General features: G+C 39.4%; 2 protein-coding genes and 1 non-coding gene across 3 annotated transcripts; 1 reads left to right on the top strand and 2 right to left on the bottom strand.

Annotated features, from left to right (window-relative positions):
• The first annotated feature begins 6,210 nt into the window (after positions 1 to 6,210).
• Trnas-gcu lies at positions 6,211 to 6,292 on the top strand. The gene has a single exon. It is a non-coding gene; the product is annotated as a tRNA-Ser (tRNA).
• A 7,781-nt stretch (positions 6,293 to 14,073) lies between these two features.
• On the bottom strand, positions 14,074 to 47,254 carry LOC119691267 (zinc finger protein ZIC 4-like). The gene is made up of 3 exons (XM_038108427.2): positions 46,705 to 47,254; positions 39,044 to 39,747; positions 14,074 to 16,174 (listed from the first exon to the last, which is right to left on the bottom strand). Exons 2-3 carry the CDS (start codon positions 39,696 to 39,698, stop codon positions 15,576 to 15,578), a joined length of 1,254 nt encoding a protein of 417 aa, XP_037964355.2. The 5' UTR covers positions 39,699 to 39,747; positions 46,705 to 47,254; the 3' UTR covers positions 14,074 to 15,575.
• A 5,737-nt stretch (positions 47,255 to 52,991) lies between these two features.
• On the bottom strand, positions 52,992 to 54,578 carry LOC125489627. Its single transcript, XM_048625995.1, has one exon. It carries the CDS (start codon positions 54,357 to 54,359, stop codon positions 53,145 to 53,147), a length of 1,215 nt encoding a protein of 404 aa, XP_048481952.1. The 5' UTR covers positions 54,360 to 54,578; the 3' UTR covers positions 52,992 to 53,144.
• Between the last annotated feature and the right edge of the window lie 3,905 nt (positions 54,579 to 58,483).

Here is a 58,483-nt window from a genome sequence, read left to right as displayed (position 1 = left end):
TGTCTGACTGAATGACGAGAGAGTGATCTTAAAACAACTATATTTATTATGGTGGGAAATAGTTTAGGGGTGTCAAAGTCTGACATACATAGAAGTTTTGCTATATTAGAAGGCCTTCCTGCTAAACATGTATTTGTTTGTGCATTTCCTTACTCATGCACACTGCCCGACAAATGCAATTATATGACATGTAGCCTAAATAAAATAATGTACAATGCATGTTGTAAATCCGACTGTATCAATTTCTTTGATACTAATTTGTACGTAGATAATTTTAAATTGACTTGGGCCAGTTTATTTTTGTCCTCAAATCAGAAACGACGTCTAGCTACAGAAGTAGCTCATCTTATTAACTCAGTTATAAGCATTATAACGAAGAAAACTTGTGTCCCTATTGACACCGTCAGTAGTAATACTGATAATAGTAATAGTACAGTAGATTTAAATTAGATTCCCAGACAACGGGAGAGCATCATAGCGTTGATATAAAGATTGATTCAGTTCACTGCTCTCTCGGCTCAAAACTATTAAAGGACAAGACATTTAAGAATGAATTTAAATTGGTACATCAGAATATTCAGAGTCTTTCTTCTAAATTGTTAGAAATAGAACTATTTTCGGAAAAATTTAACATTGATTGTTTATGTATCACAGAACATTGGTTAGACGAGAATCAAATGATGTTCCAATTGAAAAATTACAAACTTATAAGCTGTTTTAACAGAAAGTGCAACGAGCATGGCGGGTCACTTATATTTCTTAAAGAAAATTGTAAATGTAAAGAACGAAAGGACATAGTTGCTCTTTCTGTTAAACACCATATAGAAATTTCATGTGCAGAGCTAAACAAGTATATAATAGTATGTACCTACAGGCCACCTACTGGTGATTTCATTACCTTTGAGACTGTCATGGAGGATGTTCTAAGGTTAGCTTCCAATAGTAAAAAGGAAGTAATAGTGTGTGGTGACTTTAATGTTGACCTATTAAGTGACTCTCCTAATAGGTCGAAATTACTGTTACTTTTTAAATCATTTAATCTTTTTAATGTCTTTCTGGAACCAACTAGAATTACATCCACGTCTGCCACTTGTCTAGATAACATATTCTGTAACTGTGAGTTTAAAGACAGTAGTGTGATAAATTGTCTGAGGTCAGACCACAGTGGGCAGACCATTACCTTAGTAAACACTGACAAGACAAATAAAACTAAGGTGAGATGCAGACCGATTACTACAAAGAAAATTGACAATTACTTGAAGAAACTAGACGAAAAACTTCCGAAGGTTAAAGTAGATTGCAATTCTAATGAGATGTATACTAACTTATTTAAGATAATAGCTGATGAGTTTGAGAGTAATTTTAAAACGAAGGAAGTTTTGATAGACAATAAAATTAAATTTTGTGACTGGGCTACAGATGGTATTCGCAAAAGCAGGGCGACATTATATGATCTGTATGAGATGAAAACATTCATACTCCGCCCTGACTTTCAATCTTATGTGAAGAAATATAGCAAAATGTACAAATGTGTCTGTCACTGTGCGAAGACAATTTTTATTAATAACAAGATTAAAGACTCGGCTAACAAATCTAAGGCCATTTGGAATATAATTAATAACGAAACGGGGAAGAATCGAACACGCGAGACTAATTTATCTTTAAAGGTAGGCAATGACATAATAACATCAAATGACGAGGTGGCGAGAGTCTTTGAAGAGTTTTTTACGAACATTCCTTTAGAGACTACTTGCAACCTAGATTCTTCAGCTACATTAGCTGAAACCCTGGCGAAGGAGAACGCACCTTCAACCGATAAGGAATTTAAATTCAGATATATTAATACATTAACTATTATAAAAACATTTAAGTCTTTAAATATGAAGAAAACTGAAGACTTGTGGGGAATGTCAGTTAAATTTGTTCTTTCTATTATTAATAAAATCGCCCCAATTTTGGCTAACATTTTTAATAAATGTATCGCTGAAGGTGTGTTCCCAGATCTTATGAAATTGAGTAAAATTATACCTCTGTTCAAGAGTGGGGATATGGAGGACCCTGCAAATTTCAGGCCTGTCTCGGTTCTTCCAGTTTTGAGTAAAATATTTGAGAGGGTCATACTCAATCAGATGCTTTTGCATTTCAATGAAGCTCGATTGTTTCATAGCCAACAGTATGGTTTTACAAAAGGCAAATCAACAACCGATGCCGGTACTGCGTTAATTAAGCACATATTTGACGCCTGGGAAGACCATCACGATGCTATTGGAGTCTTCTGTGATCTATCGAAGGCGTTTGATTGTGTAGACCATCAGACTTTAATTTCGAAACTGAGATACTATGGAATAGGAGGAAAGGCTTTAGATTTGATAGTTTCATATTTAGACAAGAGGCAACAAAGGGTCGATATTAACAATACTAAATCACAGGGGGCTCATGTAAAGATAGGCGTCCCTCAAGGATCTATTCTAGGACCATTTTTATTCCTCATTTATATTAATGACTTGCCTTTTATGGTTGAAAAATTGACTAATATAGTTTTATTTGCTGATGATACTTCTTTGCTTTTTAAAGTTAAAAGAAGTGAAAATAATTTTAATGAAATTAATTCTATTCTATCTGACATACACGATTGGTTTACCGTTAATAATCTTCTATTGAATTCTAAGAAAACGAAATGTATTAAATTTACACTCAAATCAAATCAAATATATTTATTGCAATAAATAACATGTTGCAGTAAGATGTTACACAGCACATTATGGACACAATGTCATTTTACCCATGGGTGTAGCAATATTATTGTTTAAAATAGTATTTTAATATTTACATTATTTACAATAGACCAATAACAATGAATAACATTACATTTACAATTCAATTAGAAAATTCAATTCAAAATAGATTTAACAATTTATAATTATACATTATTTACAATAGACCAATAACAATTAATGACATTACATTTACAATTCAATTTGATAATTCAATTCAAAATAGATTTAACAATTTATAATTATACACTAATGGAATTATTTATTATTATTCGTTATAAGTAGGTACCTATTCGCATTTAAATTCAAGAAATTCATTGAGGCTGTAGGGACTTATCACCAATAAAAATTGTTTTACTCTATTTAAGAATTTATTGCCGAATGTTAGACAATGCGATACTAACATTATTCTAGATGGGAATAAATTGGACCTAGTTAATGATACTGTTTTTCTTGGGATGACTATAGATTCAAAGTTACAGTGGGGACCTCACATTGAAAAATTGGCTGGAAGGTTGAGCTCCGCAGCTTTTGCTGTACGGAAAATTAGACAACTGACCGACGTTGAAACCGCCAGATTAGTTTACTTTAGTTATTTCCACAGCTTATTGTCGTATGGCATTTTGCTTTGGGGTAGAGCCGCTGATATTGAAACTATATTTGTATTACAGAAAAGAGCCATCCGCTCTATATACAAACTAGGTTCCAGGGATTCATTGAGAGAACTATTTAAAGAAATTAACATCCTTACAGTTCCATGTCAGTTCATTTTTTCCAATTTAATGTATGTACGAAAGAATATTTCAACTTTTGATACAATTGGCAGTAATCATGACATTAATACTAGGAACAAGCATAAGCTGGCTTTTCCAGCGATGCGTCTGGCGAAAGTTAATAAATCGTTTTTAGGGTACTGTATTAGATTTTATAATAAGCTTCCAACAGAAGTTGCTCAAATGCCAGAGAATAAGTTTAAGTGTTACATTAAAGAGAAACTCTGTAAAAAAGCTTATTATAAAATTGATGATTACTTAGAGGACGTTAATGCATGGCTGTGATAAGTAGTTAGCTCTGCTCATATTATTATAATAATCATTATTAAGCTTATAAGTACCTATTGTATACCAACTAGTTTTAAGTCTTTTTTTTGAAAAGATGGCTCAGGAGTTTCTTGCCTCCGTTCTTCTCCTTAGACAGAAAGAGCCCCCCCTTATCCGAACGGAGAGTAATTTGTAAAAATTGACGTTCATCAGAAAATTTTATATTTGTACGATGAATAAAAAATTTTGACTTTGACTTTGACTTTGATCCTACTCTCGCTCGCCTAACGAATTGGAGTGGACATAACTTGTTTTGACAACGATTTTCCGATTCAATATGTATTGAATTTGACATTAATTACTTCGTAAATGTTATCACGTTTAGACTTCGCGATGGTCCGAGAGCCCTATTGCGCTAAACGACACTGTCCCGTTGCATGAAACGTAAAGAATAAATACGTGACGGACAACCTTAAAACAATATCAAACATCCATAAATCATACTTAATTACGCACACGCACTCACGCCTTGTACTAATGTACTCCCTTGTGGGGTAGGCAGAGGTGCATTGCTGCACCCACTTTTCGCCAGAGTGTTATGTTAGTCCCAATGTAATAGGGGCGGGCCTATTGCCATTTTACGGGCACATCCAAGACCCGAGAACAAATATCTGTGTTTAAACAAATATCTGCCCCAGCCGGGAATCGAACCCGGGACCATATCGGCTCAGTAGTCAGGGTCACTAACCACTACACCATTCGGTCGCCTAATTACTTACAAGTTTTCGCAGTATAGGGACATATGGAACTACAATGGCCAGTGGAACTTTTGCATTGCTCGTGAGTGTAGTTCCTAAAGATATCGCACACCCAGATCTAAAGAGGTATAACTCAAAAAAACACTTTTTTCAGGAAAGACAAAAAACTGATTACTATTTCCCTGTGAACTGCAGGAGTTTAGTGTATAGATAGGTATATGTTATATGCAGCTAGAACCAGTATGTTTTATACTCCTTTATCTTTAAGAATAAGAAGCCGTCTCCTCACTAGCCGCCGCCGCGCCGGGCATCCACGGGCCACGGGCCGCTCCAGCCCGGCCGCACTAAATTTAAATATTTTAATCCTTAATTTAAATTTTTGACATTTTTATTTTATGTTAGTATTCACGTAGTTTCGATTTTAATGTTATTTGTCATATTCGGGAGACGGGGTGACTTGGCCTGGCGCCTTTAACTTGATGCCTTATTAGTCGTCAGAATTCTACTATAGATTGGAGTTTGTTTACATAAAAATTTTGGTTGGATTTTTATTAGATGGCGTGGGTTAGGAAACTTAGGAAGGCGTTTGGGAAATTAGACTGAGGGCAGTATCAACGCGTCTAGGCATTCTTACCTGAAGTAAGTTGGTAAGGACGCGTATCTTCTTAAATACGTTAAATTAAATAATTCCTACAACTATTATTTTATTTAGGACTTTATCATCATCACGGCCCATCACGTCCTCACTGCTGGGGCACGACTTCCCTTCCCATGAAGCGGTTTAAGCCTAGTCCTTAGAAGTCCCAGGACTTTATATTATATTCAATCTCCATTACCTAATTATCTGGCTATTTGCCACCTTTGAGGCTAAGGATCCAAAGGTTTGTGGTGGATGTGGATAGGAAGGTAGGCAAGGCCTGCACAGTACACATTGGTCCATATTATAGGTCCCTTCCCAAGTTCGACCGGGGTGGTGGGAAACACAGAATAAATGATGAACCGTATAGATCATTATGATGTGAGGACCATTACTCACTGCGAGCACAGGAGGGTCACTTTAGCTTATAAAAAAATGTAGATGTTTCGAAGCGCTCTGCTGCGCTTACCATGACTCAATCTCGTTGTATTAAGCGTACCGATCGCATAACTGCTATTGCTTCTTAGTTTTTTGTTAATCTAGAATAACCCTCCTGGGTCAACCGATATTTTTTTACTCTTATTTTATTGTTGGAGCGCTTTTAATTAATTTCTATCAATAGATTGTCCTTTAAGCTCCCAATATTTTACGAAATACGAGTAATTTGTTTTTGGTTTTAAGATAAACTGTTTCATTTTAATATTCTATGTTCGTAGTGAATTAATTAATTGATTATTATAAAGCAACTTAACTATTATAAATATCTACTTAAGTAACAATGAGGACAAATTACCTAAATTCCAATTGAGCCCGTAAGTATATAAAATTCTCGATCTGTTAATAAAAACAGTTGAACAATTATTAATGACGTCATCGTCATTGATAAACATTATCAGCTAGTTCACGCACGATGAGACGTCGTATTATATTGCTGCGAAGGTGCGAAGCACTTACAGATGGCGCGCGAGTATATGTACGGCTATTTCGTCTGCGCTCCGCATGACGAGGTGGCCGAGTGGTTAAGGCGTTGGACTGCTAATCCAATGTGCTCTGCACGCGTGGGTTCGAATCCCATCCTCGTCGTACGGTTTTTGTATTTTTCTACGGTATTTTATTTTATTCAACACGCTCTAATTTATGAAAAAGTTATTTTGTTGTAAATTTTTACTTTGTAATTATTTAAAAACCGTCGTTTTCTTAAAATTTGATAGTAAATATTTAAATTATTTTAAAAGCGACGTAGAGATGTGAATATGTGTTACATTTAGTTTAGTTACAATAATTAAGGATAGATTTTTGTTCAAAAGAACTTTTGTATACAGGGTGTCCCAAAGGTCAATGTCATGTCGTTGAGTTATGATAGGTCAGCTAGACCCAGACCAGAATATCACAACAACTTAGGGTGGGTTGCACCATTTACAGTGCTACAAACTTATCTGTTCCGGTGACAGTTCACGTAAATCATGTAATATTTCTTAATTCTATAAGATTTTAAGTTTGCCAGTAGTGGTAATTCGCTCTTGTGGTTTCAATAAACCCATCTAATCTATATCAATATATAATTCATTAGTAAATAATGAGATATGGATCAATTTAGTTCGCCCTCACTGGAACAGATAAGTTTGTCGCACTGTAACTTTAACTATTACAAACGTCAAATCTCTTGGCGAGACAGATCAATCTTCAAGAGATTTGACGTCTCTGTAATAGTTAAAGTTAAATGGTGCAACCCACCCTTAGTAAAAAAACCGGCCAAGTGCGAGTCGGGCTCGCGCACAAAGGGTTCCGTAGCAGCAAATATAATAAACTTATTATGTCACCTATCTCAAAAACTATAAGAGATACTTTGATCAAACCAAAAATCGTTGAAAGAGTTAATTAGCATGCATCACCTCTATTTTTTTTAGAATTTTATACCCCGTAGTTATAAAAATAGAGGGGGGGGACATACTTTTTACGACTTTGAGAGCTGATATCTCAAAAACCGTTCACTTTAAGAAAAATGTTTTTTAGAAAACTTTATATCATTTTAAAAGACCTTTCCATTGATACCCCACACGGGTATGTACATCGAAAAAAAAAATTTCATCCCTCAGTTACATGTATGGGGGGCCCCACCCCCAATTCTTTTTTTTACTATTTAGTGTCATATTTTTGTAGCGGTTCATACAACACATATTCCCATCAAATTTCATCACTGTAGTACTTATAGTTTCCGAGTAAATCGGCTGTGACAGACGGACAGACGGACAGACGGACAGACGGACATGACGAAACTATAAGGGTTCCGTTTTTGCCATTTTGGCTACGGAACCCTAAAAACGATAGTTTTCAAAATATTGACATTTTATTGAATTTGCTGAAAGACGATACAAAACTCCGCATAGACGTGCTATTGATAACACAGTCTAAATAAATAACGAGTTAGTTACATCATTTAATAAAATTGAAAATCAAACACCCTCTCCACTACTCCTAACTACCATTATCACCAATTCATAACACAACCATCAAATATCCATCCACTCATCTCTAACAAGCGTTTGCCAATAAAAATACGCAATAACTCACACCAAGCACCGGTGTCATCTTCAATGGGCAATAATAATAGGCACGTCCGCACTGGTGAGAGGTCCGCGCGTGAATGCCACGTGGCGGCGGGATGCGCGCTTTCCCGACCGGAAATGCGCCTTGCAGCGCTGCGCCGCTACTTCCGGTGACGGAAAATGCTATTCGACAACTAGGTACTTATAAATATAGTTAGAATGTGTGAAGGACCCATAAAGCTGTTAGCATCGTATTGGGTTGGGAATATGGGATTCAAGTTTTCGAATTCGGAGTTATGCACCTACGCTATGTAACAAAGGGTTTAAAATCAACTTACTTCACATAGGTGTGTAACTTAACCTAACCTACCGTAAATGGTGTAACCGGTTTTTGGATATTTTTTGGTAGATTTTGTTTTTTCGGACGAAATATTTGCCGGATCTAATTAACCATATTCAAAATTTAAGTATTGTCAGTATAAGGACTTAAGGTACATTTTAATGTGTTCCATCAGAATTACTACCATTCTTCATATTCCAAATGTTATTAATCACACAAACATAATATTTTCAAATTCATAAAGCACTGAAACATGAATCAGGGGATGTGCGAGTGTCTCTCTGACCCCAGCGAGTGAAACAATATTCATAAATAAAATATTGTAATAAGAAATAAGTCCTTGTTACAGAACTGTCACCATAACTGGTCCATACAATTTTACTCAGAGTAATTTTGGTATAGTCGTTTGCAATAGAATCCAACAATCATGTAAACAAACCGAGACGATCAATTATGAACATAGTCTGATTTCAACGAACGCACCATTGTTTTCACATTATCTTCAACACGATTTAACTTGTATTTATAAGTTAAATTTGTTAAAACATTTGCAACGTAAAAATTTCGAAGTATTTGACAAGCTGTCATCTTAGTTTTTTACTCATCGAACTCTATAAGTCATTGAAAAGTTAGTGTTGTTCGTAATCTGAAGTTATCTTTTAATTTTAATTTAATAAATTATTTTAATTTAATATTATTTGAATACAATAAAAAATAATTTTCAAGAGCTTAATATAATTAACCAAAACGAAAAAAGGAAGAGGAAGAAATGAAAAAGCTCGACAGCATTTTAGACACGGCAAACGATGACACAGTGGTTCCATTTATAATTACGGTCACCGGCGACACTTCTGATAGTGATGATGAAGAAGACGAAGATTTAAATTTGTTTTAATAAACACTTTTTTATATATAATCAGTTTTATTTTATAGTCTATGGCTTATATATTTAATCTAATTAGAACACTATGACATCACTATGGGCATAAACAATACGCTGTTAATGTCAGTCCGCCATATTTGTTTACATGATTGTTGGATTCTATTGCAAACGACTATAGTGACAATATGGATATTTTTTGTAAAAAAAAAACTTAGAGAAAAGTAAAAAGGTACATAATATGTTTGTTTGCCACCAAAATTACAATCATCAACAAACAAATGCGAATTGAACTGCTTAAATAAACAGCAGCACTTATAGTAGAATCGATCATGAGGCCCAAATTGTCTTATTAGAAGTCTCAAACTCATTAGTATTTTATTTTATAATATTTTATTACCTAGTGGTTTTTTAAGAGTACCTATTTATTCTATGATGGTTGGACGGTAGAGTTACACGCTACAGTGAGTGGACTACAAAGCCACGTGTCGGTCACGTGGCCCAGTATAACTTCGCCGGAGTTTAATTATTGCAGATATAAAAACCATAAGGAGTAATGCCACTGCGATTACGAGATGGTGTGAGGAAGGGTGGCTGAGCTCATTAGAGCAGAAACAGTATTTTTAAGCTTTTTGCCGTTTTTTTACGTAGGTACTTAATTCATGTTGCATCTGATTATTATCTAGTTTTTCATTTAAGTACTTATATCGGTTTATTAACTTTTATGCCATAAAACGTATACTCACTCTTATACATGAACGATTTTCACCAATGAGATTCTAACAAGTACTTATTAGTTACCTGATTCATTGTATAGGAATTAATCAGTTTTTCCTCTCCCGTACAAAGTTTCCTAGTTTTTTTTTCTTATTGACCTGATACCTAAATCTGTAGAGGGAACCAAACCAATCCCAATTATTTTGGAATACAAAATGCTTTACTTTAGTTTTTGGACCAACTATGTAAAAAAAAATACATTTACTCATGATACTTAAAAAAAACCAAATGTGCCTTCAAACGTTCATCAAACCTACCCATCACACAATGCTCAAGGTTCCGGAAATGCCCGAACTTTCTCGGGATTCCCCGACTCCAGTTCCGGCGCTCATAACTCATCATCAGCTCGCAGCGTGGCTCCACCTCCCCTAGTGAGGGAGCTACGCATTTGCGTGAATTATGTTCCTTATTCTGGGCACGGGGGCAGGGAATGGTTCTGTGGCGTTGGCGAAATATTCTCTGTATCATTGGGTTTTGGGGTAGGGGGATAGTTTTTTAATTTTAACGGAAATGGATAGATGGGTGTTGTATTGTGTGTAGGTCTGTGGCTACATTGGTATATTTGTAACGGAGGAACGGGGTTGAAAGAGGTTTGTTTTGTTTTGAGTGGTGAATTGATGAACAATGTTCAGTTGGGAATGTGTGAAAACATTTAAGTAATAGGTTACATTATTTCTAGGTATCATTGACCTGCATGTGCCTGTTAGGATCAACCTTTATTACCTACACGTAGTGGTTCTTGACTGTTAGTACAGTGTGAAATGTACATAAGTAGTAAGTAGTTGTCCTTAGTTGTTACAAGTAGAAAATACGCAAAGCAGCAAGTTTAACACCGTCAAATGCAAAGTTCTGTGTTCCAAATTCGACTTTACAATATTTTTCATATTTGGCAACTGTCATCCCGTTTTACCAACTCCCATTTTTTTTAAAAGACCTCCGTATCTAAAGTGTAATGTTGCACGTTCGCGACATGACGTCGATAGAGTATCGACGTCGCGATAGGCGGTCGCGGCAACACTTGTAGCGATGGCCGGAGACAATGGAAGCGATCCGCGGTTATCCGCGTATCGCTTCCGGACCGACAGGGCTACTCTCAGACTCTTGGGAGTCGGGTTGTCGATAACGTTTGGTTTCGCTTTGGATTTCAGGACTCGTAATGATTATATGTTTTTGGACTTAATTAAATTATTAATTAATTAAGTTTTTTTTAACCATTACGAATGTCAAGCCTAAATGGCATCTTTAGAGTGTGTAGTCTGTGTAGTGTGTTGTTATAGCTTTAGAACTATACTTAGTAAATTTCAAGTATCAATACCACATTTAAAGCAATTTTTGTAACTAGTAGCAATATAATTATTATCGAACACTCTTCATTTATATTTAATTTATTCCACAGTTTTTTCAGGTATTTATTCTTATTTTAAATTGAAATAAATTTCATGAGTGAGCCTGCTCATTTGAATTCTGAACACGATTGAGATGTTCACTTGTTTCCCCGCTATTGTTTTAAATTTCAAATTGAGAGTAATGTGTGTAACCTGCCAGTGTTATCTACTCGACTTATCTGTCCCGGAAGAAGCGGTGTATTACTTACATTTGCCTAAAACGTTAGCCTAATATTTTCAAGTACTTCACAAATCCATGATACAGTTATAAATGGTAAGTGAAAGCTTATTACAATTATGACACCACACAATGTGCATTTATAGAAGCAGATGCAAGACAGTCAAAACAGTAGGATCTATAGACTTGTTACCTATGCATGCAGGCTGGGCAACATTAACAAAAATAATGATCATCTTGGCTAGTTGTCCGCGTTTTTTTGTCCACCAATAACAATAGAATGGGCATAAATCGTCCAAGATTTAGTGATACTAATAAATAAAGATTTCAGTTCTGTCCGTCCGGTGGTCAGTCTAAAAACGACCGCCCGAGTGGAGTATTAGAATTTCCTACCCTATTGTGTTTTGTCATGGCCATGGTGGATTTTTTGCACCTTGACGGAATACATTTGCAATTTTCATGACGATACTATTAGCATACGGGTTTTTGTTCCGTTTTATAAAGGCTGCAGTGGTTGTTGCTCTTGTAACAGTATTAAAGTCTCTGCCACTACTTAAAACAGTACAAATTGGTAGAGGACGATATAAACAGTATACGTAGGTACTTACCTATATGAGAATGAGATGGTATACAATACAGCAGACGTAGGCGCCGCAGCAGGGACTGATGTTGCGATTCGTCGTCGTATACCTACTCTTGCCTCATGCCGTATGCTACCAATATGCACCAAGGGCGTACCCAGGATTTCAGCTAGGGGGGGGGGGGGGGGGCAGCTCATACCTGTTCCGAGATGATGGTCGGTCGGGTTATATTGAAATATTATAGATAGAAGACATAAAAGAATATTAAATCAAAATATCTGACTAAAAAGAAAAGATACTTTGTTTCCAACACTTGATATTGCGCACAGTGTAACACGTTTTTAATTCCCAAATGGCAGGAAAATTTACGTTTATTTTATCTTCTAGGGGGGGGCAGCTGCCCCCCCCCCTGCTCCTACCTGGGTACCCCCTTGATATGCTCCATGCAGGGAAGCGGAACTGTACACTTGATTATAAAACGCTTAAGTATTATTGATTTTGCACTTAAATGAGTTATTAGATAATTAACAATATACACACACGTCGGTAGGTGGGTAGTGAGAGAGATAAGAAGTTGCCAGACGAAAAATAGACGAATGAACTACTAGTGTTGCCAATAATCGTAGTAGTTCATTCGTTTGGGGTAACGTGCTAGCTTCTCACGACCGATATGCGGGTATGGATAGCGTAGCATCTGCTTAATACATTATTTGAAATTAATGTAGGGTTTATTTACTATCACCAAATATCTAATGAAATATCTAATAACTAATCAAGAATCTCAGCGCTGAATAGGTAATCTATTCCAAATGAAAATATTTCAGGATTAACACTTATTCAAGAAATGTTACTATCAATTACGATTGGTGTTAATAAATGCAAATAATAAGTGCCGTTGCCGTTGTAAAGTGAAAAACATTTTATCGTCAAATTACTAACTACAAAATACAAAGAAAAAGTTACGTCAAACACAAATTCTTCAATTTATTCTCCTAACATCATAATATTCAACAACACAGTATTTCCTAATACCTGGTTACATGCCTTTCATCCGGGTCTCCTGTTGCCCTACTCAGATAAACTCCCGCTATCTAGAAGCGATTGTGAATTCCTTCTACATCGAACGCTCACGATGAGTTGCTAATAGACCCCCAGTTACTTACCCAGACATGAATCGACTAATGCTTTGGCATCGCTGAGTTGTTCTGAATAGGGTGCCTCGGGAGTGGGGTGCAGACGCCCTCGGAGATAGGATCTGCAGCGTGCTCGTGACACCTGCCCCGCCCCCGCCCCCCTGTCCCCGCGCCCCCGGGCAGCGCCCCAAGTGACACCGCGCCGACGGATAATGTAGCGAGCTGAACGACCAAACATAGCACGAATGTTGCAAGGACTAAAACAAAGGATAATGTAGCTGCATTGCAAAATCATTTCGGTATTGAGAAAGCACCAACGATTATTCGAACATTTCCGGTCACGTTCAGCGAATGCAAGCAATCAATAAGACGAAATGTGACAAAAACATGAACAATCGGCCGGCGCAGCGGGGCTCGTATATGCGTGCAGTCACTAAGTTACTCGCCCAATTATCTTCCAGTGTACCCGGCCATGGCAGCCATAACTGCGCAGGCGCAATATGTTAACATAATTTTTAATTTCTCCTCCAGACAGCTAAAGAGGCAATCGCGAGTGCATGCGCAGGAGTGAGATTTATAATAAGAAAACGCTCCTACCGCGCATGCACTGCAAGGATCTATAAATCTTGGAGGTACTGCATCGGCCAATCCCTGTTGAGAAACGATAAATCATCTCCGCGGACGGTAAAGTCCTATCGGCGTCTCGCTCGCACTCATCGCCGTTTACGATCCGTAGATCATTTATCATTTGTTTCTCTCGCTTTTTCCCAATGATAAATTCAATTCTCTTTTGAGAATATGATTGTTGCAGGCTTTGTTGTTTTATTGCGGGCATCGTCGTCACGGATCGGTTTTTTGATCGGAATCCGATCGAACTGATCGCGAGAATTGGATTTCCATTTTAGATTTTGTACTTGGAGTGATCAATCTTTGGATCCTTCTAGTTTGAACTCATCTTTGTTTTCGATTTCCGTCGGCAAAAAACTTTTTATTCTTTTAAGATTGTTTTATTTTTAAAGATTGATAGAGATACCTAGTTGGGATAAAAATATAAACTGAAACGTAATTTTTGAATGTGTCAATTTATTTTTTGCTTCGCTATTTACAGGGCTGTAGAAAAGACAAACAACAATTCCATCATCTTAAAATAAGTAACCTAAAAATACACATTATAATATTCCGTCAGTCATTGAAATTTTAATATTTATTATAATATCATGCTTTATACACTTTTATCTACAATTGTCAATCTGTGAAAAAATAGTTTTATAGCACAATTTAATAGCAATATTTTTATAGACAATATAGGTACAATAAAAATCGATCCCTTATTACTATTATCACTTGGCATGTTTCTTAAATAATTTATACAAAACATTATGTTAATTAATTAAGTACTTATACTTCATTCTAGGTATATCTACAAAATATAGTTTACAACCTATCAAATTTTAATGGAGTCGAAGCTTTGGCGATGCTCTGTAAACAGGTTTGTATGTTAAATTGTTAATGACCGTGACAATGTTACCATATTCATATTAAAACTTATAAATAACACAAAATTGAATTCTTAAACACTTTTCATATTATGCTAAAAGCATAATTTTAAATATAAAGATGCAAGATGAAACAACGGTCAGTTTTTCTCTAGATATTTGATTCTGCTTAATAATGTGAAGTTTCAGTGTTTCAGTGAAGATTATTATCGGTCATCGTTTCAGTAAATATTAATACTCAACCAATTTATTGGCCACAAAATAGAGTTTGGAGTTAGTATACTAAGAAATTTTACAAAAAGAGTCATTAAACAAAAAACAAGCATTGATACAAATACTTTGTTTGCTATTTTGAGTACAAACCCTGCCATAAATCATTGTCGAAATAGGAAGTTGACAAAATCCGCGATTGTTAACTTCACTCTATACTTGACAATAGTATTGCTGACAAAACTTTGTACTTACTCAAAGAAACTTGTAATAATAACATTATCCTACGGCCTGTATACACAAAATATACGACGTGTTGTAAAATTTTAGTTTATTTGTCGTTTTGTTTCGTGGTCATTGTTTATAACTCAGTTCTGTTCCCAGATAAAGCATTCATTTTTGTCACGAGACTTATTTTGTTCTGCTGTTTACACATTGTTAAATTACAGTAAGCATTTATTGAAATAGGAAAATATTTGTGTATTCATTCGGACGGCTATTGTCTGTTGCATTTAGAAACTTCATTTCAATATCTAACTAGATTATTAAGCGTAATTTTTATAGCTATCGGACCCAGCGCTTTAGCGAACTTTTCATTCCACGGGTTTACGGCACCCAGCGTTATCTACTAAGTGCATATTTTACGGGTTGCTTCTCGTATCCAATGATCTATCGAAACAATGATAAAATATTTATGTGGAACAATAAATAACGATCGGTATTCAACGTAAGATACTTGGATACTGAAATTAACCTCCACTACGATGCTTGCGTAAAGCTGGATGCGGTTCAGCCGCGGAGTCTGGCCGTCGAATGAAGAGTTCCCTAAGCGCGGTGAGGTCAGTAGGCGGCCGTGGGGCCGGAGTGGTGCATGAGGTGGTGGTGGTGGTGGTAGGTCTCCTGCGACGGGCACCACCAGTCGGGCACGCCGTGCGGCACGGGCGGCGCGCCCTGGGGGTACTGCGACCAGTGGCCGGAGAAGCCGAGCTTGTTGTCCATGTGTTGTTGGTGCTGGTGATGCGTGTGGTGCGGCGGGTGTGGGTGCGGGGGCGGGGGCGGTCGCTCGTAGGGCTTGGGCTCGTGCGGGGTGAGGTACTTGTCGTTGAGGCTCTCGAGCTTGTCGGCGATGGAGGCGTGGTGCGGGGGGTGGTGCGGCGCGGGGGCGGGGGGGCTGGCGGCGCCGGCGGTCACGCTCACGCTGCCGGCGGACGAGGAGTCGTCGCCGTCGCTGTCGTAGCGCGGCGACGCGTCGCCGGCCGCGCCGTGCACCTTCATGTGCTTGCGCAGCGACGACGGGTGCGTGTACGACTTGTCGCAGCCCGCCACGCGGCAGTTGTACGGCTTGTCGGACGTGTGCACGTGTGAGTGCTTCTTCCGGTCGGAGGAGTTGGCGAAGCGCCGGTCGCAGCCCGCGTACTCGCACTTGAACGGCTTCTCGCCTGAAAGTAAACAAAATATAACTTTTAATTCATGACCGATAGGAGAAACCCCTAAGGGTGTGGAATGTGTGTGTTAGTGTGTGAACTGTAAGGTAGATAATATGTTCAGAACATGATTTAGTTTATTCGTTAATCCGACTTGATCCGTTGCTTATAAACCGTGCAGCGTCCCGTACAGTCGCGACTACAAATAATTCCCGGAATATTCTCGGAAGCTTTTTCTTCGTCTTTTTCTAAGGGCAGAAATGTCAGAAGAAGAAAGATTGAGCGGTGTACGCGAATGTCCAATCACATCGTAAATAACCAGATTTGCTTGTTGTTTATAGTTTACGAGGATAAATAAATATTCACAACAATTGCACGGGATACTTAACACGGACATAAATCATCTTTATAAGAAGACTTTGTCGCGTTGCTGCAACAATAAGCAGAGCTTTGTGGGGTTGACAAGCCAATTTGAGCTTTAAAGCAGAGGGAATTTAAAGATGCCTGCCCGGGCACCATCGCGACAAATCGCCGAAAAAATATCGTTAATAATTGACAGCTGGCTGGATGATCAAAGTGAAAATCATAGCAAGCTCATTGAATCTTTTATTAGCAAGTAGCGATTTCAAGGAATATGACTCCATTCAATCTCAACACACGGGGGATCAAAGCCATTCGAAACATTTCCGTGACCCAAAACTTTTTGCTCCCGCGATTTCTTACACCAATATCGGTGTTCCGCGCACCGCTTGTATTGATAAACCTTCACCAGTTCACCGAATCGTATGACGTGTAACATTCAATAAAATACATTACAAGTAGGCACCGGCCCAGTGTGACCGCAACAAAGGCCGCCCTTCTTTGTCGTGTTTACAAATAAACCTCTTGGCCCATAATCCCCGTATTGTGTTTGAAACTTGAAGATCTGAAGAGGCACAGATGCTAATCTCAAGTGTCTGTTAACGCACCAATAATAGGCCCCGGTGTTCCCTTACCGTGGTCAGGATAATGAAAATGAAACTATCGCACATACTACAGCTTATTTTCTGTTTCAATTCAATCGCTTTTTGCAAACATCAAATATCTCACTCAACCTTTGTCGTATAACATTTTTTCAATTTGATATATACAACTTTAGAAATAAGGAATTTCGTTATTTTTATCCTGTCCTACAAACCGAATTAATGTTACTTGGGTGCCATAAAACTTGACATAATCGAATCGGGCAATTAATTGTTGATCTTATTTCGCCTCGGGCCGTAAAAAATCCGTTCCGGTACGTCACTAATGGCCTTATAACAAGACAAAATAGTCCGGAACATGTGTCGCCCGTCCAATTACTAATCGACCATCTCATATCATCTCATCTCGGGACACAAAAAAGGAGACACAGACCGAGACACGACAAATCCTATTAGAATGTTTATGTGACGCGTTATCTTACGCGCGCACGCGCCGTTTCAACGTAAGTTTTGATCCTTTTTCAGTTGAAAGTTAAAGTTACTTTTATGGTATGTACAGAAAATAGACTTCAGCATGATATTACAGTGGAATAGGTAAATAAAGATATGCTTAGGTATATACCTACAACATTAAAAAATGAAAATGTATATGAAAACACGTTAAAAACAGAATCTAAACAATATGTGCTCCTAATTGGATAATCACAGTGAAAAGCCAACCCAAAATACCCTTAAACTGTCGTGTAACACAAGTCACAAAACGCCCATAAAAAGGCCAAACATATGCAGAACAAAATTCAAAAAAAGAACAATAAAATCGCCGACATGCTTGGTGAATTCGTCGCATTCCGCACCGGGACACGGGGCACAGTTCAGATGCTTATCTTAAACGGCTGTATCACGTTGGAGACACTTTTTTGTGCGATAGTACCTACACTAACATCGATGTAAACTATCTCTCTAGATAAGCACGACAGAAGGTGTTTGTGATACAAGATTATTTGAAGTTTGAAGACGAGTCGTCAGGATTACATATCAGAATGATAAACCCGTATTTTTAAATTAGCTCGTGACTTGAAAACAAACACACGCACGTAAAGCAGCGGTAGGCATTGGTGAATTGCGGCACCCATATTTCTCGTTAAGACCCAAAAAATGTGTCACAAATATCTTCCCCGGCCGGGGTCGAACCCGGACCCTTGGCTCAGCAATCGGAGTTACTAACCACTGCACCATCTGCTCGTCTTGACATCCAAAAGTTCGTCTATTTAACTAGTAGGAATAACATTTAAATGTTTGTTACTTAAGTATACATGTTCTGTTCACAGTAACATACTCCACATCGCATTAAAATCACGGTTTAGGCAGCTTAAGATCCGTGATACAACAATGCCACATCCCAAAGGATTGCATTAGGCAAGGCTCATAGTTAGGGGGAGGTGACTATGAGATTTTCAAAAATTTATCATAATAGATACCTACCTATATAACCTATGTCTTTAATATTATATAATAATTGGTACTTCAATATTACCTACATTTATATAGGTATTATGAAAAAATAAACTTTGACACAATAATTTAATTAACTACATGTTGAAAATTTTTGCAAACTCCTATTAATAATTAATTCCTACATTGGCTATGATAGCTTTTACTATGTACCCAAGCACAGCATAAAGAGTAACCCAAGTATCTAGGCCTATGTATTTTCTATCCGTACATAGAGGAATTTTAATGCAACTTGCTTAGAAATGCTGACTTCATTATCTACAATGTTGAATTACATAGAGATAAGAAGCTTACTTTATGGCACTAGATATCTTGTACACTAGAAGTCTTTGAGAAATCATAATCCGGTTTTGTAACTGAAGTATTTCCGTTCGTTTTAATTATTATGAAGTTAATGAGTATGTAACGACTAAGTACCGGTTTTTTTTTCCTTTTTTCTCATTTTGCAACTTTGTTCTGCTGCGTGTAGAGTCTCGATTAACTAGAATTTAGTTTAGATAGTTAAAAAAACAAATAAAAATCTTTATTTATGTTGCAGTTAAGCACCAATAGGAAGTACATACATTATTAAAAGTAAATATTATTTGCTTAGTGATTTTCTACCGACTGTCTGTTTTTAAAAAAGTTATGTTATGTCATGATCACTGACATTTTCGCCAGTTATGGACCGATTTTGAAAACATAATTTAAATTATTATTTATTTAATAAGTATATTATAAACTTAAAGCTATTACAAGTAACGTTGACCACATGCAGACCTAGCCGCGATAAATTGACGTTATATCTACGTCGACAACGGTCCTGTGCATCAGGGACAGAGCAAATAACTCACAAATTTATCTTACTCGTATTAAAACAACAACACGACAGTTGGCAGACCGCCTAGCCCGAATTACGCATAGGTCTCAAGTTACAATCACTACTTAAGTACGCGAGCTTTCAGAAAACAAGCTTTTAGAGAACAAGCTTTTAGAAATAGAAACTTGGGTAACCCGAGCTTTCGGCCTTTGCTCCCAAATTGTACTAAATGGCTTTTTAAGATAACATCGCGGTATTACGGCATCAAATGACATTTCCAATCGTAATAGATTACGTGTAAAATTTTTAAAAGCTTATGTATACTGTCTAATAAACACATGAGTATAGATCACTTGCATATTGAAACTTATAGTGAATCTTACAGCTGGAATATAAGTAGGTAGGATTAGGGTATTCATAAATGCTAGATTGTCATCCGACGTACTTATACCTATAAATATCCGAATAAGTGCTAAATAAAAAAAATATCATCTAAATTTCAAAAAGATTGGAAACGCCAAAGGTTCGGAAGTAACCAAAACAAACTTTAACCTTAGTCCAGTAATCATCTTCATCTCAAATTGACCCATTGTCTTAAACTGTTATTAAAAGTAACAAAACATGGACTTATTGCAGTTAATTCAATCTTGTATGGACAGCCGCTTAATGAGAAGAGCATGACTGGCCAGATCTGCGCACGCGCACAGTGAAATACAGATCGTCATACTTACACTCTAAGGCGGTCGAATGGTGTAGTGGTTAGTGACCCTGACTGCTATGCCGAAGTTCCCGGGTTCGATTCCCGGCTGGGGCAGATATTTGTTGAAAGACAGACATTTTTATTCGGGTCTTGGGTGTTGGTATTTATATTTAGTATGTATCGATCTATGTATTTGTGTAGATATATCAGCTGTCCGGCACCCATAACATAGGTTCTGCCTAGTTTGGGGTCGGATAGCCGTGTGTGAGATGTCCCCACATATTTATATTATTATTTACTCTACCACAACCATGACTTTACTGCTATTAAGTAATAACGTTAGCGACCGACGCGACTAACTATACTCGCGAAAAATGAAAAAGTTCCAGTGCCATAGATCCGCAACTTACCTAATGGATGAGTGTGTGAACTAGATTAGGGAATCGGCCAGCAGCCAGCATAGAAGAGCTTCGGAACTTCAAAGCTTGAAACCTACCCGCATGTTTCGCTAAACACACACCACGCAATAAATACGGCGAGTTGCGACAGTTTTTTTTGACTTACCAATTCAAAAAAATGACATATTTCCTCGTTTAGTTCTAATCTAATGTCATGGTTGGTGTCCAGAAATTGTAGGTATATTGAGAGACAATGAATAAAGAATTGGTCAAGCGCGTTACAACCCTTTGGAATGCGATAGACAACTAGAAGACAGTGTATTGCAAAATTGAAAAGGTAACTTTTGTAATACATCTTAGAGTTCTTAGACGAAAGACTGACTGTTCATACAATAATTACTTAGTAGATAAAGATTAGATTAAGACGGTAAATCTAATGAATTCAACGTTTATAAAGAAATATGAATAAGAATATCTATTTTAAAGTCATACTTAATTTATACTTAACACAAATAATATGAGCGCATAATAGCTGTTACAAAACTTTTGATTCTTCTAATGACATTCGAATTTTGAAACACAATTCGTTCAAATAGATCTCATACAACCTTGTCACAATAGAGGTTTGATTGACGACAGTTCCACGAAAATTGAATCTCTTTCGCATATTTTGTCCAGCGTGCATTAATGATTTATGATCCCCCTTTATCCGAAACGTATTTCGAATTAGAAAGATATATGAATATCTTCATTTTTTCCACTTCTCGAGAATACGGGCCTGGCTGGAGCGGCGCGCTCAAAAGCACCGTTCTACACTGCACCTTTGCAATTGCGCTCTTGGTATGTGTAAATTATCTTAGGTACTTAAACTATGTTTGTAAGAAAATAAAAAATCATAACTTTAGTGCAGTTGGTATGTATGTGGTATCGTGTATCGTATGTATATCTTCCGAAGATAAAAAAAATAATAATTAGCTTAATTAACTCTTATAAATACTTATGTAGGTTTAAAAATTTGCATTAACAACGACGTACTTTTAATGTAGTCAAAAGTTTGTTGAACAGAGCAATTTATTAAACTCATAACCAATAATAATTCGAATCAACGGCGAATCTGCCAGGCGAATACGGAACAGACCCAAAAAGACTTCGGCGCTCCGCGCGCAACGACCGTGTGACAAGGTGCTTTATGCACACGATTATGAGCCGACCGAATAACGCTCCGGTACTCGATAAATATCTGCCATCTCATACAAAGGACTCCCAATAAAAATATAATAGTAAATGTAGCAACAACACTGGCCACAAACTGCACAGTCATATATAAATTAAAAAAGAAAACGTTCGAACGAAAACAAATTAAAAGTGATATAACATTTAAATGTGCATAAGGACGTATCATCTCGCGCAGGTCGCCGGACCGCGATGGCCGCCGATGATTCACTGCTAACTTTTCGTGGGACGAAACTACCATTATTATGATTTAAATGACATTAGTTTTAATCGATTTTTCTTTTTTGTCTCGATCGTCTTAAGGACGTATAATGTCAGACTGAAAGATAAACTTTATAGCAACTACGGCTAAAATTATAGCTGCTGCTGAATCTTTGTAATAAAAACTAAATATATAAATGTTTAGCACATTTCCCCACCGAAACACCATAATTCATTTTCTCCCCGGAGTGGAATAATGGCACATTTTCCTGTCTAACTACAAGCGCCATTCGCCAGCCCTAACTTTTCAGGAGTGTGCAGTGAAAATAACATCCATCTTGCTCTGATAACTATCTGCTGGGGATGTGCAAAAGAGACAATTCTATCTATTCTATCTCATGCAATATATTAAATGAAAATAGAGAATGAAATACGCTTAAGCATTACAAAGGCTCAGACACCCGTAACTCTGGTTTGCTGAAGTGTTCCCTGCTCTACATTGTGTCTCTATTTTATTTAAAATATTACAAAATATTTTAAAAAAAGAACGACGGAGACATGGCGTCAAATAAAACTTCTTACATGGGCGAGCAAAAACTAAGCAACAAAGATTTTTCCCAGAGCTTTTTATATCTAAACAATACTGTCTACGGCACCTGCCCGATGTGCCTAACCTTTTGTAGCAATGTTAACATTTTCACTCCTCCCAAAGGAAAATAGCACTTGTTCCTATATCCACAAAGACCTGTAAGCGAGCGTGTATTTATTAGCAGGGTTGTAACAAGTACAAAACATAAACGTTGCAGGCGCGCTTGTCAATCTGTTCGCGTCAGCATTTTGACAGCCCTAACCGGCATCAACGCTCGAAATTTTAATAAAAAGAAATAGAATATAATTTGTGAAAATCGTCGTGAAGATATCAGACGTAGGTCTGGGATCTTTTATTAATACTCAGGCACCAATCTAACATTCATACGGGGAATCTTATCTTTACAATGTACCTACATACATATAGGTACCTCTATATTATTTAATCATTGACCCTAAAATAGGCGTTTTCTATGTTTGACGTACCTATAATAGTCTTTGTGTGTAAATACGGATAAAAGTGACTAACATCGATAAGATTTCAATAAAGAATGCTTTACTGGCGACGAATAAGACCAATACAAATATTTTCAAAGCCTTACATCGCCTCGGTACAAGTACATCCCTTCAGCTAATCACCCACAAACACCGCATCTTATAGCACCATTTATAGGCCAGGTTGTACAAATCCTTGTGAAGATGTGGCGACCGTGGGAGCGGCGCGTCCATACGTCACCGGCGACAGCGCAGGCGCGGGGAAAAAACCAATATGCATACCGAGACACCTCGGGTATATTCTGCTACGTGGGGTCAGGAGCTCGTGGCTTGAAGTGTACCAAGTGGATTTTTTATCGTGAATCTAATTGTGTTATAGCTGTGAAATGCCTAAATAGTCAATGTACGTGGCCAATAATGTGAAGGTCAAGGTACAAAGTACGCACGCATATATAGGATAAGGCTGAGCGACACAACACTGAAAAGTGCAAAGGCCCTACTAAAATATTAGCTACCTTCCGGCGAATCTGTGACTTTGTAAAACGGAACTTATTAAAATTATGAGCTAGGTAAGAAATCACCCTCTGCGGTATTGATTAAAAACAGAAGGTAAATAAGTACTGAAACATTTCAAATATCTAATCCACTCCATTGAGACTTGAACTCATTTCGTGACCAATCACTGGGTCAGAGTTAGCCGTCAGACATCAACTTGTCAGGAGATGGAAGATATGCTATCGCGCCATCTACATAACTTGTAGTGGATGAAACAATCGAATCAATGTTAAATATCTATTTTACTGACGAAATAAGTAACAACGTAAAGGTTTCTTGTTGGATATGGACTAACATTTTTAAGTTCTTTATGATTGAAATTAAAGTACTTAGAGTAAGGTAACGTAGATAAATAAACGCCAATTTCTTACACAAACAATTAATTAAATCTTCGATGATTTTGAAAGATACTGGGTAACAGGAGCGTAATACGACATGTATTTGTATATTTGTTTATTTTAATGATTTTCTTAAAGAGAATTGAAAGACGGGAAAATATCAGTGTCAGTATGGAGATTCTGTACAGCATACGCAAACGAAAAGTTGAGTATTCTTGCTTGAGTATTCTTACAATTCAGCACAGTGTTTCAGTAGGTGAGTAGGTAATTACTTACTTACCTATGTTATGTTTTTATGACACGTGCAGCGAAGTATCCCCGCGGGCCTACCCCGGTCCACTCCGCGGCACTCTGCGCCCACGCGCGGTCACCTTACAGCCTCGGGCCGAATTTTTGGGACAAACCAATATTTCTAACGAATATTAATGGCTACTTTTGTTTTTTTCTTTCATTTAAGTTTTGTTTTCCGACGTGTGGGTTGCTCGGCATCCATTCCTCGGATGGTTCACATTCCAACGGCTTCAGTGAATTCATTGGGGCTCATAAAACCGTGGGGTCGTTTAAATGCATTAATTTGATGCGATAAAAATTGCAATCAAATATTTTAACAAGGAATACTAAAGTGTATTTTAACGCCTTATTCGTGTAATGTGGCAGTTTTTTAATTGTCCCCAGTAGAGGTGAGTTTAGCACGACACTCGGCTGCGCGGGCGCACGTTCGTTTTGTTCTTCGCTATCAGATGCTTGTCTCTGGAGTTGTCGCCATCAATATTTTTTCCTTTCAAACGGCGATAAATGTCCGAAATTCTTGTTCTGAATCTTGTCGACACTTACCGTCCTTGTGCGGTACTCGTGAGGCTGGTGCTACGTTTTTTGGTTCCGTTTCTGTTACACACCTGACTCCTTAATCATTAATTTTACATCATCTATATTTGTTTCTATTTGTCCGTTAATAGCCACTCTACATACATTAATAAATAAGTTAAAATTATAAAAAAAGTCCCTGTCAAACGAGGTGCAACACATTTACCAGTTAACCCTATGTATGGAGCCGCGCTTTGAGGACCGGTGTCGATGTCAAGACGAAGACACGTCGGAAAAACACTTGTGACATGTAGACCCGCCTTTATTAGTGTCTAGTTAAGTGGCGGCGAGATCAGTCAGGGCATACATATTGATAGCTACAAGGTGTCGGCGAAAAACTGCATGCATCATTCAGAGACCTCCGCCGCCCTCCGACACTCGCATTCCGCTCTCCACCCGGCCCGGGCTTTTTCTTATGCCTCATTGTAAGTAACTGATACCTCATTTTATTAAAGTTCTGCAAATGGGCATTACGTACCTATTGCTTAGGCCCACTAATCCATTACTCACGTAGCGCTAAGAGCGAAATGTCAACGTTCTCTCAAAACATCTAATTTCGAAACGCATAATTTAGCCTCTATTGTGGTTCTGTCAGTTGCTTATTGTGTTTTGGAGATTGTATCAGCGTGAAATAATAGTTTTATAGCTCGGCGATAGGCACAATAAACTATCTGAAGAAGTCGTTGCAGTAAAATAGAGAGAGGCGACAAAAGCGTAGGCCTCGACACTGTGCCTTTCAGACTATTGTTGCCTCCGACACAGTGCGGCGTGGAATAGTGGAGACATTTGCTCTAGAGCAGAGGCCACAAACGCAGCCTGCTGTTCATTATAGTACTGTGTTCTCACAAATTATTAAACGACTGCAGACTGTTTTCATTTGCCATGATCACCACTATATCTTATTACACTGTATCACATCGCTGACAATTTATGTTGGTCTATGTAGTATGTATGTACTATAGTATCTGATACCAGCTCTTTATATCTCCGACTCGCTCTATAAACTGTTAGGACGGGAGACAACGCAAATAGACATCAAAGAAAAAGCTTGCTTGCGAAACGAAGGAAATGTCAATTTACAAATATGAACCTTATTACAAATGGTGACAGCTGATAAAACTGTCGAACACAAGTTGGATGGCTCTAGCTTGGCCGGATATTAGAAATAGTTAAAGCATTACATCTCCTTCTAGGAATAAAATCGTTTAACTTTTTTAAATGGAACGCCAACCGTCTTGTCTTTTTTATCGAATGAAAAAAATTTTACTTAAATAATTCGCTAAATAATAATAAAAACTTTATTGTATTGTAATGCATAATTCGATAGTCTTCGGTGTGAACTCAGACATTTTATTTTTATTCAGTTTTCCTAAAATAATTATTACAAAATAGGCTTAGATAATAATAAATTACATTTTTGCAGTATGGGACCTAAGAAAAGTGGTTCTACCTTTTTTGGCATAAGATTTATTTGCCTAATCTCGTATTGCATAGTAACGTTTGGTCAAAGTCTCGTTACGCCGAAAATCGTATGGCATAAATCTCGTTTAGTAAAAAGTTATTTCGCATATCATTGTTTAGCCTAATAATGGTATGGCCAAATCTTGAATAGCCTAATAATGCTATGGCATAGGTTTATACAAAGTAATAATATTCGTTTGGCTTTAACTTTGACGGAGCGTCTCCCTACATAGCGCAAACTGGTGCCTTGTATTGTTTCCGCTGTTTGGAAAACGCTTCGCTGCGCTCCGCTTTGGTTTTGATGAACATGTGCACCTAACACGCTCCTCCTCGCTTTGCTCGTCGTCGCACCTATTTTTAGGTTTCGATGTCATGGGGTTTGTAATAATTATATTGGTCGTTAACTTTCGATTTTTTGATCATACAATATCGTGATTTTCGGGATGTAGGAGAAAAATACCACAATTTGTACATTTACTACATACTTAGTATATTATTTATTAAGATAACATTAGGAGAAACAAGATTATACAGCAAACGAAACTTAGGTGTTTAAAGATTGTGCCTAAAGAGTTTTAGACGAAACGAGCCTTATGCCACATAAGTCTTGGCAAAGTGATGGTTCGGCCAAAAAAGTTTAGACCATACGAGTTATGCGAAATGAGTTTTGGTCAATAAAGATTATGCAAGATGAGCGGAACCCAAGAAAAGTTGCTATAAACATTAACATCCTTATTAATAAAATCTATGAGTAAACTTGCGATGTCCCTCGTGGGTGGTCGCGTCCATTACGGCAAGTCTCCGTAAAAACTAAACAAATCGCAATTTGCTACAACCAAGTACTTTTTACACATTCATCATAACGTCACTAGTTCCATAAATCATCGCGCTGTTTTTACCAACAACGCGACTTGGTAATAAGCTAATTGCATAGGCCGTATTAGTGATGCGCCCGCCGTATCGCCGGTATTTATTCGATACTTCGTTATCGTTGACATCGAATCGATTCAGGCATGTTTTGCTCGAGATCCCGATCTTTGTCTCGGCGCGGTTTTTGCTCGCGCTCCGGGCCGCTGTTCGCGCCGCGAGGATAGGCATCCCGAGGAATTCCTCAACAGTGTAAAAAGAATTCCCAACGTCGCGACTTCGAGATGCGGTTAAATTTTAACACGTGCTTTTTAAATCTCCCCGTTTGGACTCGTTTGTAATTCAAATCGGCCAATCTGTTTCGGCCATTTTGTTCCGTTGCTAATAAAGAACTAGGACAACATATGTGCATCTTCCATAGAGTCGTCACCCAAACATCGTTGTCTGCATCGAGGGTTATCAACAAAGAATACAAAAACGCATAAAACGCTTAGCGAGTTTATTGTCCTTCGCAGATACGAGTATGATAGGGTCTTTTAATCTCTATGTGCAAACGAAAGTGGTCCTTGTAGACGATATCGTTATAACTACATTTTAGGTAAAAAACACTTTAAATCCGTATCTAGGAAAGTTTTGAAAGTTGTCCATATCCGAAGATTTCCTTACAAATAAAAATAACTCTTTAGTGCCAACTGTTTTCCCACCATCCAACAACCGCTTTGAGTACTATGCAAGACAAACCCATAAGAATCATAAGATTCATTTCCCCATGAGTATAACTAGTACACAACATGCGCTACATGTGTGTGTGGGTGCATGTGAGGGTTGCCTGGCGCTGACGGGTGACGGCGACCACGCCTACTAGATAATCGGTCCTGTTACACGCACCTCCGCTGGGAAACTGTTTATAAATAGACCTTTCAATAGCAGAATGTTTTGATTGTAGCGAGGAAATTGTTCTGCTATTTCTTAAGGGTTTGTGTTACACTGGTTTTAGTGTACCTACCTATAAGTTTGTAAAGTTAATTATAGGTAATGTCAAGTTCTTCTTTAATTTTCAACAGTTTCAATTTATGGGTACGACGATTACCTACCCCTAATTCTCAAAGGGCTGTCGAAGGTGACTCGCACAAGCAATTCACCAGCTTTTGGATCTTGTGCCTAGCTAGGTGATGTTGACGTATCTAAATCGCAAAGCGGCCCGCAGCGTTGTTTGCAGTAGGTTTTTTCAGTCATTCAAACTAAGGGTTGATTTTTTAATAACCTCTATTCGTCAGATAGAGTTTATCTGAATAAACTCTATCTGACGAATAAAATTGTTGCTGTCACTGTCTAATACTGACATTCAGTCGCGACAGTATCAGAATTATTCCCCAGATAACCCTTATCTGACCATTGAAAAATCAGCCCTAAGTAAGTAAATACGGTTTTAAAGCTAGACAGTATTCAAATTCTTGTTTTACATCAACATGCTTAAAATCCACTGGTCCAAATCCCCTCAAAAACTTAGTGACCCGTAACGCACACAAGAGTGACGTAGATAATAATATATGTGTTCGTGATTTTTTTATTTAAAAAATCTGTAACCGGCAGATGGTCCCAACGCATATAAATAAACACCTTTTAAACTGCACCCGACCATTATAGGGTTACATTATTATCACATGATGATATAAAATGGCCGCTCTTTTGTAAGCTATTTAATGAAAATATGTTGAAGGTTTTTTTAAATTACAGAACCTAATTAAGCGCGAATGGAATTGTATGATTAGGTGTTGGAAATTAAGTAAAATTTTATTTTTAATGCAATTTATAATTAAGTTTGTGTTCAGTAATGATTAAACAGAAAATATGTATGTAGTATAAGTAACTATATTCCGTTCTCTTAACATTGCAAATACAAACATAATTACCAATCTGAAATGAAAATTCCGGAAATTATTATAAATTAGATCTAATCGTTTCTTTCGGCCTGGCCATAGACGTATACGTAAAACTATATCATCCCTCGTTTTGGTCGTGTGGTTTTAACCAAACTTCCTCCCCAACAAGACACATCAATCCACCGCGCCATATTAAACTTCCCATATTCATTGAAACTTCAAGTGCACTCAGTTTATTCATAGCTTTTTAGTTAGCAAACAAACAGTACTATACCACCCTGACGAGACATAGACAAACTCCTTCCTCGTTCTAATTTAACTCTTACAACGCAAGAATTAAGAGCTGCACAAACTACAAAGTGTCACGCGTACCGAGTCCCATTGTACCTTTAGTGTGGACCCACAGACTGCTAGCGGGAAGGGGTCGGCATTGTTTGCAAAATATTTTGAAAGCATCATTTTATACGGTGTATTAGCTCCTGCGTTTGATAGTCGAGGGCTGTCTTTAGCAGCGGCTGATGAGACCCATTCGACCGATGCGCATGACCTTTGTTGAAAAATACAATTTTATGTGTAAAAATTTAATTTTGTAATCGGTTAATTAATCCATCTGACCCGAAAAAGCTATACTTAAGGAAATCCACGAATTGATCTAGCTAGAATCTAGATAATCTATTAGAATAGACCATGTCACTAAACAATCCAACATTAAATAACTAGTGAAATGAGCCTATGATGACTATGTAGAGCAAACATCATTACACAACCAAACTTATATAGCCATAGGCACTGCATTAGCTGAGTGGATACCTTTTTGACGATGACAGTAAATAATTTATGTACTTATAAATATAATTTATGTACCTAGTTAACTTTATCAGTATTGCTGTCAGTGTCAAATACCTACAGTTTTTTCTTTCTTTCTTTCTTTGTTTATATACTTAAATGTATAGGTATCCCAAACAGGATGAACCTAATACAACGAAATCATATCATCACTGTGGCTTTGCGCACCGCCCCTGAGTCACCCCATCTTTACCAACTCTGTAATTTTCATACTCACTATACTGAGGGCACACTCCGGTATATATTTTAATTATTTATCATGAAAACCTAACTGAAGTCAAAGAACTGAAGACTTCAAAGCCTATTTAAAAATATAAATTACAGAATAATATACCTAATATAAAACAGATTGACACTTTTAATGTAATGAACCAGCACTAGGTGTTGTTGTAAAAAAGTCCCGACTCGGCCGGACTAAAACGGTCAATCCGAAGAAAAAAATTCAAATAAGTTCATCCGTTTCGAAACTATCTTCTTGTTATTTAGCTGAAGTGCTGGGTATTTACAGGGACATTATAATTATTATGTATCCACTTACCTTATACTTAAATCAATATTTAATTAGCCTTCTTTCTGAGTCCGGGAACAAAATTAAGCAATAGGATTATTTTCATAGAATACATCTACCATGATCCGATCTAAATAGAATATTTATCGGTGATTTCGGAGTAGGCCCCCGGTCGCCATGATGTAGTACGATAGTCGAGGAGTGTGACGATGAGACGCGCTTAAGAGCGTATTTAACGTTTTATTTCCGCTTTGCTACGACATTTATGAGTGAAACTAACGAAGAAGTTTTTGCATTTCTAGCAAAAAGATGTATTTTTTGTGGAAATGGAACTCAATATATTGAGTTATAAAGCATCTATGTACTTACCTAGATTTATATAATAGATATTATATATATTACTTGTCATAATAATTATGTTAATAAATATCTAAAAGATTATTTTTTAAGAAAAGCAAAAATAAGGTATCATTAAAAGCATGTTCATTTACTGGCATACTTAGGATTAGGCTGTGTTAGCTAGGTATATAAATTTGCTTATACAAACTAAAAATAATAAAAACATTTTTAGTCACAAGTGTAATCCCGAAGCTTAGCGTTGTAATCCTAAAAGTTCACTCCAAATACGACATGATCCTCGACAGTGGTCGGCTTAGCCCCGCCACGTGGCCGCCTTAGGCCTCTGATTTCATTAGGCAATTGTTTATAGCTTTATAACTGTCTCCTTACGAGGAGAATGCTGATAGCCTCAGGACACGGGCCCGGTGTGAAGACACATATTTTTTAGACTTGAAAAAATACTGAGAAATTAACCGGAGGGTTTGATTTTGCCGTGTTCAAACCATGGTTCATTTATGTAAGATGTTCTATGTTAGTGTCATCGACTCGTCTAAACAGCCTATCTGAAGCCTAGCAACAAAATAACCGTGGAAATAGAAACAATATTAATAAAAGTTAACATTCCTACTCTCTCTCTCTCTCAGCCTTCCGTAGTCCACTGTTGGACATAGGCCTCTCCTAACGATCGCCACCCCAAACGGTCACCCGCCATCTGCATCCAGCGGCTTCCCGCTACCTTCCGCAGATCATCAGACCAACGGGTTGGGGGGCGACCGACACGCCGTTTGCCGACACGGGGTCTCCACTCCAGAACCTTTCTACTCCAGCGGTCGTCGGCTCTGCGGGCTACGTGGCCAGCCCATTGCCATTTCAGCGTGCTAATCCTTTTGGCTATGTCGGTAACTTTAGTTCTCCTGCGGATTTCTTCATTACGAATCCTATCTCGCAGGGACACGCCTAACATAGCCCTTTCCATAGCACGCTGAGCAACTCTGAGCTTGTGGATAAGCCCTTTGGTGAAGCACCACGTCTCGGCTCCGTAAGTCATCACTGGCAACACGCACTGATTGAAAACTTTTGTTTTCAGACACTGAGGTATGTTTTCAGTGAAGATGTGTCGTAATTTCCCGAACGCTGCCCATCCGAGTTGGATTCTACGAGCTACCTCTTTATCGAAGTTGGATTTACCTAATCGGATCACTTGTCCTAGGTAGGGATACTGATCAACAACTTCGATGGTGACACCTCCTACAGTTACGGGCGATGATGAAACATGTTCGTTCGACATGACCTTTGTCTTGTCCATGTTCATTTTCAGCCCAACTTGTTTAGAGGCATCATTGAGGTCTGTGAGCATTTCGCCCAACTCCTCCAGCGTTTCCGCCATAATAACTATGTCATCAGCAAATCGTAGATGAGAGATATATTCGCCATTGACGTTAATGCCCAGTCTTTTCCACTCTACAAGCTTAAAAACATCTTCCAGTGCACAGGTGAACAGTTTCGGAGAAATAACATCTCCCTGTCTCACGCCCCTTTGCAACTGGATCGGTTTTGTGCTATGTTCGTGTAATCGAACTGACATTGTGGCAGCATTGTACATACATCTCAACACCTCGATATAGCGATAGTCTATATGGCACCGCTGAAGGGATTGAAGCATCGCCCAGAGCTCAATAGAATCAAAGGCTTTCTCATAGTCCACAAACGCTAGACATAAAGGTAGATTATACTCCTCGGTCTTCTGTATAACCTGCCGAAGCGTGTGTATGTGATCTATGGTACTATAGCCTTTTCGGAACCCGGCTTGTTCGGGTGGCTGGAAGTCGTCGAGTCTTTGCTCGAGACGATTCGTAATAACTCTCGAAAACAGCTTGTACACATGGCTCAGAAGTGCAATGGGTCTATAATTCTTCAATAGGGCTTTGTTGCCTTTCTTGAAGAACAAAGTCACTACACTTCTGCTCCATGCCTCCGGGCTTGTGCCTTCGAGTATGACGGAATTAAACAGCCTCCGAAGTGCTATTAAAATCGGTCTACCGCCGGCTTTCAGAAGTTCTGTCGTTATTCCATCATCTCCCGGAGCTTTGTTGTTTTTTAGCTGTTTGAGAGCTATACTAATCTCGTCTAGACTGACGTCCGGAATATCTTCGGTATAGTGTCGGGTGAGTGGCGCTCGGCTGTCGTGAGCACCGCTGGTAATAGGGTTTTGTGTTGTGGTGTATAACTGTCCGTAGAATCTCTCAATTTCTCCCAGAATTTCGGGCACTGATGAAACGGTGTTGCCAGTGTCGGTCTTCAGTTGGGTCAACAGAGTCTGCCGAACAGATCGATCTCTAGCAAAGACTTTGGAGCCCTTGTTTTGCTCTATTGCGTCTTGAATGCGCTTGCAATTGTAGCGTCTCATATCGCAACGTCTTGCTTTGGCGATCTGTCTGTTTAGACGTCTGTATTCGACCATATCAACTGAAGACTGCAACCTCATTTCTCTCCGTTCTCTTATGAGACTCAGAGTCCCATCTGAGAGTTTTTGAGGTCCTCGGTTGGTTCGGGACGAAAAATATTTCGATCCTACCTCTCGGACAGTTTCCACAAACCTATTGTTTAAATCGTCAACTGTAACGCAATTCTCTAAACATATCAGGCGGTCGCAAAGCTCAGACTGAAAGCTTTCGGGATCCTGGATTTGAGCAGGAGTAGGACGGAGCGTGGACTTCATTAGACGGGAGCGTTCTATTTTGCAGTTTATATTCAAAGTGCCTCTTACGAGTCGGTGATCGCTGCCGGTCTTAACCCTACTGATCACTGAGACATCATTGAATATGTGCTTCTTATCCGTCAATATGAAGTCGATCTCGTTTTTAGTCTTCCCATCGGGGCTAATCCACGTCCACTTCCTTTGTGGCTTCTTCTTGTAGAAGGAGTTCATCATATAGAGGCCCTCCTTCTCCAAGAAGTCAGCCAGCATTTGCCCACGATGGTTCCTGACTCCAAATCCATGTGACCCCACTTTCGTCTCGCCGCCTTCTTGTTTTCCGAGTTTCGCGTTAAAGTCTCCCATCACCACCGTGAAATGAGTAGTGAACTTACGCAGGGCAGACGATACGTCTTCATACGCAAGTTCGACCTCATCATCGGTGTGCTTAGATGTGGGTGCGTAAACCTGTATGACCTTCATTGAGTATCGTTTAGATATTCTCAGGATGAGGTACGCAACCCGTGTCGACACACTTCTGATTTCAACGATGTTGTTGACGAGGGACTTGTTGACGATGAACCCGACACCCCCTTGGGACAGTTGGTCGCCCTCCCGGTGGTACAGCAAGTTTCCGGACTGGAGAATTTCCGTATCCTCTCCCTCTCGTCGGACTTCGGATAACCCTATAATGTCCCATTTTAACTTGCTGATTTCCTCTTCCAGCTCCTCTATCTTCACGTCTTCCCTCAGTGTCCGTGCGTTATATGTTGCCAGGTGCAAGGGTCGGTTGGGCTGGTAGCCGACTCTCTGCCGGAGATTCTTCGCACCCCCTGCCCCGCCGTTACCGTGACCGCTACCGGAGTCCGGGATAGCGGGGCTGCCGGGGACTGGGGGCCGGGGCTTTGTTTTTTCCATCATTAGGAGGTGTATTTGCCATAATCACCTTGCAGGTGATTGTGGCAGGCGTGTTGGTGATTCTCCTTTTTTACGGCGGGAGATCGCCGCCTCTGCTAGGAGAGGAGGTCGGGTCGATTTACCGCCGCCCGACATTCGGCGTTGTCACTCGTTAGCACCACCCAGGGGGCACGTGTAGGGTAACTAGGGTTTGTACCTACGGACGTGAGCGACAAGCCCCCCGCGACATTCCTACAGCGTGAGAAAATTATCTGTTTTGACATGTTATTAGGAAGAAAACGTCACTAAATTAGACGACTCGACTGCCGATCGAATCGACGCATAGATTATGTAAATAAAACGGATAACGCACTTAATTAGCCGATGTTGACTCAAGCCGAGTATCGGTTTCAAGATTTGCATGTTAAACGTTCGGAGAGGTCAGCGCGGGTGTAGCTACCGGCCGCGGCCAATAAAGTATCAGCTTACCTCCCTCCCGCGGGAGTCAGCCAGCTTCTAATAAAAATATCAAGTTCCCGCACGCGCAACCCCGCGATAGCATCACGTGATCGGGTCACTGATCACGTCACACCCGGACCCACCACTAATGTCACAAAAACAACACCCTGTGTGGAAAACAATCAAGCCAATTTAGACGTTATTAAGCTTTAATTGACTTCATTATTGCTTATTGATTGAGATGGTTCTAGGGGAAAGCTAAAGGGTAGGTTAGGTTAAATCTTCAAAATCAACTGGGTGGCCGCTCAGAAATTTATGACCACAGCACCCGAAGCCTGCATCGCGTCTAGTAATTAGAACTATAACGACTAGACACCCGGTTAACGGCTCTCGGGACATCCGACAGTAATTTACAACCACCCATAAAACAATTCTTCAAACTTGCCACAAAAACGTAGAGCCATACAATAGGTCCAGAGATAATGGAGCACAGGGGCACAGGACAAAAGTATCCGAGCGCAACTTTAAACACTATGGGCAAAGAAAAAGAATAAAACCATCTGGCCACACTGTCCGGGCCATACGAATTCCTAAACACGATTTTTTTTCAAAAATCTATATTTTAATGTTAAGTACCAATACTTTATAACGCAATGCGGAGCGAGGCAGAACCGTTCGTGGAAGCGAGACCGGACTGCACGTTATAATTTATGAGTTATTTTGTGTGGAACGACACAGTTCAGATGAATCTTTATACTTTTGTAATGAATTGAAAAATAGAGTCCTGACTGAAGGTCGGGTCCTACCGGGAAGCGACTGCACAAGTGGAGCTGCTGTTGGCCGGATCACGTTACAGGCGTCATCTTGACATGTGTTTGTTGTATTTTGGGGTGAATATTTGGAGCGCTAAATTTGTCAGTTTTCATCGGGAGAATCTACTTATTTTTTCGAATTTTGAGGCTATATTTGTATGGTACATGTAAAATGAAATTCTCTATCAAGGCCTATTTACAGTTTTACAACGATTCATATAAAATAAAAAAAATGTATGACCAGATAACACTCAAATCCCATTTATATGGCGCGTCCAAACTCCAATTTCGTATACATTTTAGTTCATAAGTCTTACAATGTTCGCTTTGAAAACATTAAAATATAAATCCTTTATATTTCAATATATACTCGTGAAGTCCTTAATATTCATTGTCCTCTAAATATAATACAATAAAAGTTATTAAGCTTTTCAAAACGTCCGCACCATAAAAACTAATTTGTCTGGCCGTGTCTTTTCACGAACGCCACCATTGAAGGGTTGAATATTTTTGAACTTGCGTTCGAGTTCAATCAGGTCAGTCCACCGCCCGTCTGCCGGCAGAGTGCACCGTCCGCGTGCGATTTGTGACGACGATAAATTGTGATAGCAAGCAGATAATCTGGACTTTGTACGGTAAGTGTCCTAATTTATATGTCCTGCCCTACATGCTTGCTGATGATACTTCTGTTTCGTTACTTAGCCACATACGTGATCACACTGTATTCTACCTTTTTCCATAACAAGGTAGATGATTAAGTTCACAATTTAATTAATAATTTATTGTTTTTATGTAAAAACTCATTTATCTGCCACTCATTTGTCTGTTTTTATCTGGTACATAATGCCAGATGAATTTGTTGATGCCAGACCAATTATAATTAAAGACTTATGTCTACGCTAAGCTGGTTTGGACACGTACTCAGGCGTACTGAAAACGTCCCAAAGGAAGCACTGACATGGCATCTCGAAGGCGGTAAACGAAGACTCGGCAGACCGCGAGTCGAAACATGGCAGCACTCTGTCAAAAAGGAAATATGCCAGGTGGGGATGTCTGGGCGGATGTAAGTAGTTGGCCTAAGATCGTAAAGAATGGTGGCGCTTCACTTCGGCCCTTTGCTCCCCAGCGGAGATTGGGAATAAGTATAAGTAAGTAAGTAGGTTGGTTTGAGCCTAGCGAAACTAGACCATCATCATCAGCCAATAGTCATCCACTGCTGGACATAGGCCTCTCCCAAGGAGCGCCACAACACTCGGTCCTCGGCCTTCCTCATCCAACCACTACCCGCCACCCGCCTAAGGTCGTCAGTCCAGCGGGCAGGAGGGCGTCCCACGCTGCGTTTGCCTGTTCGTGGTCTCCACTCGAGAACTCGTCTACCCCAACGGTTATCGGTTCTTCGGCAGATATGACCAGCCCACTGCCACTTCAGCTTGCGTATTTTGACAGCTATGTCGGTAACCTTAGTCCTCTGACGGATAACCTCATTTCTGATACGATCCATCAGAGAAACCCCAAGCATAGCTCTCTCCATAGCACGCTGAGCGACTTTAAATCGGTGGACCAGTCCTACCGTCAGTGTCCACGTCTCTGCACCATACGTCATCACTGGCAGGACGCACTGGTTGAAGACTTTTGTCTTCAGGCTCTGAGGAATGGCCGAGGAGAATATGTGACGAAGTTTCCCGAATGCAGCTCAACCCAGTTGGATGCGCCTTGCAGCCTCCTTGTCGAAGTTGCTTCTGCCTAGCCGAATAGTCTGCCCGAGGTAGACATATTCTTGCACAACTTCGAGTGTTGCCTCACCAACGGCGACCGGCTCCGGTTTGATGTGAGCATTGTACATGACTTTCGTCTTGTCCAAGTTCATTCCGAGGCCTACACGTCGGGAAGCAGCATTTAGGCCACTTAGCATCCAGCTGAGTTCCTGCAGAGATTCTGCCATAATAACGATGTCGTCCACGAAGCGGAGGTGTGACATGTACTCGCCATTTATACATATGCCATGTCTTTTCCAGTCCAACGTCTTAAAGACATCTTCCAATGCATTGGTGAACAGTTTCGGAGATATTACATCCCCCTGTCTCACTCCACGTTGCAGTTGGATAGGTCTTGTCTTGTGGTCCTGTACTTGAACAGTCATAGTAGCGGCATTGTACAGACATCTCAACACCTCGATATAGCGCCAATCGATTTGGCATCTCTGCAAGGATTCCAAAACTGCCCAGGTCTCGATGGAGTCGAAGGCTTTTTCATAGTCCACAAAGGCTAGACACAGAGGCTGATTATACTCTTCGGTCTTCTGTATAATCTGCCTTACTGTGTGGATGTGGTCTATTGTACTAAAGCCTTTTCGAAACCCAGCCTGCTCTGGGGGCTGAAACTCGTCTAACTTTTGGGCAAGACGGTTCGTGATAACCCTTGAGAACAGCTTGTATACATGGCTTAAAAGCGAGATCGGTCTATAGTTCTTCAGAAGGGTTTTGTCACCCTTCTTAAAGAACAATACCACGACGCTCTCAGACCATGCCTCCGGTGTAATGCCATTGTGAAGAACCGAATTGAAGAGCCTCTGGAGCTGTTCGAGGATTGCAATACCTCCAGCTTTCAGAAGCTCTGTAGTAATTCCGTCTTCACCCGGAGCCTTGTTGTTTTTAATTAATTAATTAATTTAATTTACCTCGAAACGATTAAATATTGTGTTATTTTTAAGAGCATGTTACCTAACTATCTCATATTATTTTTAATTATCCTGACTGATTTATTTTAAAAAATGCTGGTTGTGTTTAAAATAATGTTAGAAGATCTGTATTTGATTTTATGTTTAAAAACATTTTTTACTTAACTTGATTGAATAAACATTTTTTGAATTAGACTTTATTTATTACGTGGTAATGAATAATTTATAATTGATCTGGCCGAGCCTAATTTATATGTCTGCATGTTCTCATTGTTCTGGCTTATTCCTCATTCGTTTGGCAGGCTCATTAATTCACTTACCGTATCTCACAAACTACTCGTCAAAACATGAGGCAAATCACATTATATAGGTAATCTTCGATTCCCCTAAGCACGAGTTTACAGCAAAAGGGCTAGAGTTCAATTTTGAAAAATGCCAGGTAAATGAGGCAAAAACACTCGTTTTCAAATATTCACCCTTTGGTGTCATTGTGTAGCGTAAGTTATTGTATGGGGGCGTCGGGTGCGCCGGGCGGCGGCGGCGGCGGCGGCGCGGGGCGCGTCATTATGAATTAATGAGAGTTGAAATGTTTCCGCAGATCAACACTCGCTCGCCTCAATGGACGCGACACGTCTCACTACGCGCCGCCACCGCCGACGAGCCGTCGTAAACTTGACATTGAATCGTGACGTGTCAATCGACGGTCTGCATTCACACAACATTTACATAAGTATGCATGTTATGTTCAAGAATGTCAAAATACAAATATTGTAGTAGAAATAAATGGTCACTCACCAGTATGCGTCCTCTTGTGGATCTTGAGGTTCTCGGAGCGGGCGAACACCTTCCCGCAGCCGGGGAAGGGGCAGGGGAAGGGCTTCTCGCCCGTGTGCACGCGGATGTGGTTCACCAGCTTGTACTTGGCCTTGAAGGGGCGTCCGTTGCGCGGGCAGCTCTGCCAGAAGCAGGCGTGCGTGGTGCACTCCGGGCCGCCCACGTGCTCCACGGTGAGGTGCGTCACGATCTCGTGCATGGAGGAGAACAGCTTGTTGCACATCTTGCGCGGCGGCGGCTGCTCGGGGTCGAGCCACTGGCAGCGCATGTCGCGGCGCGGCGGCGCGCGCACGTAGCGCAGGAAGGCGTGCGGCGCGGCGGGGCCCAGCGGCGGCGCCTGGTAGGCCGGCTCGCGCCACTCCCAGCCCTGCTCCAGCCCCTGCTGCGGGAACAGCTCGCCGCACGCGCCGTAGTCGCGCAGGTAGCCGGGCTGGTAGGAGTGCAGCGGGTAGGGCTGCGGGTAGTGCGGCGCGGGCGGCGGCGCGGCGCGCGGGGCGCATGCCTGCTGCGGCGACATCTTGAGCCCGTAGGACGCGAGGTGCGCATGGTTGGACTCGAAGAGTGCGTTCATGGCGGGGGCCGGCGCCGGCGCATAGCCCCAGTCGCCCGCCACCATCCACGCGCGCCCGCCCCGCGCCGGCGGCCCCAAGCCCACCAGCGCTCACCTGCACACGACACATACATATTACATTATGGGGCAGAATCTCGGCTCTAACATCAATATGGGTCATATAGGATCCGTTTTATGACCATAATGATGATATTGAAAAAACAAACAGTTTAAGAATCTATCCTAATGGTGATCGTAATATTTCGGAACGAATTTAAAACCGTTTCGAAAAATAATAGCCATATTGGTCTGACGCTGGCCGGGACGGTCGGACATTTATAATAATAATAAAATACGACGAGCCAGGTACTTTTGGACATTAAATTAAACTGCGGGTAAATTTATAGGACACTTTTATACGCCTGAGACAAAAATTTCGATTGTGTCCGTGTATATTTAATTTTAGTTTATTTGTTACGCTTCGGCTCGAATCTCCTTTATGTCCCGGGTTTAGCATCGATAATCATATATTAAAATAGTTTTATGAATGACAAACCTGTTCGGGGAGGAACAGATGAAATGAGCTATATTTTTTACCTCGTTCTCGTTTTAATGCCGGCGAAAATAAATAATAAAATAAGTTAAAAGGTTATTTAGAACAATAATCAGCTTTTGAAATAGGCAAGAATAACATTTCGGTGAATTAGATAGCATTGAACTTGTTAAATAAACCTACATAACAAAAAAAAAATATTACAAAATGAATGAAGACACAACAATTTAAATATATAAAGCCTTAAAATGTCAGTCAATTGAATTCATCTCAAGGTAAGTAAATCAATCACACCCACTGCCCAAACCCTATAATCACCGGTACTTATTTTTTTCAGCAAATATTTCTACCTAGTCCAGGGTCTTGCAGCACTGATCGGAACCCACAAAACTCCATAAACCTAGCAAGAAACTCAACAATCAAGTATAGTTCGTATGTTCCTTTCAGAGACAGGCTGTTCGCATCGAATCTATGCAGATCAGTGTTGTGGGTCCCTCAGACTATGTCACTCTTTCATGATTTCAATCTAATCTTTGACTCCCCGTGGAGACTCCAACAGATCACAAAGACCGGGTTGACAGACCCAGGCAGAGACAGGCAGAAAAGGATTACTTACAGCTGCCATTTTTTTTAAACTAAACAATTCTGTTTTAAGGAATTAGTCATAATCTCATTAGGATCGCTGTTTAGATGTGCAATTGTTATCGGATTTGTGAGGTATTATGTCTGGAGATGGTTAACGGGTGTTTGCATCTTGTGAAAATTACTGTTGAGTTTTAAATTTGTTAAGTAAATTTAGTACTTTCTGCAGAGTTTACCGTTTAACCGTTATTCTGCATACAGTTTTTTTTAGGTATAGTGTGCCTTGAAAATTATATCTACCTCCCAACACTGTAGTTATATATTTTCTTATACGCCTATGATATGCAATATATTCGTAAACGATATATCGTTAACTCGTCGTTCTACAAATAATATATACTAGATAGTTAAAATTCTATTATTATTGATTGATTGATTGATTGAATTGCACTATCCCAGCCAGGTTTTACCCTGCATCCTGGATACGCCAGGCCCACTGGGTAGCACAGAATATTTTTAAGGGAGGGGGAACACACGCTCAAGGATAGGTAAGGAAAGTGAATATAATCGACCGAGTATGCACCCTAAAAAGCCAATATTGGAAGAGTAGGTATAGGTAAGGAATAAGGATTTTGGAGAGCGTATCTGTGGCCATCTGTGGCTTACTCGTGGCTCGCAGTGGTCCTGTGCTGATGCTGCAGGTGTCCTGTGCTGATGATGCAGTGGTCCTGTGCTGATGCTGCAGTGGTCCTGTGTTGTTGCTGATTTTGTCCTGTGCTGATGCTGCAGTGGTCCTGTGCTGATGCTGCTGTGGTCCTGTGCTGATGCTGCAGAGGTCCTGTGCTGATGCTGCAGTGGTCCTGTGCTATTGCTGATGTTGTTCTGTGCTGATGATGCAGTGATCCTGTGCTGTTGCTGATGTTGTCCTGTGCTGATGCTGCAGTGGTCCTGTGCTGATGCTGATCTTGACCTGTGCTGATGCTGTAGTGGTCCTGTGCTGATGCAGCAGTGGTCCTGTGCTATTGCTGATGTTGTCCTGTGCTGATGATGCAGTGATCCTGTGCTGTTGCTGATGTTGTCCTGTGCTGATGCAGCAGTGGTCCTGTGCTATTGCTGATGTTGTCCTGTGCTGATGATGTAGTGATCCTGTGCTGTTGCTGATGTTGTCCTGTGCTGATGCTGCAGTGGTCCTGTGCTGATGCTGCATTGGTCTTGTGCTGTTGCTGATGTTGTCGTGTGCTGATGCTGCAGTGGTCCTGTGTTGTTGCTGATGTTGTCGTGTGCTGATGCTGCAGGGGTCCTGTGCTGATGCTGCAGTGGTCCTGTGCTGATGCCTGATGTGTTCCTGTGTCTCATACTGCAGTTATGTGTATGTAGATTTCTCTAGCGTTCCTATGCCTTGCGTCTGTGGCTTCTGGGCTGGGTAGTTTACGGGATTGATGATACTTATTCTGTGTTTGTGCGTCTTCGAATGGTGGTGATAATTGATTGAAAATAAATTGATTGTTTACTTCTATGTATTATTCAGTTCTAGCTGTTTCATATGTAGGCTGCGGTTGCATATTAACTATAGTTGCTATAATTATTTTATTGTTTTTTATCCTGTGTTCGTTTTTCAGTTTCCCTTGAATAGTGTTCGTTGATGTAGACAGCTACATCTCTCCATAATATACCAAGTGGTCAAAAAATACTTTAAAGAATTCCATTAAACTATTCGGTGAGCTATTGTTTTAGGGGTACAGTTTCTTTCTATAACATTTTTGTTATTTTCTATTTCAAAGTATCGTTGTTGCAATGTGGGATTTTTTAAACAACTTTGGCTTTGTCTACTTTAACCCCATTGTTTCATTTTGGGTCTATTTTATGGCTTGCAGATGTTGTTTTTTTTAGCGCAATGGGTCTACTGCCGGGGTTTTTGTAAAGAAAATATTCTGGCCTGAAAGAGAGCTTATTTTTAAGAATTACGTTTGCTGTAAGAAAAATATTAGTTTTTATGGTCCTAAACCCTGCACGTGTTTGTATAACAGGATACCTACTTTTAATCCTTTTCAAAATATAACAGATATTAGGTACACTGTTCATGCAACAAAGAAATTTGATCTTTTTTGTTGTTGACTAAAGGTAAATTCATTTGGAGATACCTTGCTATTTGGATAAGTATTAAAGCAATAATAATATGTATTCTTGTGAAGGAGAAAATTGACGTGGCTGTGCAACATCAAAGAGTGGACCGGTGTAAAAACCGTGGAAGAATTATTTAAAACAGCCAGGAATAGAGAGCGCTGCAAAGAGCTGACTGCCAACCTTCAATGATGGAGAGGCACTATAAGAAGAAGAATTCTTGTGACCCTATTAAAATTATGCATTAATCACCACGTTTTTCTTAGTTGAAGTAACCGCCACTCTCGTTCAGGACATTGAGAGAAAAGGCTTTTAATTTCAAATGGAGCATTTGGAAGGATGATAAAGTATGATGATTGCCTTATGTCAGGTGCCTTAAGGTCTAGATCGTCAAACTACGGTGGTGCGGATAGTTGGTATTACTGAGGCAGCGTCAGTCGGTCTCTAGCTTGGGATTGGAATTCTCTCACCAGATTCTCGCGATGATTGTTGCTTTAGGGTATGACGGTGGCGGATGGCGAATTTCTGTCAAGCCTTTAAAGGGGCTGCGTCACACTATAATTACTTATACACTTCACTCACACACTAAAACCACACACTTTATTTAGATGACTATTGGTACAAGGCAAGACATTAGGTAATGTTATACTCTAGTATACACATTCCAAAATTTTATCAATAAATAAGACATCACTTAATAACTTATAAAGACTCAGGCGCTTTCGTACAACGGTTACTTATTAACAAAAGGCAACGCGAAACAAAGGATTTTTATGCGCAAGGGCCAGCGGCCAACACGTGTTGGGGCCCGGGAGCGCCCGGCGGACCCGACCGTCCCGCTTGCCTGACACAATGCAACTCTCAGATAGTTAAAATTCTATTATTATAAATAATTATTGATAGACCGAAGCCTGAGGTAGAAATCGGGCGCCCGACGGCAGTAGGTACTTCTGGCCTGGGTTATACTCGTAGTATACGAACCTCATACCTCAATATAATATAATATATCTTTGTTATCCACCATATACACTTACAAAAAATATACTTAGGAACTGCCGAAAAACAATGTATATACAGGGTGTTGCAAAATTGGTATACTAAGCCGAAAACTACATGTGCAGCATGGTATATCTAAGCCCGAAATTGAAATCAGAATTTGGAAATTCGCGAAAAAAAAAACTCTTTCTCCATAGGTTTCGGCTTAGTATACCCTTTTTGCAACAGCCTGTATAATAGGCGGCCTTATCGCTGAGACCGATTTCTTACAGCCAGCTTTGGTAAAACGGAAACAAAGTAGAGGGCAGTGTTCCTATCATCAGGGCATTGTCATCAAAATATATTTTCTTGGTCCTTGTGTTTTTTTTTCCAATGATCGTTTTACTTAAATAGGTAAATATTTAAGTAAACTTTGTCACATGCATTGACATGTGAAAACTTCAGATAATAGTTTTTCAAAAAAACTATACCTATATCTTAATCTCAAATCTCAATTTCCAATTTTCTTGCTACGTACTCTCATCTACTGTTCATCAAAACCATAAGTAGATAATGTTATGACCAAAACAATCATAATTTCCTGCCCCGTTAGAAAAAAAATACTGACATTATAAAAAAATAACAAATTACCATCCACATTGGGTGTGAAACCATCACTAAACTTGGTATTGGATTGGCCAATTGCATTGCGTATTGTTTCTATGGAAAACTCTTTTTATTTATGTAGGTTTTTAAGGTTTGATATTGAGTATTATAATAAAAAAGTTAAAATACAAATGTTAATTGTAAATTACATAAATCGAAAGCACCGATTACTTATATACATACTACCAGTTGCCTTATACACTCACGAGCAATGAAAAAGTTCTACTCACAAAATGTCGACTCTAAATGGCCTAAATTTTTAATACATTCATTTAATCCTAACTTAATATTATAAATGCGAAAGAAACTGTGTCTGTCTGTCTGTCTGTCTGTCTGTCTGTCTGTTACTCTTTCACGCCAAAACTACTGAACGGATTTGAATGAAATTTGGTATACATACGGTCTAGACCCTGGGAAAGAACATAGGCTACTTTTTATCCCGGAATTCCCACGGGAAAACTTTTTAAGGCGAAGCGAAGCGCGCGGGAACAGCTAGTAAGAACATAATATTTACTTTTTTGGTTGGCAATATTGTGATGCACTGATAAAAAGTAGATAGCGATTGCATAATATTGCAGACAGCTTTTCCGTTTAGGAGGAGTAAGTATTCATTTGGTACTGGAACTATTTCATTTCTCAGGAGCTAAGTTTACTGTGTACATTTATGTACCAAAATAATTTGTTTAATTTTTTGTTAGGTAAGTACAGTCCAACTATAAAGTCATGACAATAAAGAGTGCGATTTTGCTAATACTTTTTATCATTATCAGTTATTTACATACCTACTTACATTTACATACGTTTTAAAAATAAAATACCGATTGATAATGCCTTTACAACAGATTTCTCCTTAAATAAATATAATAGTTCCATTAAATACGGTCTTTACCATTTAGTTAGAGTCCACTTCCGTTGTCTGGACTTTATAGTTTTACTGTACTTAGGTATAGGAATATTTTACCGACGGCAATGAGCAGAATTTCAAAGAACGGTGAGTTGAGTGAGGGTGAGCAATACGCAGACTTACCGTATCAAGCATTTTTTAACATCTAAATAGTGTATTAATACACTCATTCACTTAGAAAATGTCGACAACAGATGACCCCATTTTTTTAAAACAGTATTATCAAAATATTTAAGTTTTTAGTTGGTAATATTCTTATGCGCTGTTAATTGTACTCCAATATTGCAGACAGCGTCACTAAGCTAGTTTCTTTCCGTTTAGGATTAATTTTGTGCTATTTTAACTGTATTTTTCATTGTAAGTGAGTGTAACATTAACAACTTTTGTAAAAACCTACCTTGTACCTACACTTGTACAGCATATCAAGATGATCATAAGTAAATTGATTCTTGAAATAAATTATGGAATGTTTCCTTAAAGTATAAATTGAAGATTTAACGAAGTTTTACTCCAGAGCCCGTATTATCTTACCACGATGTATACCTACGGTACTTATGTACGGTACTTAAATATAAACATAGGCACTAAACTTAATAGGCCAGCGCCAGATTGTAAAGTGATTAGTACAGAGCTATCATTTATTTGTCGTTTTACATCCACACAAAGTAAGTAGGATTCCAGCAGGTTATTGTTTCATTATTGATGCATGACTGGTAAGACTTGTAATACCTACAGTTTATGTATACGATTTTAACACAGATATACGAATTAAAAATATGTCTGTAGAAAGCTTAGATTAACAATATGTTGAAAAACCTAACTTATACTCTTTAATAGTCAAGCATCGGTTGTTAGAGTTATTAAAGAGTTATTAAGAATTACCTTCTTCTTCTTATGATATTAGGTAGGTACCTACCTTTTTTTAAGCTCTTAATGACCTTATCTAGATGGACCGTAGTTATTCAGCTTTTAGGTTGAGATTGATAATTATTATTGGACTCCATGTCTAGGATGTCATAAATTGCTTAAGTATTATAAGGAATCTCTTTACATTTCGAGTAGGCAAGTTAGCCTGCATTGTAACGAATTTACAGGCTTTCAGGTTTATTTCTATTCATATTTGTTATTTACTATATGGCCATATTATAAAACCAATTTAACTTCATAGGTACTGTACCTAGCACCTATTACTTACTCAAGTTTGGTATGTCACTAATTTAAATTAGCTGCAATAATCATGAAATAGAATAGAATAGAATACATAGACTTACCAAGAACTTGGGGAGGGCAAAGTAAATCCTGATTTCAGTTTTAGTGAAAATGAATTATTCACTATGTTTCAAATTAGAGCATAACACTAGGCCAAACGTAATCACTTCACTTAACGTTAACTACAACAACCGAAATTCAACCAAAAACAAAGCAAAATTTTCAGGAACGAAAAAAAGTATCCGCATGAAAAATTTCATAAAATAAAAAATCACAGATCACGTTTCGTTATAACGTTTCAGTTGGATAGTCACGTAGGCTGGTTAGACACAGCATCAGTTTTTTGTTTGTTTTGGTGTCACGATTAGTTTTTTTGTTGTTGTGTGTCGGCGCGCGGTATGTGTCCTGTGGTTCCGCTGAGCGACGCAGCATGACTGGGCCGCCCGCCTGGCCGCCGCCGCCCCGCGCCGCCGGCCGCGCGACATCGAAGGGCGGACCCCGAAACACTTTTTCACCCAATCCGAAACACTTAGACGGCCCTCGCGAACGCACCCGTCCCTTTCTCACGCCCCGCATCCCAACACATTAGACAGAGAAAGGCGCAACTTGTACCGATAGAATTAAGAAGAAAATTGGTTGTGCTCGCGTCGTAATGTGTACGCTTTATCAGATTTACGTTGAAAGCTCGCCGTTAGCTTTCGAGGGCGCCGTGTCGAGTGTCTCGCTCTGGCTTGCAGGTTTGTCCGGCAGTGGGAGAGGGAGGCGTGATGTCGGGAAATGTTCCAGCTAATGTATTTTCCTGTGGGAAGGAAAACACATGTCGTCGGTTTTAATTTAATGCGTGCCCTGGCGCCCGCTGCGCCGGGACTCCGGGATACTCTTATTTTCCGAAAGGCCTCTTTATTTTCCGCGAACTTTAATAGAATATATATGGTACAGCGATATTGGATGCGATAAATTAAAGCACAAAGAGGAAATTAATTGCCTCGGTATATTATGGTGAATTATGAATTATTTAGGTTAATTTTATCATTAAGACAGGAAGGTAGATAGAAATGAAAAACAAAATCTGTGTTAAATCTAAAAATACTTATGCTTGGTTCAGCTATTAAAGCTTCATCGGTTGATTATATGTATGTATAGTTAAGTTAGGTATACGAATTTTTAGATACGGTAGAAGTTTGTACTCAAGGCCTTAATTACTAGGTAAGTACAATTACTATAATTACCTATCATCTTAATAATAGTAAAAAGTAAAATACAATAAATTTAAATTATTTAAGTCTAACCTCAGAAATTTCTAAATGACATTATTACCTAACACTATAAGGGTACAAACAAGGTAGAGTATTATTTATTGGCTCTGATAACCTTCACTAGGAGACCAGAGTGGTAACAGTCATTCATTTATGTCATGAGTTAAAGAGCCAGTGACCACATAAATTAAACTCAACAGAAACGCTGAACTCCAGTGAATTCACCAATGACATAATTAATACAGAAATAGCACTTAATACCCAACAAGGTATCTAGGACGCGACGTGCGAGCTCCAAACGAGTTCACCCATCCGGTAAACAACCAACTTAGTGTCACCACAAAAAGCGTAAACAGTAAATCTTCATCACTAAGGACCTACGTTTTTGTATCATTATTACACGACCAATTAAGATTCCATACGTGCATGCGGGCCGCGCGCCAAATATAACGAAGGTTATTAATATTACATTCCACGCTTACTTAGTAATTATTTTTTTTGTAAAAAAAGTTGTTTTCCACGTGTGTTCAGTGGTGGGCCCCGCCCCCGCGCCCACGGAGCGCGCTGATTGGTCGCCGGCCGAGGCTCTCGGGCGCGGGGCGGGCCGCATGCGCAGGCGCGGTCGTCTCGACAATATTTTTACATTTATTTGTGGTCAGCGCACGAACAAGCTCGTGATTAATTTAATATATTTTTACTGGGTAATATTTTCTCACGCATCCTGTGTTTTTTTCCCGCCGGCCATTTTACTCACAAATTGCGATGTAATGTGGAAAATGGTTTTTCGCAATGATAGCTAAATTCTTGATTACTGCACCGCGGTGTATTTAATTAAGATGAACATTTGATTAGCATTATGGATAAAATGATAATGAGTTTTTTTTCGTTAGTACGTATTCTAGGTGTACCTTCACATAAAGCACACTGAATGTGATGTTTTTGCAATTAGGTACTTAGTTTATTGCATTTTAATTTCAAATTAGTAGTTATGGGTAGGTAGGTCAGCTTTGACAGTTCCTAGCTATAGCTATACTTGTGTACCTTGTCGAACTTACACAACGAGTTTGACAAAAGCTAATAACGAAGCTGACCGTACCATGATTAGGTATATGTAGAGTCATACCTACATACTACGATATATTTACAAACAGGTATTCTAAAGTCAATCTACGAGTATTACCAGGATACCTATTTTAATATTAGTTATCTGACACAATATAAACAATAACCCAAATGTTGGTAAAATATCCGGAGCCATGGCTGCATGTGGAGCATGGATGATGATACAGATTCTGCTATTTCAACTTCAGCAAGAACAAAATATGTATTTTTTATGAAGGGGTAGTCAGAAGTTGCTCACAAAGCGAGCCACCCACTTTTCGCAGCACATTGAATTTGTACTCACGTGATGATATCGCCGTTTTGTGATAAGTACCTACAATGCACTTAGGATACACATCTAGAATCTAGATGTGCAGGTTTCCTCACGATGTTTTCCATCACCGTAAGAGCACGTGGTATTATTGTACTTAAATTCCTTAAATGAAAACACAATTGAAAGAATTCATTGGTACAGGCCAGGATTTGAACCCACGGCCTCTCGATTGAGAGGACGAGGCCTTATCCATTACGCCACCACCGCTCCTATATTTACAACACAAGCACACGTGAAAAACACGAGAACACCTGTCTTGTGAATTTGAGGAAAGACCGAGGAAAATATATGTCTGAGCTTCCCAAAAGCAGCTCAACCCAGCAGCTGCGTCTTGTAGCTTCTTTGACAAAGGTGCTTCTGCCTTGTCGAAGTTATGTATGAAGTGTATTCCAGAACTTCAACTACAGAGGTACAAAGCCCTACACATTGGAAGGCAGTATTATGTATGATAAATATCCATCGTTGGGCGTTCGTTGGGCCGGTCTGTACGCAGCTTTAGAGTCACATAATACCACGATGTGTTGTGCCGCAGTGGTGTAAAGAAGCATATAGTCAAATACAGCTTAGTTAGCTCAACAGAATCCAGTTAAAAACTTACTTTATATATATATTTTTGTAGTTAACAATCCAACAGCAGAATATCGACACAGGTGTCGAAACTCACACAACGGCTCGCGCCGCACGACACCTATTTTATTCATACCTACCTACCCAGCTAGGCGTTTATTAAAATAACGTTATTATTTATCTGAGGGTTTGGCTAGCTACAAATTACTCGGCACAATGTCTCGGCGGGGCCCCGCCAGATGGCGCATTGGCCACCCCTGGAACTGTACGTACCTTCCAAATTGCAGAATTATAAAATTAGTTTTTTGTTATAAAATAAAAGTGGAGCATTTGTTCTTTAAAGGGTTTTTAGCTGTGGTCTGCATCTAAATTATTTACGAATAAGCTAAAATATGCTATCTATATAATGATGAATAAATGATAAATTACCTATACTTTATAACTGCTGATTAAATACTATTTGGACGACATACAAATAACACATACCTAATACACGAAGACTTTATCCTCTTTTTAGTAATATTTCCATGTGCCATGATTGAAACCCAGTTAATTTGAATGACAGTAGTTAGGTATCTATTGCTAACCACCACCAGCCGGCGTCCACAATGCTATCATCATAATCATCACACACAAGCGAGAAGTTGTAATATTCGTATTTCGTAGCAAAATAAAGTTTTAGCAACCCGTTGAATTCTAATGTATAGAGACATCTGCCGCTACGGAGCCTACGCGGCGTAGCCTAGCTCGTAGTGCGTTTATTATTATTATAAATTATAACCTTCTTGAATTCTTGTTCGTTATAACTGGAAATCTTCAATAATTTGGTAATCATTTAGGTATATATTTGAACTAAAAATATATATATACCTACGAGTTAGTTTATTACATCTATGGACACAAATGTTAGGTTTGTCACCGTAGTGAAAGTATTGACTGTTCCGATTATCACTATTTCAGGACAAACCCCACCCACTACCACTTTTCAAATGGCCTAAACATATCACTATTAATGCTATATTTACTTTCACCTCTTCTGAACAGAAGTTCAATATACAATTTTGGCAATCAACGCTCCAATATCAGCGCATAAATATACGCTGGCTAAACATTATTTGCTTTGCCCTTCACTTCAATGAAAAACAGAAGTTCTTCGTCCGTAAGGACTTCCGAAACACCGCGAAGAGCCGAAGCACAACAACACAATTTAGCCAACCTGTGCTTTTTTTCCTATTAAAAACCTCACCCTTTATTCGTTTCTCCGATTGTGGCCGTAATTAAATCGATCATGAGCGGAATCGATGGATTCAACTGGATGACTGTTGCTATCGAGTGTTGGAACTTGCCGACACAATTGAAAAAGAATATATTTTTTTGTTCGACAATCGATCTCGAATTAGATTTGGAATCGTAAGTTTGTCCGTATCGATCTGTCGGCTGTAGCGTTAAATTGTTAAAAAACTTGGTACTTAATTAATAAAATCTTTAAAGTTGCTGTGATTGTACCGTTATATGTACTTGAAAGGTTCACGTAATACCTACTAGAAAAAGTAAAAAATGAATTTATTTAATAATATTTTAAGGAATATACCTAATTTCTTATTTCAACTTAATTTTAAACTTCTAAATACCTACAGTTTATTAGTCAATACGCTCGTTTAATTTTACAGAGCACTCTTATAATTTGTATTAATCATACTATTATAGAGTCATAAACAAATGTGTTCTTCAAGGAAAGCAATTACCTACCTTAAAGTCGAAATTTATATCAAAATTATAATGTGCAATAACAAATAGGTATGTAGTACCATGTGTAAATTCTAGTAAATTTAGATTAAACCGTATAAATGTCCTTTTAACTATATAGTCATCATCATGTTGAATCACGTCCCCACTGCTGGGGCACGGGTCTCCTTCCAATGAAGGGTTTTAGGCCTAGTCCACCACACTGGCCTAGTGAGGGTTGGTGGACCCCAAGAAAAGCAAGCTTGTACTGAGAGAATTGTCGGGTAAGTGGGCAACCCGACTGTGAATTACATCACCAGTGTGAAGTAAGTATGATGGGCATGCCTAAGTTGTGGACGATGAAAATTGTTCAAACTAACTTACAACTATTTTTAGGACATTGTGAAAGCTCACAGCACACAAAGCCACTCTGTAGGAACGAAGTGGTTACCGCTAATCTCAAAACTCCAAAACTACCAAAAATTACCTTCGTCTTGTAACTCGCGCTTGGCCATTTCTCCCTATTCACATGGCATCCCTGGGGAGCTTCTCCGAAGGCGTACGGAGGTAGCCGGGCCGACACGAGATCCGATCATCATTTAATATGCCATTTTAGTCTCAGCCAAATTGAGCAATTTATACCCGTCGAGTGCGCGCGCGCTGCTCTGTAGGAGAAGGGCTTATTGCAGTTATAGCTACATTTCACTGAAGGAAGTCTGAAAGTAAGGTGAAACAATGGAAATATATTGAGGTATTTTCTTTCCTCAAGAGGTTTAATCTTTTTGTTATCGTGTCGGTGTCAAGCACAAGAATTAGACTATGGTTTGTCACCGTGGTTAACGAACTCGTAGGCCAGTCATCAGGCCAGATTAGTGTCCGTTGCTGAAGTGTGTAGAGTAACGTATCAATGACATGGATATATTATACCAGGGGCTGACGCAGGGCAGTCAGTTAGCCAAATTAAAATTTAGATTTATCATTTATTCAAGGTAAAATTTTAAAATTATTTGTTAATTGTCAAGATAATGCATCTACCACCATTTTACTAAGGATCGGTCACTGAGGAGAAGCAATAGCGAAAGAAACTCTTCGAGCATCTTTTAAAGTTTTTGATTATACGAGTATCTACATACTTCCAGATAATCGCAAGAATGGAAACCGCCCACTGGCTGCGCGCGCGCATCCTCGCGGTTAATGAGCCCTCCTCTCGACATACAACAGGTAGTTGCTTGTTTAATCAACTTTATTAATTCCCAATCAATGAGATTCATTGCTGATATCCTCATAAATAATAGCAAGGGCCAATATCGAGATAAATTAAACGGTTCGGGAGTATCCGGGAGGTTTATTAATAAAAAACGGGAGCTGACGATATGATAACTGTATTGCAATGAATAGAACCGCAAGTGAAGTGTTAGTACCTAATACAATTAAATCATCTAATTAGCCTATGTTAGTATGTGCTCGGTGCGTGAATTCAGGCGCTTCAACATATCCCCGGGCGTTGAAAGGATCGCTTTCAACAAGAAGAAGGTGCGACTGGCAGTGGACATATCCTACTGAAGGCCCGTCTGATGACCCCAGTGCTGGTCCTTATGTCAGCAACCCGAGCGATTCCGTCAGAGCCCGGATGAACGGCGACGACTCTCCCCATTCTCCACTTCAGGGGGGGGAGGTTATCCTCCTTCACAACGACCAAGGTGTCCAGCTTCAGACCATCCTTGCATGAACGCCATTTTACACGCTGCTGCAGCTCCGAGACATACTCTTTGCTCCATCTTTCCCAAAAGTGTTGGCGAAGTTGCTCAATGCGTTTGAAGCGGGTCAAAAGAGGAGTGGAGTGATCCTGATAGTCTGGCTGCGGCAAGGAAGTCAGGGCACGTCCGATGAGCAGGTGTCCCGGCGTCAGTGGGGTGCAATCTGAAGGCTCTGATGATAGTGGAGTAAGCGGCCTGGAGTTCAAAATTGCTTCAATCTGGGTGAGGGTGGTGTTAAGCTCCTCGTAAGTTAGGTTACAATTTCCCAACACTCTCCGTAAATGATACTTGGTTGACTTGACACCCGCCTCCCAAAGACCACCGAAATGAGGCGTATAAGCCGGAATAAAATGGAAATTTATGTTGTCATTGGCCATATTTTCGCTCAAAAAATTGCAATTGCTTTTTAGGAAGGCGGAAATATCATTGCACGCACCAACAAACGACGTACCGTTGTCAGAGAATATATGGAGAGGCTTTCCCCTACGTGCAATGAACCTGCGCATTGCTAATAAATAGGTATTACTTGTTAAATCACCCACCAACTCTAAATGAATTGCCTTGGTAGTGAAACAGACAAAGATGCAGATATACACCTTAACAAGCCTACACCCGCGACCTTGACGAGATGCACTCATGATGGGACCGGCGTAATCAACACCCACACTTTCAAAAGGAAAACCACCTGGAAGGAAACGCTGCTGAGGTAAGTTTCCCATCAAAGGAGTCACTACTTTACCCTTCATGCGTTGACATAGTACACACTTGTGATAGCAGGCCTTCGCTAAGTTACGACCTCCTATTGGCCAATAAGTTTCCCTAATGCATGCCAGTAACAACTGTGGACCGGCATGCATCAACCTTTTGTGTTGATAGGTAAATAATAGTTGTGTAAACAAATGAGTGGACTGTAGTAATATAGGATGCCTTTTATCATACGAAAAATTTGAGTTATCAAGACGACCTCCAACACGCATGATGTGGTCATCGTCAATAAAAACGTTAAATTTAAGCAATGGACTTTTTTTAGGCAAACTCTCTTTATTTAATAGTAATTTATACTCAGGAAAAGAATCCTCTTGACATTTTGAAATTAATAGATTTGATGCTTTACGTAATTCTTCGTCTGTCAAATAGTCAGTCTCAGAAATTTGCTTCCTGCAATGTTTAATAAAACGCAAAGCATAAGCCACTGCACGGATGAGCCGTGAATGATTTGAAAAGCGGCTAAAGTTAACGAATGATTTTCCTTCAGAAATAGTTGCATTCAAAGATACATCAGCGTCAGGACGTGTCTCCGGTAAAGGGCCGACATGCTTGGGCTGAGAAGGCCACTCCGACAGATCATTCTTCAAGAATTCAGGACCAGACCACCACAACTTCAGACCAAGCAGGTTACCAATATCCACACCACGAGATATTGGGTCTGCTGGATTTAAATCTGTGGGAACGTGTCTCCACGTATGGTTACCAGCCTTTTCTAATATTTCAGCTACGCGGTTACGCACAAAGGGCTGAAGCTTACAAGGCAACATTCTTAACCATCCCAAGACAATTGTGGAGTCTGACCAAAAGAAGATCTGATCAATCTTGATCCGAAGTGAATCGACCACCTTCTCAAAAAGTCGCGCACCCATTAAAGCACCGCACAACTCCAAACGCGGTATTGTCGCTGGCTTAATCGGTGCTACACGACTTTTGGCTATCAATAATCGAACCGTGACATCTCCTGTACTATCAACGCTGCGAACATACGCGCATGCACCATATGCGCGCTCAGATGCATCTGAAAATATATGCAACTGCACAGTTTTATGTGCGTCACAAACCATGATTCGTGGACAGCGAACGGCATTTAAAAGGGATAAAGATTTGGTGATCTCATTCCATCGCTTCTTAATCTCCGAAGGCAACGGTTCATCCCATGAAAGCTTGTCCAACCATAAACCTTGCATGAGCATTTTCATGGTGATAATACATGGAGCTAAAAGACCCAAGGGGTCAAACACCTGAGCAATAACAGAAAGCAATTCACGTTTGGTATTGCCATCAGTTACCAATGAATTTAATGGAAAGCAGAGGTCATCTGAATCCGAATGCCAACCAAGACCTAACAACTTGTTCGGCTCTTGAGAACCAATGTTAAGATCAAGTGATGTCTCAGAAATCTCTGAAAGCAATTCGGGTTTATTTGACCTCCACTTTCTCAATGGCATACCTGCGGATGCTAGCACCGTGGTAACGCTTTCACGTATTGCCTTGGCTTCCTCCAAATCATCGCTGCCTGTGAGCAAGTCATCGACGTAGAAGTCATGCAATATGATTTCAGCTGTCTTCTTGTCGTTACATTCAAGACCAAGTTGTTTAAGGCAGCGCGTAGCAAGGAACGGAGCACTGGCTGTACCATAGGTGACAGTATTCAATTTAAAGGCTGTGATGGGATGACTAGAATTATCACGCCAGACAATCTGCTGTAGATTTCTGTCATCAGGATGTACTTCTATGCATCTGTACATTTTCGCCACATCAGCTGATAAAATGTATTTATGCTGCCTGAAACGAAGTAAAATAGACAGCAAATCATCCTGGACTACCGGGCCAACCATCTGTAGATCATTAAATGAAATGCCTGAAGTTGTAGGACTGCTTGCGTTGAACACGACGCGTAGCTTTGTCGTGGAGCTGCTCTCACGTAACACTCCGTGATGCGGAATAAAGTAGGCTCCAGCGCAGGAATGAGGTCCCTCACATTCAGACATATGGCCTAACAACTGATATTCAGTGAGAAAGTCATGGTACATTTGACTTGTCTCAGGTTTACGCTTCAAACTACGTTCTAAAGAAAACAGACACTGTGTAGCTCTTTTAAGAGAGTCACCTAACAACTCAGGGTCGTTCTTAAGAGGTATCCGAACGCAGAATCGTCCATCAGGAAGACGAGACGTATTTTGAACAAAATGATCTTCGCATAACTTCTCCTCGGGCGAGTAATGTGATGACGATGACTTGGAATTAATTTCCTCTAGCTGCCAGAACCGCGTCAAGTCCTGTCTAATGTCATCCATCTCACCAGTAAAATGTGATTCAGTTTTAGCGAAGTTACATTTGATTTCGCTTGAAATCAAAGAGGCATAATTACTAGTGTTAGGACCTGAAACAATCCATCCTAACCTAGTTTCACAAAGAACAGGCCTACCAGTTCCTAACTTAATCCTTTGCGACCCTAACAAATCCCAAAAGAGATCAGCCCCGATTAAAATATCGACTTCGGCAGGCTTATAAAATGTAGGGTCAGCCAGACAAATATGAGAAGGCAGTTGTAAAGTAGATAGATCTAGCTCGCGTCCGGGGACATTACTGGCTCTTGATGGCAAAACGAAACAATGAAGATCTGTAGAATAAGATTTATCTAAAGATTTTAAGTGTACACGACACCTTTTGCCTACGTGAGAAGTCACGTTATTAATTCCCATAATTGACCTATCTATCTGAGCGACATCTAGATTTAGTCGCATGTGCAACTCTTCGGTCATAAAGCTGGATGTGCTTCCGCTGTCTAAAACTGCGCGCGCGACGTGTTCGACATTGTTGCAATCAAGCAATATCACTAATGCGGTTGATAATAGCACATCTTGCTGTTGATGACCGATGTTTGCAGATAAAGCTACATTTTTTATGCTAGCAGGTGCAGTGGCAGCAACAGACGTCGAAGGTTCAAATACAGACCGTTTTTCGGTCCTTTGACAGATGTTGTCAGTTGCCACTGCATTACTTACTTTTGGCTCTGAGACGTGGACGAGCGTGTTGGTGCCTGAAGGTGTCATGAAACTCCAACCAGTTCTCGTACGATCCACTAAACTTTGGCAGTTGTATGGTAGGTAATTTAACAAGCCTATGATTGCTAGCTCGGGTAACATTCTCACTACAAGCATCATCGTTATTACTTTTATTATATATAGATAATAAATTCTGAGCTCTGGCCAACGCTTTGTAATATTGTGACTCGAACATAGATCGCTCATTTAACTGGGATTGCATGTCATCAGCTGCACATTCAAGTTGCAACTGCACCTCGTCATATTGCGCGTACAATGATTCCACCTTACCTATACGCAATTGCAATTCAGCAATATCGGAATTTTTTAAACTTTCTACCGTGTCTAGGTAACTAATAAACATAGTGAAACGGCCTTTGTAGCTGCTCCGTTTCTTAACTAGCTTCTCTTCGGCGGTCATTTTGGCAGACGAGAGTATCAACCTGGAATTGAGATAAAACAGCTGTTAACTTAAGTTTTATATAATGTTATTTAATAATTATATTCCCTGTTTTAATCTTTGTGTACTTATACTACATTTTATTATGTAATAACTTTTATTTTGTCTTAATAACTTCTCGATATTATGTTGTAATGTAAATACTTTTATTACTGTAGCAAATTACCTGATGTTTAATTACTAATGTTCTAAACAGTAAATTGGAAATTAATTAATCAATACAACCTGTACATATTTTAATGATTTGACAACAATATTTTAATATGTTTACGTAGATAACAAGTGTTGTATTGATATTATTATGGTGTAAATTACAGTTACGGTTGTAAATAAATAAGTCTGAAGTTTAAATTAACCTTGACCATGAGTGCATTGACATTGAACCTTTTGTTAATGAATTACCTCGCTAATCTCGCTGATAGGAATGTAACAATTAATGTAATATAGGTCAAACTGATGTAGCTAAGCTAACTATATTCTTATGAATACGATAATGAGACTATATTACTACAAATTTATGTTATATTTGCTATTGTTAACTAACGATGCGATAGGTACAATTCTAACTCGAAAGAAATTTAACAAAAGTTATATAATTCAACCAACCTTTTAAGTCCAGTGATTAACACTTATACTTATACCTTAAATGAGAGTGTTGGGTGATAATCACTCATAAGTCCAGACTTAACACCACGTAAATCCAAAATTTGTCCAACTTCCACGTTGACGGTAACCTCCAATCAGTTGTTAATTTTAATTAACTCCGCTTTTAATTGATTGCACGTCACTTCTTCTTATATATCCACGTAGAACAATGCAAATTTCA

Source organism: Plutella xylostella, chromosome 15 (assembly GCF_932276165.1).
Source record: "Plutella xylostella chromosome 15, ilPluXylo3.1, whole genome shotgun sequence".
Taxonomy (NCBI): Eukaryota; Metazoa; Arthropoda; class Insecta; order Lepidoptera; family Plutellidae; genus Plutella; species Plutella xylostella.
This window is presented reverse-complemented; position numbering and strand designations above follow the sequence as displayed.

Bases quoted from the DNA above. Each gene is read 5' to 3' on its own strand.
- LOC119691267 (XM_038108427.2), bottom strand. From the start codon at position 39,698: ATGGTGGCGGGCGACTGGGGCTATGCGCCGGCGCCGGCCCCCGCCATG. The intron at 16,175-39,043 runs GTGAGTGACCAT...GTTTACTTTCAG, and splicing joins CCACAAGAGGACGCATACTG to GCGAGAAGCCGTTCAAGTGC.
- LOC125489627 (XM_048625995.1), bottom strand. From the start codon at position 54,359: ATGCGTGTTGGAGGTCGTCTTGATAACTCAAATTTTTCGTATGATAAA.